The sequence below is a fragment of the Papio anubis genome, chromosome 12 (genome assembly GCF_008728515.1).
Source record: "Papio anubis isolate 15944 chromosome 12, Panubis1.0, whole genome shotgun sequence".
NCBI lineage: Eukaryota > Metazoa > Chordata > Mammalia > Primates > Cercopithecidae > Papio > Papio anubis.
The window spans coordinates 109,838,907-109,910,995 of record NC_044987.1 but is presented as its reverse complement, the minus strand read 5'-3'; the positions used below and the strand labels follow the sequence as shown (position 1 = coordinate 109,910,995).

Sequence of the window (72,089 nt, the reverse complement as noted above, 5' to 3'; positions counted from 1 at the left end):
TACAGGTGTGAACCACCACGCCCAGCCCGTTATGAACTTTTTAAAACCCCTTATCTGAAATGTCCTAATTAAATAGATAAGCACCTGGTCCTATCTAACAATTGATCACTGCAAGAGATAGGAAGCTGCTTGAAAATTTTAATTAGGAAGGAACTTTTGATACTATGTAGCCCTGAAAAAAAAATTCAGAATATATTTTAGGGAAAAGCATCATGGCACTTACAATTTTCTTGATCCCACAAGAAGTGACAGGATAAGAAAACTCGTAGTTAAATGACAACAGTCTTGTTACAGGACAGTTGTCTCCCAGGTGTATGTCGCCAATTCTAACTTCTGTGCTGTTATCAAAGGGCCTTATTTTCATTCTGACTAACAACCAATCATCAGAGCATGTTGCAGTTATTGCTAAAAAAAGAAAAAAAAATCCAAAAAGTAACATGATAGCATACTTCATCTCAAGACATTACACTGTCAGTGCTGACAGACGAATATAACACAAGCTACTTGGGTAGCATTCAGTCTCCTATTAGCCCTGTTCAAAAATAAGCAAGTATAGGCCAGGCATGGTGGCTCATGCCTGTAACCCCAGCATTTTGGGAGGCCAAGGTGGGTGGATCACCTGAGGCCAGGAGTTCGAGACCAGCCTGGCCAACATGGTAAAACCCCATCTCTACTAAAACTGCAAAAATTAGCCAGGCATGGTGGTGCACCCCTGTAATCCCAGCTACTCGGGAGGCTGAGGTGGGAGAATTACTTGAACCCAGGAGGCAGAGGCTGCAATGAGTCGAGACCGCACCACTGCACTCCAGCCTGGGCAACAGAGTAAGACCCCTATCTCAAAAAAAGACATTAAAATTAAAATTTTAAAAAGCAGGTATAGTTTAAATTTCATCTAAGCTAATATATCCCAAATATGATCATTAATATATAACGAAACAAAAATTGAGATTACATTTCTTATACTAATTCTCTGGAACTGATGTGTGTTTTATATTTGTAGCACAATTCAGATTGGCCACACTTCACGTGCTCAAAAGCCATTTGAGGGCGGTGGCTGCTGTGCTACTCTGTACTTTACACAGCTGCAAAAATCCTTAGAGAGGTTAGTTGGTTATTTAATTTCTTTGCAACCGTTTATTCATATTTAGAGTGAATGCAGTCATTATTACCTACCTTTTAGGGTTCCGTGATGATTAAATGAAATAAGGCATATGAAAGATCTTGGAACACTGCCTAGAACTTAAATGCTCAATTAATGTTTATTAAGGTAAAAACAATGTAAAGGTCTTTATATAAGACACTACCACCACTGATTCCTTCCATAGCGATAGATCTCCATCCATCCATCCTCAGTACCAATTAAACTAAACCTGGGTCAGAATTTAATACTATATAAAAGATTAGGTTACACAGTCCAAACTTCTCATATTAACCTGAAGAAGCTGTGGCTATACCCTAGGAACATTTTTACAATACCAGGCACACAGGGACATTTCACATTTTACCATTAGCTCTCCCCACCCCTAGGGGAAAAAAAAAAAAAATCACATCTTCATCTCTTTATCTCCAGCTACATATGGCATGTATTTAGTCTTCAATATGAATTTTAATTGAATAAGTGACTAGTCCAACCACATAAGACATTGACCCAGGTTTTAATCTCAGGACAGTTGGCAGTATCCAAGGATCTACAGAGCTCTGTCTTCCGTAAAATGTTTGGCCTAGAATGAGCCTTATTTGACCTATCAACCTGAGATTACCAGCTTGACACATGCTTATTGGGACAGCTAGAAGAACAGAGACACAAGTACAACACGGAACTCAGCATTTAGAATTTTGAGAAATCATTTTCCTAGAGAGATGAATAGCATAAGTTATTCACTTAAGAAAGTTGATAGATACTGATAGTAAATACAGTGATGACAGCTGCAGAAATGAAGTTTAGGGTGAGGATGATAAAAATCTGCAATCCACTTACCTCGTAGCAGCAGGACTACGGTACAATGTCCTTGGTCCATGTCAAAATGGGAATTGTAATTACTATCAAGTCCCTCCTTTTATTCAGACTAAGAAAGGAGCTGTAGCCTATGTATTTTGTGTTTGTATCCCAAGGATGGCTATATTTATCTTAAAAAGCAAAGTTTTCAGGGCCAGGCTGTCATTGAGGGGTTAATATGTTAGACCACAAGCCTGTTCCCATGGGGATTCCCACATTTATTGTCACCACATTAAGTAAGAAGTTCTGCTGTTTATGTACCAATTCCTAGGTCAAATGTCACCACATACTTTTTTTTTTTTTTTTTTTTTAAGATAGAGTCTTGCTTTGCTGCCCGGGCTGGAGTACAGTGGCAGGATCTTGGCTCACTGCAACCTCCACGTCCTGGGTTCGAGTGATTCTCCTGTCTCAGCCTCCTGAGTAGCTGGGATTACAGGCATGCACCACCACACCCGGCTAATTTTTGTATTTTTAGCAGAGACGGGGTTTTGCCAGGTTGACCAGGCTTTTCTCAAACTCTTGACCTCAGGTGATCCACCCACCTCAGCCTCCCAAACTGCTAGGATTACAGGTGTGAGCCATGGTACCCGGCCTATGTTCTTGTTATTGAGTCTAACAAAGAAAACCTGAGATAGGACAGATAATCTCTTCATTTTCCAGATAAGAAATGAAATGCTCAAACCATTAAATTACTTGAAGAATCTTAAATCTGGTACATAACGTGCCTGGCCCTAATACCAAGACAGACAGTGATCTAGACCATCAGTGGTCAACTGAGTCATTGCTGCAGTCTAAACAGTGTCTTCTTTATCCACTGACCATCTGTGTCTTAGGAGAGGTAGCAATGAAAAAGTGAGAATTAGAACAACACTAAGTGCCTGACTCAGGTTTCAGTTAATTATTCTCTATTCACAGAGGATTCTGTATTCTCTATTAATAATGCTAGCCAGTGAGTAATTTGTCTAAAGCCTTACTAATCAAAGTCTCTTCCACAAATCGGTAACATCAACATCGCCTGAGAACTCATTAGAAATAATGAATTCCAGATCTCATCTCTAACCTATTGACTCAGTTTGCATTTTAATAATAAGATGACTTACATATGCAAAGTTTGAGAACTGGTCTAAGAGGTACCGACATTCAGAGCTGTAACATGACCACTGAATATAATAAAAGCAGATAAAAACATGTGAAGAGGATAGATGAGAGGCCAGATTTCTTTCACATAGCCATTCATTCAATTTTTATATAACTAATGCTTTCCAGTGCAAGGATGGAAGACCTTGTGTGTGTCAAGCGTTATGGCTAGACCATGGTTACAAAAATGCCATCAAAAAATACATTGGTAGTACTCTCAGAGCAGGAGTTAGGCTTTGTTTTGAAAGATGGAGTCTCCCTCTGTCGTCCAGGCTGGAGCGCAGGGGTGAGATCTCAGCTCACTGCAACCTCTGCCTCCTGGGTTCAAGTGACTCTTCTGCCTCAGCCTCTGGAGTAGCTGGAACATGTACCACCACACCTGGCTAATTTTTGTAAAAAGTAGAGATGGGGTTTCACCACGTTGCCTAGACTGGTCTTGAACTCCTGAGCTCAAGCAATCTTCTCGCCTAGGCCCCCCAAAGTGCTGGGATTGCGGGTGCTAAGTTTTTTGTTTTTGTTTTTTCTGAGAGTCTTGCTCTGTCACCCAGGCTTGAGTGCAACGGCATGATCTCGGCTCACTGCAACCTCTGCCTCCTGGGTTCAAGTGATTCTCCTGCCTCAGCCTCCTGAGTAGTTGGGATTACAGGTACCCACCACCATGCCCAGTTAATTTTTGTATTTCTTTTGTTTAGTAGAGATGGGGTTTTGCCATGTTGGTCAGGCTGGTCTCGAACTCCTGACCTCAAGTGATCTGCCTGCCTCGGCCTCCCAAAGTGCTGGGATTACAGGTGTGAGCCACCACACCCATCCTACAGGTGCTAGGTTTTTAACTCGTTTTACTCCCTAAGTTTCCCTAGACTCGTCTAATGTGACTAAAGTACACTTATGTCTCAATCCCACCCTTAACTATGTACCCTAATTTTGGTCTCATGGAATGGTAATAGAGGAAGTTAGACCCCCATCCAAAAAAAAACAAAAAACAAAAACAAAAAAACAAAAAAAGACATTAAGGCACTGAAATCTCAAAGAAAGATCAAACAAACTCAGGTGTAACAGAGAAGCCAAGTCTGATTATGAGAAAAGTAATCACAGGTTTGAGATTTGATATTGGGTAGCCTCCCACAAATCTTAATCACTCTGAGACCCCTGCAAGGAGGTGGTCATTAGCTTCGGTTATTAGAAATCAAGATTATATGAAACGTAGCAGTGATTTCAGCTGGTTTCAAGTCTGGCACTAGTATTGCTTAGAAAAGGGGTCTCACAAATACATGCCTTAAAGTGCTTCTAAGCTGAAGTAAAACACAAGGCTGCGTTTCTCAACTCAGCCCTATTGAGATCTATAACCAAAGAGATTTTGTTGTTGTTGGCTCTACATTGCAGAATGTGTAGTGGCATTCTTGACCACCTTCCACTAGATACCAGTGGCAAACGCTGTTGTGACAGCCAAAAATCCCTCTAAACGTTGCCAAATGTCCCCTGGGGGGCAAAACCCCCCGTTGAGAGCCAGTATTCTAATGTAAAGGCGGAAGTGAACTAGTGTATGGTTACAGATATAGGAGAAATCCATAGGCTGCTTTATTTGGCAAACCTCTCAGACTGACCTTAGACACAGCTGACATCACTCTGGCGCACTGACCCAAACAGATTTGAGTGTTTTCATTTCACTGGCGCTCTCATCATCTTATTTTAAGGCACGATACATTCCTAGTAATTTTTCCCTGGCAGCCAAAATTACATAGACTTAGAGTAACTTGCCCAAGTTCATGCAGCTAAGTACAAAGCTGGGGGGGGGGGGGCCTCAACTGTTCCCCAAACTTCAGTATATAGAGGAAGCAATTAGAACTCATCCAAATTTGGCTGCTCACTAATTTTCATTCTATCTGTCCAGCACCATGGATAGGCCAAGAGAGCCTGTAACCTTCCCCAGAAACCCAGAGATCTGTAAGGTAGCCCTTCCTTTCCCAGGTTCTCTCAAATTATAGGAGCCCCAGTTATGTTAGAAACATGGGTCTCACATTAGAAGAGGGATAATGGCACAAGATAAACTAAAACTGGAGAACCCTCAAATTGGTTTATAGAAAAAGAAAATATTTTGAGCACAGTTTATGTGACTGGAAACTAATTTTTTCTTAACTGAGTAATTAGAAACAGGTAGCCCTACCTGTTGGTTTATAATCAGGGAGAAAAAAAAAAAAATCTCAGGTTTTTACACAGCAGTGTTTTAGAAAGTAATCTTATCACTTCAAATCACCAACCTCTGAAGATATTTCTTATTCATACCTGGGTTGAGTCCAGAAGAATTCCAAAACAATAAAGAAAAGAGGAAGGACCCGCCTAAGAGCACAGAGGTCTTCATTGCTCCAGACTCCAAAACACAACATAGGGAGCGAGAAATGGCAAGGAGGCGTTCCTTGAGTGCTTATAAACCTTTGGCCACATTCAGCTGTCTGCAATTGCCCTCTGCTGGGGTAGCCCAGGGAAACCCCTTAGCATCTTCTCAAAGCATGGCCCATCAGCTGGCAGTAGCTGCAACACTTCACCTGTGCCATGGGCAACCTGGGAGCTTGTTAGATGCAAAATAACAGGTTTCACTCTAGACCTACAGTATCAGTTACAAACTGCATTTCGACAAGATTTCCAAGTAGTTCACATGCATATTAAAATTAAGAGGCATTTTTCTTAGCATAGCTTTAGTCTGGGCCACTTGACTACCGACTTCTTAAACATTATTTTAAAAATCATGATGTAAATAAAGTTACTAAACCTATTATACATCTCTAGCTATATGGATGTGTCTCAGTGAAGTCCTACATACTACATAGGATACTTATTAATTAAATTTTAAGGTACAAGAGCCGTAGGATTTTAAAAAGCATCAGGAGACGGACACAGGTGACACGTTTGTGATTTCCCCTCACCGTCATTCTCTCATTGTGATTCAATTTTAAATTTCCTGAACTACTGATGAGTTTGAGCATTTTCTCAAACATTTGCTGACCATTTGGACACCCTCTCTTGTGAAATCACTTTCCAAATTTTCTATTTCATTGTATTTTTTAAATTAATTTGTAAGAGTCCTTTATATATTCTGAATATGAATCTTCTGGTTTATGTATATTGTGAATATCTTCTACCACTCTGTACTGTGATGGTTAATTTTATTTGTCAATTTGATTGGGCTACAAGGTGCACAGATCTTTGGTTTAACATTATTCTGGGTGTGTCTGTGAAGGCATTTTTCAGTGAGCTGAACATTCAAATGGGCAGACTGAGTAAGGCAAACTGCCTTCACCCATGTAGGTGAGCCTCATTTAATCTGTTGAAGGCCTGAATAGAATAAAAAGGTTGAGAGAGGGAGCATTCACTCTGTCAGACCGTCTTCAGCTGAAACATTGGTCTTCTCCTTTTCCTGACTTGAATTTAGCTAGAATTTACACCGTCAGCTCTGCTGGTTCTTAGGCCTTTGGACTTGGACTGGAACGATACCCTTGGTTCTTCTCAATCACCAGCTTGCTGACTGCAGGTCTTGGGACTTCTGAGACACTGGGAATCACAAGTCCTTACTGTATATGTGTGTGTATACGTGTGTGTGTGTATATATCTCACATATATATGGTATATTATACAGACACATACATACATCTCATACTGATTCTATTTCTCTAGAGAACCCAAATAATACAGTAGGTAATCTTGTTAATTTCCTCGTGGTGTATTTATTTAATGATAATAAACAGAATAATTAAATATTAATATGGTCTAACAAATTTTCCTTTAGAGTTTGTGCATTATTGATCTGAAATCCATGACAATTTTTCCAATGTTCTCTTCTAAAAACTTTATAATGTTGCTCATGATATTGAGGTTTTAAATCTACTTGGAATTGATTTTTGTGAATAGAAAAGCATATTTGACCATACGGATAGCCATCTGGGGATGGAAATAATTTATTTATTTAAAAGTCTATCTTTATCCACAGTTCTGCAGTCTGTCTTTCATAAGTCAAGGTGTGTATGCCTATTTCCAGAGTCTCTGTTCTATTCATTTATCTATTCATTTATTTCTGTATCAATACGAATATATCCTGTGTACCATAGATTTATCGTGATATTGGTACTCCAATATCAAGTCCTCCTACTTTCTTCTTTTTAACTGTGCTGATTTTTTTTGACCAATTATGTAAATTTTAAGACCAGCTTGCCAAGTTTTAGCAAAAAACAAAAAAACAAAACAAAACAAAAAACCCTGTTGTTCAAGAGAATGAGAAGACAAGACATACACTGTTAGAAAATATTTGCAAAAGACATAACTGATAAAAAGACTTTTGTTTTGTGGTGGGCAGATCTATGCAAACCTACCCCAAAGTCCAAGGAAGCTGAGGGGCAGAAGAAAGTGGTTGACAAATCCAGTTTCTTAGAAAGAAACATTTAACAGGGCCTTAGAAACCATATAGCCATGTTTGTGCCTCAGCGGCACTGAGACCAGATGGTGGATCCCATGCCTTTTTCCCCTAGACCCAGAGGGGTATACCATAGGGAAGGGAAATATGTGATTCAGAAGAGATGTGTAGGACAACTGAAGTACGATGACATGAAGGTTGTTTTGACCTAAAGGCAGGATTTATACACTCTTACATAGGTAGCAATAGATAAACTGGAAATCTCTTCTTGGAACCAGGGTTAATCAAAAGTCAACATGGCAAACTAGCATTGGAGATGTAGTTGCTTTATCTCCACAACTGTTATCCAAAATACACAAAGTACTCAAAGTTAACAATAAAGAATCAAACAACCCAATTTAAAAATGGGCCAAATACCTGAACAGACACCTCACCTAATAAGATATGCAGATGACAAATAAACATATGAGAGGTTGCTGCATGTCACCTGTCATCAGGGAAATGCAAATTCAAAGAATGAGATACCACTACACACCTATTAGAATGGCTAAAATCCAGAACACTTGCAACACCAGTTCGTTGCTGCGAGGATGTAGAGCAACAGAAGTTCTCACTCAGGGCTGGTGGGAATAGGAAATGGTACAGCCACTTCGGAAGACAGCTGGGTAGTTTCTCACAAAAGTAAATATACTCTTAGTGGCTGCTCCACCAATGCGCTTCCTGGTACTTACCCAAAGAAGTTGAAAACTCATGTCCACACAAAAACTTGCACACAAATGTTTATAGCAGCCTTAATCATAATTGCCAAAACTTGGAAGCAACCAAGATGTCCTTCAATAGGTAAATGGATAAACTGTGGTACATCCAGACCATAGAATATTATTCAGTGCCAAAATGAGCTATCATCACACCATGAAGAGACATGGAGGAACCTAAAATATTTGCACATTACTTAGTGAAAGAAACCAATCTGAAAAGGCTACATATGGTATGATTCCAACCATATGATATTCTGGAAAAGGCCAAACTACAGGAATAGTAAAAACATCAGTGGTTTCCAGGAGTTGGGTGGAGAGAGGGATAATTAGAGCACAGAGGATTTTTAGGACAGTGAGACTATTCCATGATACTATAATGGTGGATATAAGTCATTATACATTGATCCAAACTCATAGAATATATAACACCAAGAGTGAACCCTAGTGGAAGCTGTGGATTTTGAGTAATAATGATATGTCAATGGAAGTTCATCAATTGTAACATATTTACCACTCTGTGTGGGGGTGTTGATAACGAGGAAGGCGATTATATGTGAAGGCAGGGGAAATATGAAATATCTCTGTACCTTCCTCTCGATTTTGCTGTGAACCTAAAACTGCTATATAAAGATAAAATCTTTTTAAAAATGGTTGCAATTTTTATTCCCCTCCCTATGTCCATGTGTTATCATTATTCAACTCCCACTTATGAGTGCAAGTGTTTGGTGTTTGGTTTTCTGTTCCTGTGTTAGTTTGCTGAGAATGATGGTATCCAGCACACCGGGGCCTGCCAGAGGGTGGAGGACAAGGGGAGAGAGGGCATTAGGACAAATACCTAATGCATGCAGGGCTTAAAACCTAGACGATGGCTTGAAGGGTGCAGCAAACCACCACGGCACATGTATACCTATGTAACAAACCTGCACATTCAGCACATGTATCTCAGAACTTAAAGTAACATTTTTTAAAATGGTACCCCTGTATAAGGCACTTACTATGAATGAATCTTGCAAGACTGGATGTCACTGTGGGTGAGTCAGTAAGTGAGCAATGAGTGAACGTGAATGCCTAGGACATTACTGTAAGCTACTGGAGACTCTAAACACTTACACTTACACTTAGGGAGGGTCCATGTGGGAAGACATGTGAGTTCTCTAGAAGCTGAGAACTAGCCCCAGCCGATGACCAGCAAGAAAGTAGGAACTTCAGTTCTCCAATTGCATGGAACTGAATTCTGCCAACTTAAATTACCCCAAGAGCCTTGCTGACAACTTGATTCACTCTTGTGAGACTCCAGAGAAGCTAAATGAGCCACTTGGTGCCTGGACTCCAACCCTAGAAACTGTGAGGTAATAAATGAATGTTTTTAGAAGCCGACAAATTTGTGGAAATTTGTTGCAAGAAAAACAAAGCTAATACACAATGTATATTCTTGTGCAGGGAACTTATCACATTTTTCCAACATTTTATGATAATTTGGGACTTTCAGATTTTGCATTCCAGTACTAAATTTATGCCAAAGTATGAATTTTGCCAATATCTTAGCTCTCTAACTTTATTTGCATTTACATTTGTTCTTTTGGAGCACATAGTCTAATAATTCTTTAGAAGGGGATCTGTATTATTTATTGTAATCCTTATTTGATATTTTGATATCTTTATACCATCAGAGGATATCTAAGGTGAATAATACTTCAAGAGTATATGTTTAAATCTTTTTCTCCTCACAAATGAAATCTAGTTAGCCTGAATATGGGGGGAAAGATTAAATTTGATCACAATTACTATTATTCTGTAGACCTTTAGCATCCAAGTTTACAGATAAGCCTGTACAAGTTAATAACCTTTTATAATGTAGATTTACTGTGTCATTTGAAAATATTTGTCTCTAAAAGCAAGAAAACAAAATGGTGAAAACTCATTAGAAGTGACATAAGCGGGCCGGGCGCAGTGGCTCAAGCCTGTAATCCCTGCACTTTGGGAGGCCGAGACGGGCGGATCACGAGGTCAGGAGATCGAGACCATCCTGGCGAACACGGTGAAACCCCGTCTCTACTAAAAAATACAAAAAACTAGCCGGGCGAAGTGGCGGGCGCCTGTAGTCCCAGCTACTTGGGAGGCTGAGGCAGGAGAATGGCGTGAACCCGGGAGGCGGAGCTTGCAGTGAGCTGAGATCCGGCCACTGCGCTCCAGCCTGGGCGACAGAGGGAGACTCCGTCTCAAAAAAAAAAAAGAAGTGACATAAGCAAGTAAGAAGCCAGTGAAACAGGCAGAATAAGATGCATTGAATATAGGCGAGTGAAAATGCTAACCAGAAGGATAAATAAATAGAAAATAGGATGAAACATACAAGAGTATCAGGGGAAAGATACAGAAAAAAATATTTTTCCCATCATGCCATCACTGACCAGACAACTCTAACTCCAAATTGCCCTCCAATTAGTAACATCTAGTTTGGTCCCATTCTGGCCCCCTGTGTTCCACTGCACCCCCCTCAAACACACACACACACACACACACACACACACAATCTCTTGGAATTATGTCATAGCTATCTCCAGTAACACTTACCACTGCATCTCTCTGACAGAGCAAATGTGTGCTGTTGACCCTGAGTACCTTCTGTTTGTGGCCTTGCTCAATCCTCAATGCTGGTCCTTGTAACCTCATAATTAATCAGTAGAGAAGGATGATACAGTAGGGAAAGATACAAAATATATGTACAGTATACACCCCAGGATGCTGCAAGTGTGGTCCTTCCATCCTGCTTGCCTCCTACCCTAAATGTGTTATCTTCCACCAGTGCCTACTTATTTTCCCTTGCCTCGTACTACAAGTTTTAAATTGATTTTATACCCCATGTGATTTCAGCATCATCCTTTTGTCTATGAGCTTTGGGAGGTGCTGTGTGTTTCAGAGATGGCCTAATGCACCTAAAACTAATAGTGCATTTTCTTTTTGCTTTTGATTTTATTTAAAATTTTTAAGTGTTCAATTTTTGGCTTTCTAGAATTTCAGCAAGCTAGATCTAACTCAAGAATATTTGGGGTGGAAGACAAGTAGGGAATATGTAACTTTTAAAATATAGGACATTCATTTACAGAAAGACTTACTGAAACTCAAACAGCTAAAATAAACTGTCCTCAATCTGGTAGAAATGAATCACTCATGATGTTCTAGTGATGTAATCCCCAGAGAAGGAAAATAAAAAATAATTTCATATAAATTGAGATTAAAAATCATGTTCTTATATTCAGAGTTAGCGATATTTGACAGTCTATCAATGAATCCTCTAGTCAGTATTTTGTTAGAAAGGGAGAGAGGGTGAAGTAGAAAATAAACAGAAAAATAGAGGCAGGAAAGTAGAGTTGAATGAATAGCACTAGGGGAATGTATTCACTTACTCTACTACCCAAGAAGGAGCCACACTTGAGATATATTTCTGGACTGTAACTTTCATCTACTTTCTCATGAGAGAATTCAACCTTTATGCTATCTGCAAGGTGGAAAAAAAGTCACTCAACACATAGCTGGTGTTTTGCTGCCCCCTCCCCCTTGGAATCTTCCTGGCTTCCAGGTCTCTTGCAGTATGAAGACTGAGGCAGGTGTCCCATCCTGGGATTGATTTAGTCCACAAAAGGGCAGGCTTTCCAAAAAGAGTCTGATTTTATCCTGGAGGTTACTTTCTCTTTAGTAGTTGTATGAGGAATAAAGAACACATTGTATTTATGATTTCCTTGTTACTTTTGCCAACTGATTCCACATCCAGAGAAAAATACGTATGTAGGTTTGAGAGAACACATGAAAGCATGTGATTTTTTTTAACAAGATTCTTCAGATGTTACCACTTAATCCATCACTTTAAATATTTTCAGATATATGAACAAGAAGTTAGACAAGATTCATTTTTGGTTCAAAGTTGTCATAAATTGTGACATCAATTAGAATATTATTTTCCCCAAAAAATAGCTCCTTCATATGCACAAAGCAAATGAACCCAAATTTTGAAACTCACTTGAAATTACTACTATATAGAAAAGAAGTAAAACTGATACAAAAAGGAGCAAAAGAAAACTACAGAAAAGCCAGAAGTAGGAAATAGAATAGTCTACTTTTTTCTTTTTTTTTTTTTTGAGACGGAGTCTCGCTCTGTCCCGCAGGCTGGAGTGCAGTGGCCGGATCTCAGCTCACTGCAAGCTCCGCCTCCCGGGTTCCCGCCATTCTCCTGCCTCAGCCTCCCGAGTAGCTGGGACTACAGGCGCCGGCCACCGCGCCCGGCTAGTTTTTTGTATTTTTTTTAGTAGAGACGGGGTTTCACCGCGTTAGCCAGGATGGTACTTTTTTCAACCTTGCAGAGAGAATCTGATTTCATCTATGTTTATACATATCATTAGAAAGAAGTGAAATGGCAATTAATCAAAAAACTATATACCACAGTATAATAGTTACTGAGTCTCCATCCAGATTGTTGGCTAATGAGTACACCTTTACCCTTCACAAAATATAGGTGCCTGGAAAAATACCCTGTAAGTCAGGATTTCAGCTTTCTTCACAAAAGAGAAATAACTATTCAAATATTCAAAACTTTATTTTTAAAGGTAGCCTTCACTACAAATTTAAAAGTCTGGGGAAGTTCCTTTTAACCCCATCCAAAGAGTTCATAAACACATGAAATAGAACAAATTCATTTTTAAAACAACATTATTAAAACAGCAAAAGATAGCATCCATCGGCATTAGTGCAACTTCTGAAAGGTAGTGCAAAATCCTCAGGTAATCAGAGGACCAAGGTTACAAAGGTTGTCTTAACCACCAGAATTCAAAGCTCAATTCCTTTGCTTAGTTCAAGGAATAAAAATTACATAGTCCAACCAGAGAAAAAATTGCTCCTATAAGGAAGAAAAGCAACAGGCAGTAGTACTGATTAGAAGCTTTTACATAAAAATCTTAGATATTTCACTGTGGCTCAACTAGGCAGGAATAAAGGGATTGAGAAAGAGGGAACTGATTTTAAACTGCATAATTTACCACAATATTATAATAATCCCAATTTCAAACTGCAGAGTTGACTACCATATTGTAATGATCCAAGTATAGTCAATGCAATACTTACATATAGTTATTAACAAATATTTATAAAATTTATATAATAGCATCTCAATTTAAGATGGTTAATAGATCCCTGAAATAAGAATGTACAGGTTCTGTGTCTTCTGGGATCTAAGGTCCAAGACCTATAGACTATATGAATAGTTCTTAGGACTCAACTTTCCATTCAAGAGTGGAAGGTTGATTTTAGCTCTTCTGTTGTAGGCATTTTGTCCTTGCAGAACAAAACGCGAGAGTTAACACGCATATCAATTACTGTCTTCATGGTAATTCCTGGAAATTTCTAGTCCCATTCTATAGTAATGTTGTAGTCAAATTTTCATTCTTTGGTTGATTGGGATTCATAACATGAATAACTATTGAGTGTTTCTTGCAAATTGGTCACATTTTACTCAAAATAGTAATGAGAAATACTATGACAGAATATATCCCTAATCACCACAAATGCATGGTAACGATGATCCTAAACTGGAATTATATGGGCACATGCTGTAGAATAGATGGTGTATGTCACCTTGAACCCTCACCTTTTTTCTCTTAATATAATGGAAAACATTTAGAGTACTAAGTCAAAGTACTCACCTAAATAATACTCCTGGATACACAAATTTCCTGCTTGATAATACTGAGTTTGGACTGTTTTCTTAGATTTATCTGTATTATTCTGTATTACGTTTTGTTCAAGTAAAGGAGGCTTTCTGAAAAACAGGGAGAAAAACATATGCAGGGATTTGAGGCTGGTACATACATTACAGTTATTTTTGTAATGGCTGGGAATATGAGAATAGAAATAAACTAGACATTCTCTCTTTGGGTTTTAAAGGATAGAACACCAAATCAAGTCACTTCATGTTGAAACGGAAATTTGTTATTTTGCAGAAGGATGAGGAAAAGTTTCTAACAGAATGTTAATTAGAACTTTCCATTACCCCAGAATTAGTGATTGTGACCCAGAACTAAAATCAAAGTAGTTGCAAATGCCAGAAACTTTAAAATTTGCTGGACCAGATCTGGTATCTCTAAACATGTCACCCTATGGTCTATAGAAAATGATGAAATTCTGTTTTGCATTCCTGGCCTGGTGGGTGAGGAGTCTACTGAAATGCTCCCCTTCTTTGTGAAGCCAAAGTAAGAGTGTTTTAAATGAAGACTTAGACACCGAGGATACCTACACTGGAGACTGGCATCTCACTTCCAAGTAGCATCTGCTCATGTAGCAGGCTGGTGTGTCTTCCACATATACCTCTTTAGTATGCGGGGAAAAAAATTGAGACGTCCAAGAAGCAAAAAGAGTAGAGTGGGAGAGCCGTACAACCCCAACATTTGGCAGGTGCTTTCCTACCAATACCTGGGATTGAGTTATTTCTGAAGTATAACAACTAGCAATGCTTTATGCATGCAGATTACTAATTATCTGTGTAGGGCTCCCCAAGAAATAAGAGGCTCAATGATCAACAACCAAGTTAAGAGACTGAGGAGAGGTATCAAAAGTAACATCTGGGTGGAGCCGGTAAAGCATTATATAGATTGCCCCATCAAAATGTACACATTGGTATCTCTATGCCTTTAGTGAGCCCTAAAGACCCAAGCAAATTTGAGCAACATTTAGAGTGTATAGTAAAAACTTACTTGATCAAAGCTACTAGAAATGGATAACAACTGTGCCAGGTTGACACTCATCCTTCCTTTCTTTTTATCCTTTTTCTCTACCTTAACACGCCAAGGCAGTGAAGAAAGCCAAAGATAAAGTATTTATAGAGTAGGTTGAGCCCTCTTTTTCTCCAATCGTTTGTACCCAGGGCTGGCAGTAGTAAAGGAGGGGAACATTAAATTTGATATGAAATTGAGGTTTTCATTAAGCTTAATTTATCATAGGAGAAAAAGGCAAAAGATATAATGGTATGGGAAGAGAAGACTTTATAGAACAGAACTGAGCTGAGTTACTGAAAAAGAAATACAATCATTTACTTATTATGCTTTTATATAGTTCGGATTATTCAAAAAGTAGATCATATTTAAAATTCCAACAGATACGTAATTGGGCCACATAAATAACTGAGCCAAGAATGAGCCAAGGTACCTCACCTCTGCATCTTCTACATTATTCTCCCATTGCAGAAGTGTTCTTAAAAACAAGGAGAAAATGGTGGTCATTAGCAAGTCTTCATTGTTATAACTCTGGGTAAATCAGAGACTGACTCTGTTTTAGTTTGAAAATTTTGGAAGAAAAAAATCATTTTGAATCCCTTGGGCCATTCTCTTCCCTGGGACAATCAGCGGCAGAGTGGTGGTATGTTCATAGAGGAAATCAATAGTGCCTATGATAGCCTTGGGACTGGGCGGGTTGGAAGTGGTGGGTACGAAGAATGCCCAGGAAAAGGAAAGTTCACTAACAAAATCCTGTTAGAGAAGAAAGAAAAACCAGGCCAAATTCAGCTGATGCCCATCCACAGAGAGATCATTTAAACTATCCCTAGCCAGAGGAGAATCACCAATCCCAGTAGTCAGAACTTGAGTTCCTGCGAACCTCACCACAGAGGGCTAAAGTGCTCTGAGTCTCTAAACTTGAAAGGCAGTCTAGGCCATAAGGACTGCAACTCTTAGGTGAGTCCTAGTGCTGAACTGGGCCCAGAGACAGTGAACTCGGGGAACACATGACCTACTAGGACACAAGCCATGCAGCTAAGGAGGTGCTGGCATTACCCCCACCTCTAAACCCAGGTTGCACAGCTTGTGGCTCCAAAAGAGAGCTCTTTCTTCCACTTGAGGAGAGGAGAAAGAAGAGTGGGGAGGACTTTGTCTTGCATCTTGAATACCAGTTCCACCACAGCAGGAGAGGGCATTGGTCAGAGTTGTTAGTCCCCTCATTCCAGGTCCTAGCTTCCAGACATTTCTAGACACACCCTTGGCCAGAAGGGAACCCACTGCTTTGATGGGAAGGATGCAGTCCTGAGAATATTTATCGCCTGCTAACTGAGAAGACCCTGGGCCCTGAATTATCAGCAGCGATAAGCAGGTACTACATTGAGGGTCTGGGGGGAGCCTATGAGACTTGCTGACTTCAGGTGGGACTTACCACAGTCCCAGCTGTGGTGGCTATGGGGCAAAATTCCTGCTTGAGAAAAAAAAGTCCAGGACCAGACAGATTCACAGCTGAATTCTATCAGGCATTGAAAGAAAAATTGGTGCCAACCCTATTGGCAATATTCCACAAGATAGAGAAAGAGGGAATCCTCCTTAAATCGTTCTATGAAGTCAGTATCACCTTAATATCAAAACCAGGAAAGGATGTAACAAAAAAAGAAAACTACAGGCCGATATCCCTGATGAACATAGATGCAAAAATCCTCAACAAAACACTAGCAAACTGAATCCAAAAGGATATCAAAAAGGTTATTCACCATGATCAAGTGGGTTTTACACCAGGGATTCAGAGACGGTTTAACACATGCAAGTCAATAAATGTAATACACCACATACACAGAATTAGAAACAAAAGTCACATGATCATCTCAATTGATGCAGAAGAAGGATTTGACAAAATTCAGCATCCTTTTATAATTAAAACGCTCAGCGAAACTGGCATAGAAGGAACATAGCTTAAGGTAATAAAAGCCATCTATGACAAACTCACAGCCCACATTATACTGAACAGGGAAAAGTTGGAAAGCATTCCCCCTGAGAACTAGAACACTACAAGGATGCCCACTTCTACCACTTTTATTCAACATAGTACAGGAAGTCCTAGCCACAGCAATCAGACAAGAGAAAGAAATAAATGGCATCCAGATCAGTAAAGAGGAAGTCAAACTGTCACTGTTTGCTGATGATATATAATCGTATACCTAGAAAACCCTAAACACCCAACCAAAAACCTTCTAGAACTGGTAACTGAGTTTAGCAAAGTTTCAGGATACAAAACTAATGTACACAAATCAATAACTCTGCTATACACTAACAGCAACTAATCCGAGAATCAAATCAAGAACTCAACCCCTTTCACAATAGATTAAAAAAAATAAAATAAAAGACTTGGGAACATACCTAGCCAAGGGCATGAAAGACCTCTACAAGGAAAACTACAAAATACTGCTGAAATAAATCAAACAACACAAATAAGTGTTTCCATGGGATGGAAAACACATCCCATCCTTATGGATGGGTAGAATCAATATTGTGAAAATGACCATGCTGCCAAACACAATCTTCACATTCAATGCAATTCCCATCAAAACACCAGCATCCTTCTTCACAGAACTTAGAGAAAACAACCCTAAAATTCAATGGAACCAAAAAAGGCCTGCATAGCCAAAGCAAGACTAAACAAAAAGAACAAATCTAGAAGCATCACATTATCCAACTTCACACTATACTATAAGGCCATAGTCACCAAAACAATGTGGTACTGGTATAAAAATAGGCAGATAAGCTAATGGAACAGAATAAAGAACCCAGAAATAAAGCCAAAAACTTACCACCAACTGATCTTCAACAAAGCAAACCAAAATATAAAGTGGGGAAAGGACACCCTATTCAACAAATGGTGCTGGGATAATTAGCAAGCCACATGTAGAAGAAATGAAACTGGATCCTCTTCTCTCACCTTATACAAAAATCAACTCATGATGGATCAAAGACTTAAATTTAAGACCTAAAAACCATAAAGATTCTAGAAGATAACATCAGAAAAACCCTTCTAGACATTGGCTTAGGCAAAGACTTCATGACCAAGAACCTAAAAGCAAAAACAACAAAAACAAAGGTAAATAGATAGGACTTAATTAAACTAAAAAGCTTCTGTGCAGCAAAAGAAATAATCAGCAGAGTAAACAGACAACCCGGAGTGGGAGAAAAATCTTCACAAACTATACATCTGACAAAGGACCAATACCCAGAATCTATAAGGAATTCAAATCAGTAAGAAAAAAAAACAATCCTATCAAAAAGTGGGCTAAGGACATGAATAGACAATTCTCAGAAGCAGATATACAAATGACTGACAAGCATATGAAAAAGTGCTCAACATCACAATCATCAACACAATGATGAGAGAAATGCAGATCGAAACCACAATGCGATACCACCTCACTTCTGCAAGAATGGCCATAATCAAAAAATCAAAACATAATAGATGTTGGAATGGATGGTGTAAAAAGGGAACATTTTTACACTGTTGGTGGGAATGTAAACTAGTACAACCACTATGGAAAATAGTGTGAAGATTCCTTTACAAAGTAAAAGTAGATCTATTGCTCAATTCAGTAATCCCACTACTAGGTATCTACCCAGAGAAAAAGTCATAATACAAAAAAGATACTCGCACATTCATGTTTGTAGCAGCACAATTTGCAATTGCAAAAATATGGAACCAGCCCAACATGCCCATCAATCGACAAGCAGATAAAGAAAATGTGGTATACACATACCATGGAATACTACTCAGCCTGAAAAAGGAAAGAAACAATGGCATTCACAGCAACCTGAATGGAATCAAAGACTATTATTCTAAGCAAAGTAACTTAGGAATGAAAAACCAGACATCATATGTTCTCATTCATATGTGAGAGCTAAGCTATCAGGATGCAAAGGCATAAGAATGATACATTGGACTTTGGGGACTCAGGGGAAAGGGTTGGGGGTGGCGAGGGATAAAATACTACACATTAGGTACAGTATACACCATTCAGGTGATTGGTGCACCAAAATCTCAGAAATCATCATTAAAGAATTTATTTATGTAACCAAACACCACCTGTTCTTCCAAAACCTATTGAAATTAAAAATTAAAAAAGTTTTAAATTAGTAGCATTTCTATATGTCAACAATAAACAGTGTGAAAAATAAATTAAAAAGTAATCCCATTTACAATAGCCACACACAAAATTAAATATGTACGAATTAACCAAAAAAGTGAAAGATCTCTACAATGAAAATTATAAAACACTAGAGAAAGAAATTAAAGAGGACACTCCTAAAAAAATGGAAAAATATTCCATGTTCACAGATTGGAAGAATCAATATTGTTAACATATCAATAGTACCCAAAGCAATCTACAGATTCATTGCAATCCCTACCAAATTCCAAGACATTTTTCACAGAAATAGGAAAAACAATCCTAACATTTATATAGAATCACAAAAGACCCAGAATAGCCAAAGCTATCCTAAGCAAAAAAGAACAAAAGTGGAGGAATCACATTACCTAACTTCAAATTATACTATAGAGCTATAGTAACCAAAACAGCATGGTAATGACATAAAAACAGACACATAGATCAATGGAACAGAATAAAGTACCCAGAAACAACAAATCCACACACCTATAGTGAACTCATTTTTATCCACACACCTATAGTGAACTCATTTTTGACAATGGAACCAAGAACATACACTGGGGAAAAGACAGTCTCTTTCATAAATAGTGCTGGGAAACTGGATATCCATATGCAGAAGAATGAAAGTAGTTCCCTATCTCTCACCATATACAAAAAGTCAAATTGAAATGGATTAAAAATTTAAAGCTAAAACCTCAAACTACGAAACTAAAAGAAAACATTGGGGAAAATCTTCAGGACATTGGTCTGGGCAGAAATTTCTTGAGCAATACCCTACAAGCACAGGCAACCAAAGCAAAAATGGACAAATGTGATCATGTCAAGTTACAAAGCTTCTGCACAGCAAAGGATACAATCAACAAAGTAAAGAGACAACTCGAAGACTGAGATAAAGTATTTACAAACTACTCATTTGACAGGGGATTCATCACCAGAATATATAAAGAGCTCAAACAACTTTTAGGTGAAACAAAAAATTTAATAATCTGATAAAAGAAAAATTGGGCAAAAGGTTTGAATAAACATTTCTCAAAAGATGACATACAAATGGCAGACAGGCATATGGAAATGTGTTCAACATCATTGATCAGAGAAATGTAAATCAAAAGTACAATGAGATATCATCTCACCCCAGTTAAAATAGCTTGTATTCTGAAGACAAGCAATAACAAATGCTGGTGAGAATGTGGAAAAAAGGGAACCCTCACAGCCTGTTGGTGAGAATATAAGTTAGTACAACCACTATGTGGGACAGCTTGGAAGTTCCCTAAAGAACTAAAAATAGAGCTACCATGTGATCCAGCAATCCCACTGCTGAGTGTATACTCAAAAGAAATCAGTATGTTGAAGAGATATCTACACTCCCATGTTTGTTGCAGCACTGTTCACAATAGCTAAGATTTGGAAGCAACTTAAGTGTCCACTTTATCCAGGTGGATGGATAAAGGCAATGTGGTACATATACACAATGGAGTACTATTCAGCCATAAAAAAAAGAATAAGATCCCATCATGTGCAACAACATGGATGGAACTGGAAGTCATTAGGTGAAATGAGACAGGCAGAGAAAGACAAACATCGCATGTTCTCACTTATTTGTGGGATCTAAAAATCAAAACAATTGAACTCATGGACATAGAGAGTAGAAGAATGGCAATCAAAGACCAGGAAAGGTAATGGTAGGTTGGGGGAGCGAGGAGGTGTGGTTGGTTAATGCATACCAAAAAAATAGAAAAAAACAAATAAGACCTACTATTTGATAGCACAACAGGGTGACTGTAGTCAATAATAACTTAATTGTGCATTTTAAAATAAGCAAAAGAGAACAATTAGATTGTGACACAAAGGATAAATGCTTGAGGGGATGGATACCCCATTCTCCATGTGATTATTATGCAATGCATTCCTGTATCAAAACATCTCATGTACCCCATAAATATATATACCTACTATGTACCCACATGAATTAAAAATTAAAAAAAAAAATTTTAAACCACAATTTCTCTGTCAGCTACCAGAGAAACAAATAGGTTCATTTTATTAATAAAATACATCGAGACAGTCAGCTTTATATATAAACATATATATATTATATGACATATCTACACATATAAAAGAACAGAACACTATCCATCAGTCAGACACGTCTAAGGGCTGGACCTCAGCATATTTTCTAACATCTTTACTCTCATCGGAAACACCTTCCAGCCAAGCAAATGTTAGAGAACCTTAATCTCTGTAGCCAGCTAGACTTACCTTTCAAGGGAGCATCTTACTGGGATGTAAGTTCTGATATTCAAAAACATTGGTTGATACATGACGAAACTCTCAATAAGAATGCCCCATGGGCGTTCCTGAAGAGAATAAAACAGGTGTGAACTTGTTTTACTTAAATCTAACAGTTCAAAAATAAGAGTTAAAGTTTTTAAAATACAGAAATTTTTATTTTCTATTAAGTCAAAGGACAACAGAGCTAAGCAATAAAATGTTTATGTTTAGAAAACACCCAAGTGATAGCTCCTGACATTATGCTACAGACATTTTGTTGTCTGTCAATGTGTAGACGACTCCTGATCACATTTGTTTAAGTGTAAGGCCCTGATTTTGGCAGACCTGTATTATCGGACAGGCTCTGCAACTTACTCTGAGTATGAATTTTGACTAAATGTTTCATCATTTCAGAGCAGGTTCTACCTTCCCTACTCATAAAATGGAGATAGCATAGCTCAGGGGCTGTCAAACTGGCCAGAGAATATTTCAGTCTTTGCGGACTGTACTAGCTCTCTTGAAAATACAGACCTACCTCATTTTATTGCATTTCACTCTATCACACTTCACAGATAATGCATTTTCTACAAACTAAAGACACGTAGCAGTCCTGCACTGAGAAAGTTGAGCACCATTTTTCCAACAGCATGTGCTCACTTCATGTCTCCGTGTCATATTTTGATAATTTCACAGTATTTCTAGTTTTTCATTATGGTATCTATTGTGATTTGTGATCAGTGATCTTTAATGTTACTATTGTAATTGTTTTGGAGCACCAGGAACCAAGCTCCTAAAGACAGCAACCTTAATAAATGTTGTATATATTCCTACTGCTCCACTGACCAGCCGTTCTTGTCTCTCTTCCTCTTCTCAGGCCTCTCTATTCTCTGAGACAACAATGTCAGATATTAATAATCCTACAACAGCCTCTAAGTGTTCACATGAAAGGAAGAGTTGCATATCTCTTACTTTGAATCAAAAGCTAGAAATGGTTAAGCTTAGTGAGGAAGGCATGTCAAAAGCCAAGATAAACCAAAATCTAGGCCTCTTGTGCCCCACAGTCGAGTTTTGGATGAAAGGAAAAGTTATTGAAGGAAATTAAAAGTGCTACTCCAGTGAACACCCCAATGATAAGAAAGCAAAACAGTCTTATTTCTGATACAGAGAAAGTTTTAGTGGTCTAGATCAAACCAGCCACAACATCGCTCATGCCAGAGCCTAATTCTCAGAGCAAGGCTCTAATTCTTTTCAACTTTATAAAGACAGACAGGTGAGAAAGCTGCAGAAGCAAAGCTTGAAGCTAGCAGAGGTTGGTTCATGAGCTTTAAGGAAGAAGTCATCCCCATGAAAGTGAAAGGTGAAGTTGCAAGTGCTAATTGAAAAACTGCAGCAAGTTATCCAGAAAATGTAGCTAAGATTACCGATGAAAGTGGCTACAATAAACAGATTTTCAACACAGATGAAAAACCCTTACATTGGAAGAAGACGTCGTTTGGACTTTCACAGCTGTTGAGAAGCCAATGCCTGGCTTCAAAGCTGCAAAGGACAGGCTGACTGTTAGGAGCTAATGCAGCTGGTAATTTTAAGTTGAAGCCAAAGTGCATTTACCCTTCCAAAACTCCTACGGCCCTTAAGAATTATGCCAAATCTACTCGGCTTATTCCCTGTAAATAAAATCACAAACCCTAGATAACAGCACATCTGTTTATAGCATGGTTTACAGAACATTTTAAGCCTACTGTTGAGAGCTGCTATTCAGAAAACAAGATTTCTTTCAAAATGTTACTATTCCTTGACAACACATCTAGTCAATCAAGAGCTCTGATAAAGATGTGCCAGGAGATCAATGTTGTTTTCATGCCTACTAACACCACATCCATCCTGCAGCCCATGGATCAAGGAGTAATTTTGGCTTTCAAGTCTTTTTTCAGAAATACATTTCGTAAGGCTATAGCTGCCATAGTGTTTCCTCTGATGGACCTGGGCAGAGTAAACTTAAAAATGTCTGTAAATGTTTCACCATTCTAGATGCCATTAAGAACATTTGTAATTTATCAGAGAAGGTCAAAATATCAACATCAGCAGAAGTTTGGGAGAAGTTAATTCCAACTCTTGTGGATGACCTTAAGGGCTTCAAGACTTCTACTACTTTCTTCAGTGGAGAAAATAACTGCAGGGATGATAGAAATACCAAGAGAGCTCAAATTAAAAATAAAGCCTGAAGATGTGACTGACTTGCTACAACCTCATGATAAAAATGTAATAGATGAGAAGTTGCTTCTTATGGATGACAAAAAACAAGTGGTTTCTTCAGAGGAATCTATTCCTAGTGAAGATGTCATAAACACTATTGAAATGACAAAGGATTTAGAATATTCCATAAACTTAGTTGATTAAGTAGTGGCAGGATGTGAAAGGATTGACTCCAATTTTGAAAGCTCTACTGTGAGTAAAACACTGTCAAACCGCATCACATGGTACAGAGAAATCTTTCATGAAAGGAAGAGTCAATCAATACAGTACATTTCATTATTTTCTAATTCAAGAAATTTCCACAGCCACCCCAACCTTCAGCAACCACCACTCTGATCAGTTAGCAGCCATCATCACTGAGACAAGACCTTCCACCTGCAAACATTATGACTGCTGAAGGTTCAGGTGATCTTTAGTATTTTTAGCAACAAAGTACAGCATTTTAAAATTAAAATAAGTATCCTTTTAGACATAATGCTATTGCACACTTAATAATCTGCAGTGTAGTCGAAACATATGTGCACCGTAAAACTAAGAAATTTGTGTAACTCACTTTAATTTGGTGGTCTGGAACTAAACTCAGAATACATCTGAGGTATGCCTGTACTCAATTCTGCCAATGTAGCATATGAACTGTCAATATCTAAATGAATGTACCCATGCTCCAATAAAACTTATAAACATAGATGACTAGCTGAATTTAATCCACTGGCCATAATTGCCAATCCCAGATATGAGCTATTATTTGTGAATGAGAAATTACAGTACCTACAACATAAATAACAAATAGAAGTATTTCTAAAGAAAAACAATAGAAGTATATATAAGCATACCTCCATAGTGGTAGATAACATGGAAAGTACAAGTAAATATAAGTGCATCTCATGTACTATAATTTAAATACTCATGTTATAGCATTGGAAAATGCCAGTGTCAAACGGAGATAATTCAATTCTTTCATGCAGTCATAGTCAATATTTGGATATATTTCAACTTTAAATACACATCGTACATGTTTAAACCATGGTATTCAAGGATGTTTGCTAGTACTTCAGATTGCTAAAGTTCAAATATCCCTTTTGGCATTTCCTGTTTATGTAACCATGAGGAATAATTAGGCCCAAGATTTTCAATCTATAAAATGGCTGTAGTGAGCATGTGTAGGGTTGAGCATTATCCAGGACAGTATTTATCACACAAAAGAGACATTCGAAGTAATCTAAATTTAGCACAAATTGATCAATGTTCCTGAGGAGTCCCAAGGTAATCTTGCTTTAGGAATAGCTGGCAATAGAATTCCAACCACATTGTCAAATACCTGTCTCTCTGCCCTACCTCCACTGCCCTCCACAAACTCCTGTCTTTTTCATCCCATGTTAGCCTCTTTTTCAGGGAAGGTCTCTCCTCAGGGGTGACAAATAGAAATCTCAGCACTTACTTCCTTCAAGATTATCTGTGTATAATCCCAGTGAAAAAGAGTAAACTACGTCCCTAGAAATCTCTGAGAAGTTCCTAGTGTAGTTCCACTTGACCTGCCACAATTATCTAACCCGACAATTGGCATGACCTTTTCATTTATTTCACAAATATTAACTGAGCACCTATATTTTATTTAAATAGCAGTTGTATAGTGCTCGCATGCTGGGCATTGTTCTAGGTGTTGGGGATGTATCAGTAAGAAAGGGTGTGGAGACAGAGGCAGAATTGGTACAGATAAATCAGATATATTAAAAGTGGGGCAGATGCGAGTCCAAAAAGGAAAACCAAGCTGCCATTCCAAATACAGCAGGAAGATAAGGCAAAATCAACAGATGTGAGGCATCAGACTTGAATGGGTTAAGGGCATGAATGTCCAGTTCAAGTCCCAGCTACTCTGCTTTCTGTGTGACACTTGGCAAATTACTTGCTCACTCTATTCCTAATGTCTGCTTTAAAAATGGAGATAATACTATTTAGCCAAGGGTGTTACTGTGAGAGTTAGGTAAGTAAATGACCTGGTACGTAACACATACTATTTGTTTGTTAAATAAGTAAAATATGCACTGACTGCAAGATCAAAGAACTGAAGCTTCTAACATGCTCTTTAGCACTAATTGACACATGATTACTTCAGTGTTACTTCTCTCATTTTCTATTGGCTGTCTGTCTAATGATCCATTTTATTCAGGATAGTTAATAGAATTTCAAGTATTTTGGTTTCAGAAAAGAGAATTGGGTTGTCTTAGTTACACAGCAGTTACATAACCAGGTAGCCGCTATTTTAGTCGGATATTTTGATCAGCACCCACAACTGGGTGAAGGATTGTAGTGTTATTTTAGAATAAGATGTTTCCTTTAAGTTTGATTTTACCCCAGTTAATATAAAATCTCTCCATCAAAGGCAGGGGAGATATGTAGCAAAAAGCTGGTAAAAGAAACATGTTTTCTTTAAATACCACAATTTTGTCTTGGGTTTCTTCTACTATAAAATTGTCCGAAAAGTTAGAGAGTAGTCAATATTACATAATATAAAATCAACTATCAATTTAAAAACACAGTGTTAATAAGTGAATGTGAATCCTAGAGAAGACTGTCATTTGTAAAAATATCAGCCATTCTTACGTATTTCATGATGCCACAAAAATCAAGACCGTAACGGAACTCAAAGATATCATTCGTCACTCTGGTTACAGGACAGTCATTTCCTAGAGATAGCTCGTAATGCTGAGGTTGCAGGTTTTCCACAAGAGGTGCTCGTCTAATTTCAACCAGAAGCCAAGATTCAGTACACTCTACAAACACTGATGGAAGAACGAGAAGAGAAAATGTCAGATAGCATGTCTACCTCTAACCAATAGTTCAGAAAACATTAAACCTCTTAGTCAACCTGAATGCCCAGCTCCAGAGTAGATATGCCTCAGATCTATTTTTATGTTTTCTACTGTGAGATCTTAGATTATTTACTTAATCTTTCCATGGCTTAATTTCCTCATTTGAATGTGAGGAAGTCATAGGAGCTCCTTCCTGGCACTCACTGAGTGTTAAATCACAAAGTCTCCAATATAGGACCTAGGGTATATTGAATTATTGCTTGATATTACTAATGAGGAAGACTGCTCCTTACCTGATAATAAAAAGGTTTTTTACATGCTAAACTTGTTATCCAACATGTACACATTGTCCAAAGTGAAGCTAATGAATACCTACCTTTGTTGTCAGAAATGATCTTTTAGAACATTTATAACATGAAATAGGACATTTATGTTGCCCACTTCAAAACAAGTATATAGTCTCTTTACATTTTCAAACAGTATTTCATTGTTTAATATGATCTTATTTATGCATATTCTGCAATTTGCCAAAGTTATATTGATTTGATGATTAGTGTGACTTATGATACCTTCTAGTAAAGAAAGTTTTATCCTCACTCACATTTTACATCAGGTTAATTCTGTTTCCTAATCTGCAAGATGATGTAGCATTAAGGCTACATGACAGTTTGAAAATAAACTAGACATTACACTTAGCTAACATTTCTTATCATATCATATCATAATGGATTGCTTCTGTTATGAACAGGTATATTACTACAACCACATGAGAATATCCCTTTTTACGACTAGAGAACCATTATAAAGATTAGACATAGGCACGTTCACAAAAAATGCCTTAATCAACTATTCCTAAGTTTTATAGGCCAATTTGGCTATTGCCTAATGTTAGAAATAAAGTAACATAATGCTTTTGATCAAAAAAACATTTACTAAACATATTTTAAATCCTATGGAACTTGCTAATCAGAGGAATATACCTGTGATTATTTCCTTTATCAACCCAGAGGGAATCGAGGAAACTTTTCTCACTGCTTCCATCCCCATGCTATAACACTTATAGAATTCCTTTACATTTTACTTCTTTCTCTTCCCACTCAACGAGACCTTTGAAATGTACTTGCTTACCTGTATCTCCTACCACCTACGTTTCACTAAGATAACTTTGTACTAATTTGAATTTCTTGAAACAAAGAGGCCGCATTCTGAATCAGTGGTTCTCAAAGTTTAATCCTTGTACCAACAGAGTTGACATCCTAAGGAACTTCTTAGAAATACAAATTCCTAAGCTCTATTCAGACCTGTGTCTGACGGGGTGGGGTTCTGGCAATCTGTCCTAACAAGCGTTCCAGGTGAGACATGTAAAAGTTTGACAACTACCATTTTAAACAATTTTTTAAATCTCATATTTTGTCATAAGCATTGTATTTGAATATATGCTGAGTGATATATTTTGAATATGTTTTTGAATATATGCTATCACTGTATCATATATTCAAATACAACTATATTTAGCCTGAAATAGTCTAGTTATCTAGACATTGTTCTCTCTTCTTTCCTCTTTATTTACCCCTATCTTGCGTCTCTGCTGACTCAAGCTGTCAAGTATTTTTCTGTTTCTTCCACTACAGATAGAAGAGGCAACAGGTTTAGCTAATAGGGATGAAGGAGCATTCAAATGAAAGGCAGTAAAGTACTGACACCACAAAAGGTATTATTATTGCTCCTTCTTCTCAGTTATCCCAAGCTTGTCCCAACTTCTCCAAGTGCTTGATTTTTCCATCCCAACCCCCATTCCATTATGTGAAGTGATAATGGAAAAATTAGAGGACATTAAAATATGGAGATATCAAACAAGCCCTATTGCCCATTGAGCTTCTATTCTAATGGTTGGGTAAGAGAAACTAAAGAACTATTTTAGATAGTAACCATTTTGAGGAAAGATAAGACATGAAAGGGACACAAAGTAAGGAGAGAGTTGAAATTTTAAATACGATGATCTGAGATGGTCTCTTTAAGGACACATTTGAACGAAGCCCTCCAGAAGATGAGTAGAAGAACTATGCAAATAACTAAGGGAAGAACATCCCAGACAATGAGAAGAGAAAGTACAAATGACAGGTACGTTTGATTTGTTTCTGGAGACCCGGCAAGTGAAGAACTAATACTATTGCAAGTGTTTTTACGGGTAAAGTGGGGGCAAGGCAGAAATAGGGGCAATGCGGAGACGGTCAGAGAACTATCAAGGAACAAAAGGATGTGTCGTCCCTTTTGTAGTGACATGGATGCGCAGCTGGAAACCATCATCTAGCAAACCATCACAAGAACAGAAACCAAACACCGCATGTTCTCACCATATGTGGGTGGACCGAACAATGAGATCACTTCGGATGGACCCAGGTAGTGGAACACACACCGGGGCCTCATCATGGGGAGGGGGAGGGGGAGGGATTGGTATCAGATTTATACCTGATGTAAAAATGACGAGGTGATGGGTGCAGCAATACCAACATGGCACAGCATGCTGATATGTAACAAACTCCGTACCGCTATGCACATGTACCCACAACTTAAAGTATGTAATAATAATGTAAATAAATTTAAAAATCACGTACGTAGTCCCAAAGGGAGGCCATTCAATAGGCACTTGACTCTCGGGGGATAAGTCATTGGAAGATTTTGACCAAAAGAATGACGCATTCTTTCTTACATTTTGATGAGAGCTCTCTGGTTGCTATATAGAAAACATAATTTAAGGGGATGGGGTGACACATAAAACAAGTTACAAGGACAGTGCAATAATTCAAGCCAAAGATACTAATGGTTTGGACCAGCATAGTAATATTAGAGTTGATCAAAAATGGTCCAGTTCTTCAAATATTTTGAAGATAGAATCAACAGTTTGCTGATGTACAGAGTAAGAGAAAAAGGTAACCAGGATAGTATCACAATTTTCAGCTTTAGCAACTTGTAAGGTGCAGTTGTAAATATAAATTGAAGACAAGAGGCTTAATTCTTCCCATTAAAAATAAGGAAAGATTTCCCTCCTCTCCTTTTGCTTAGAGCATTTACCTTAGAAAACTTGTACTTTCTCCTCTTTTTTAAAAAATGTAATTTTAAAAAAAATATAGAGAGAGCCATTTGAAAAATTAATAGACCTTTTGTCAGCTTTAAGACCTACGAATGTCTTTCTCAATGACCTGGGGCCATCTCTTTGGAATGTAAACATCAAGGAAGAAGGTGTTCCTATCTCAGTTTCTAGGAGAGGATGAAAGCCTAACTTCAGTAGATGCCTCGTTCTAGTTTGCAGAACTATGTCCTATCATAAAGAGATGAAAAGTTCTTTTTCTAGATAAAGCCAATTACCTAAAATAAGTTACCTCTATTACCAGGTAAAAGCTAGGATAAGTTACATGTGACAAATGGTACTGTCAAGTCCTCTTTCCTAAGGACTAATTTTTTTAACTTGAGAACACACATAGGGGATTTTATCTGCATAGCTATATGGAAGAATGAGATTTTCTTTCTTTGCAATCTCTTAGCAGATTGACTGTGATGTCTATTACATTCTTATTCAATAATAGAACTGTTTTACTTCTCTTCTACCACTGTGGAGTGTTTTCCTTGGCTGGGAGAAGATTTTTTTTTTAGTTATATTTTCCCAACATAATCACCATTGACTAATATGAGGGGATAATGTGGGAGAAACAAATGTGGCAGTTAATAGCAGAAGTTCAGTTTGGAAAGGTTAAGTCTGAAATGCCATTAGATATTCAAACAGATGTCAAACAGATAGTGGGAAATATGCATCTGAAGTTAAAAAAAGAATACTCCGACTGGGGATTAAAAGTGAGATAATTATGAACATAAAAAGGATATGTGATATCATGGCTCTGGATAGGATAACAAAAAATAAATAAATAAATAGAATCAGAAAGAGGTTCTGAGATTGATTCTTGTGTGACCAAGATCAGGCAATGAAGGAGACACTAGAAAAGGAAAGAAAAGGAATGTCAGCGAGGCAGGACAAAAGAGAAGAGAACAGTATGACCTACAAGCCAAGTAAAGCAAGCTTTTAGGAGATGAATAATCCATCCCATGGGCTATGACAAAAATCAAGTAAGTGAGGGCTAACAACAGAGCAACTGTCAAATGTTTTAATGTAGAAATCACCAATGTTTCAGGCTAATTTTTGATGGAGTGTTTTTGGTGAACGACTCATTAAAGTGAAATTAAAAAAAAAAAAGAGAGAGAGAGAGAAATAGGAGAGAGTGAATACAGTAACTTTAAAGAGAAGACAACTGAGGAAGTAACTGGAAGAGGAAGTGGGATCAATAAGGCCAGAGATGTATAGACGATGGCACAGAGCTCCAGGATGATACAATTTCTTAGGAAGAGGAAATGTGAAGCTTGCATTAGGACACAAGATGGCAGAAAGTCTGGGAGATTCAAATCATGTGCGTTGGTTACAGTGAAGCCGTAGGCCAAATTCCCCACTCGTTTAGAGTTTATTCAATTTTTTCATAGGAAAGGGACCCAGGAATACATCTTTGAAATTTTTCCGAACCTGAAATGGAAGTTTCAATATCTAGTTATACTCACTTGGAACAATGTATCAGCTGCTTTGATATATAAAAAAAAATTTGACACAGTTCATTTGACCCAGTTAATATGAGTTTGATATGCTATTTGAAAGTGTGCTCTGAAAAGGAATCATTTACAAATGAAAGCAGCTGACCACTTTGTCCAAACTTTAAGCCACATGGCCAAAGGCATGAACACCTAAACAATCTCCACTCTAGGCACTGAGCAGAATCTCCTGATTATCAATTCATTGTGAATATTTCAGACACTACAAAGTGACAAGCATGACTAAGACAGAAGAAAATAAGAACCTCAGAAAGTATTAAGAAAAAATATAATCCATCTAATTATGGATTTAAGGGGAAATTACAGTAGTACAGATGCACAAATAAACTGAGTGAAAATAGCCAGTAGATATTAGCAGATGATCATCAGATTATGAAACCCCAAAGTCAAAAGTATGTAACAAAGCACCCCATTGCTTAATAGGCCACCCTCCAGCATCCTCTCTTTTTTCTTACTATTTTCAAGAGCATGAGTCGACGCAAAAAGTATGAGGAGCCCTCCTAAAACTCCAGAGATCTTCATTGTGCAGATCGTAAACCAAGGAATCACAGGAAGCAGGTCTCCGCAGGTGTTTATAAACCTCTTACCTCTTCAGCTGTGGATGATGTTAATCATTCTGGAGCGCACCGAGAAACACTCAGCACCTCATTGGCTTTTCCTCCTTACAGGTGAAGTCTTTATAATCATAATTCAGAAAACACGTGGGAAAATGTGAAAAAGGGGGTTCTAGAATGTGCTCTCTACCCCAAGCCCATGGTAAGGCTGAAACGGTGACTTATATAATATTTGATATGTGTCTGTTGGAATGTTAAGAGCAGGGCTTTGCAGAATGATTTGAGGAGCTTCAAGGGGATAATACAGAAGACTCATTTATGATTTGATTGATAATATTTTTTACCAATCAAATTAACCACTCTAGGATCTTGTGATTCCCTGGACTCACAGCCCATGGTTCTGACCCAGTGAGCCCATTAATGTGTCCTTCCAGCAAGCGCCAGGAGACTCTGATTCAGGAAAACAAATTCACAAAGCTGCGGTTTCAGCTTTGAAAAGCCCCAGTCTGCTTTCATTTTGATTTCCCAAAGTATTTTGTCGTGAATGTGTATGTCTCCAGGTTGCTGAAGAAAAGTTCATGAGATAATTTTTGTCCAGTAAAACCTAGGAAGGCAAAATCCTGGCAGAGTGAGGGATTGTGGATAAGGATAATAATTTGACCTGGCTTAATATTTTGGCAGAAACTATTCATTATAAAAGCTCCGCCTCAGAAGCAAGAGTTTAATGAATTCGCTGTAGAAATTACATAATATGTTACATAGATTGTCTCATTTTCTAAGTGCGGGATACTTGCTGATGAATATTATCAAATTAACTATAGGAATCTTGGGCTGGGCATGGTGGCTTACACCTGTAATCCCAACACTTTGGGAGGCAGAAGCGGGTGGATCATCTGAGGTCAGGAGTTCAAGACCAGACTGGCCAACACAGTGAAACCCCGTCTCTACTAAAACTACAAACATTAGCCGGGTGTGGTGGCACATGCCTGTGATCCCAGCTACTCGGGAGGCTAAGGCAGGAAAATCACTTGAACACAGGAGGCAGAGGTTGCAGTGAGCCGAGATTGCGTCACTGCACTCCAGCCTGGGCAAAGAGTGAGACTTCGTCTCAAAAATTAAAATAAAATAAAATAAGAATCTCCAAGACTATGTGTTGACATAGCAAAGAACAAGTAAAAAGAGCTATCTACGATTGTCAGAAACCTCAAGTGACAGTTCTTTCCACTAAATATTTGTATTATAACTCAAGTGCTACTCCCACGGTACAGAATGGAACGATATCAAGGATGAATCTCTACCTGCATTAAGTACCTAGAGCACAGTTTCTTAACCTCATCACTATTGACATTTTAGGCTAATGCAAATTTTATTTTTCTTTATGGTTAGTGCTTTTTGTGTCTTCTTTAATAAGTCCTTCTTATACCAAAATCATGAAGAAATTTTCCTCTATTCTCTTCTGAAAGTTTTTTACAATTAAGCTCTTTATATTTACATTCTTAATCCACTTGGTATTAATTTTTCTGAACAGGGCAAGGTAAATGACCATATGTATATTCAAATGCATATCCAGATATTTCAGTCCCATTTTTAAAAAGTCTTCCGTTATCTACCTCTCTGCAGTCTGTTCATCATAAATCAAGAGTCTATATATGTGTATATCTATTTCTAGACTTTATATTTTACTCATGGGTTTTTTTTTGTATATTCTTATGCCAATAACACACTATCTTGATTATCAATTTGTACTTCATCTTTATATATGATACATGAAGTCCTCCTTTATTTTCTGTTTGACAGTATTTGACTGTATTTGACCAATTGCAATTACATGTAAATTTTAAAACCAGCTTGCCAAATTTCAATTTTTAAAAAGTTGTGATTTTTAGGAGATTAGAATCAATCTAAAATCCATGAGTCTAACAATCAATGAACATATTGTCTATTTATTTAGATCTTTGTTAATGTCTCAAGGTAAATTTTTATAATTTCCTATAGTTTTTGTACATATTTTCTTAGATTTACTCCTAAGTATCAGATATTCTCATCCTATTATCATTTTTTCTATTCACTTACTGTTGCTGGTTCAGCAAATTCCAGTTGCTTTTTGTAAATCAATTGTTAACTCTAATAATTTTTCTGTAAATTCTTCTCTATTTTCTATATACATAATTATTCACCTGTGAATGAGTTTCTTAATGGTTAACTAAAAACTTATCTGTAAATTCTTTTGTATTTTCTATATACATAATGATTCACCTGTGAATGAGTTTCTTTCTATATTATCTTTTATTCCTTAATGTTGTTATGTGTACTCTATCTAGAACCATCAACAAAGACTTTAATAAAAATAGTAATCATGGGTACCTTTATCTTATTTCTTATCAGAGAGAAAGGTATCAGCATTTTACCCTGTAAAAACATGATGTTTGATATAGGGTATTTTAAACTTTCCCAAATTAAAGATGTTTCTTTGTATTGTTTGCTCATTTTTGTCATCATCAGCTGATGTATTTTATCAAATATGTTTACTGCATCTACTGAGTTGACTATATTATCCATTAATCTGGTATTGTGGTAAAATACTGTGATAGGGCCAAGTGCAGTGGCTCACCCCTGTCATCGCAGCAGTTTGGCACACCAAGGCAGGAGAATCACTGGAACTCATGAGTTCGAGACCAACCTGGGCAATATAGTGAAACCTTATCTCTACTAAAAATTCAAAAACATAAGCCGGGTGTGGTGGTATATGCCTGTAGTCCCAGCTACTTGGGGGGCTGAAGCAGGAGGATTGCTTGAGCCTAGGAAGTCAAGGCTACAGTGAGCCTGACTGTCTCACTGCACTCCAGCCTAGGTGACAGAGTGAGACTCTGTCTCAAAGAAAAAAAGGATACTGTAATAGCTTTTTCTAATATTTAGTCCAAATTTCATTATTGATGCAAAACAAATTATAATGTAGTATTATTTATATATTTCAGTTTTTTTTTTTTTTTTTGCTTAAAACTTTTACATCTATATTCATTGGTGAAAATGGCCTGTCATTTCCTTCTCTTATGAGGTTATCAAGATTAGCCTAGCTTTATAAAGTAAGTTGATAATTATTTCTTTTTCAATTTTCTTGAAGAGTTTTAGATTGAAATTATTTTCCTCTTAAATGTCTTGTAGAAATATTACATGAAGCAAACTGGGCCTTGAATTTGATTTATAGTAGGTTTTTGATAATTTATTTTATTGTTATGAAACTATAGTTTTAAAATAATGATTCCATAATTACTTTTGTTGAGTAACGTACTTCTAAGCATTTGTCAATATCTTCTAATATTTCAGATAAATTGGCATGTAATTGTTCTTTATGTCCTTAACTATTAAATAAATAAATAAATCTATTTATTAAAGTTATTTATTATCTGCCTAACCTGATGCCTCTTTTTCATTTCTGATATTCAAAGAATCACAGTTGGCTTTGTTGAGCTTTGTGATTTTTTTTCAGAAATTTTAAAATCTATGCTATTTTTATTTTTTATTTTTTGCTTCTTTTTTCTTTGAATCTATTTTGCACTGCAAATTTCTCGAAATGGTTTGTTAGTGTATTGTTTTCAAGCTTTCCTCTCTTCTAATACATTTCATTCTATAAATCCCTTTCTATATACTGTTTTAATTACATCTTACAGGTTTGGACTGTGGCCTTTTTGTAACCATTTTTATTTGAAATATTTTCTAATTATTGTTATGACTTTTTGATAATTGATTATTAAGACATTTATTCCTCAATTTATGCACATGATGATAGTTAAATATCTTTTTTGTTGTTTGGTAGAGACAGGTTCTCACTTTGTTGCCTAGGCTGGTCTCGAGCTCCTGACTTCAAATGATCCTTCTTACCTCAGCCTCCCAAAGTGGTGGGATTACTGGTGTGAGCCACTGTGCCCAGCCTAAAATATCTTTTTTAATTTTTGAATTATAGAGACATTCTTTGTGTCAGAAAATACACAACATTCTGTATGATTTTAATCCTTTGAAATGTATTAAGACTTCTTATAATGTTGAATATTATCTTTTTTGTGCTGACCTTTACCCTGCACCTTGCTGATTCTTTGGATTTTCGAGTAGCTTCCTTGCGGATTCTTTGGATTTTCGATATATAAGATCACATCATCTGCAAACACAGACGATTTTACTTTTACCGTTTCAATTTCAATGACTTTTATTTCTTTTCTTGCCTAGTTTGCCTGGCTAGAACTTCTAGTCCTATTGCAATCCCTATTTTGTTTTGCTGTTGGATATCTTCACATCTTCAGAAATCATCTAAGGTTAATAATATTTAAGTTTATATGTTTCCAAAAATATCTATTTTCTCACAAATTCTTTCTGAATGTTAATGCTGTTTATCCATAGTCTTCTAACATTCAAGCATATAATTCTGTAACAATTAACTTTTATAACATGTTTCATCTGTATTATTTGAGAGTATGGACTTGTGCTATCAAGGCAAGAAAAGAAAATAGTTAAAATCAATAAGGAGTAATAAACTTAGATGTAAATAACATAGGCAAATTTATAGGATATCTTAAGTACAGAAGTATTAGAAGAAGGCTGTGGAACACCACAGAATTAATAAAATCTGTTAAATATAGATGAGTCAGTGTGATGGTTGATTTTACGTGTCAGTCTACCTGGGCCATGGGGTGCCCAGCTATTTGGTTAAACATTATTTCTGGGTGTGTTTGTAAGGGTGTTTCCAGAGGAGACAAACATTTGAATAGGTAAGCTAAGTAAAGCAAAGCGTCCTTCCCAACGTGGCTGGGCATCATCCAATCTGTTGATGGTCTGAATAGAACAAAAAGACAGAGGAATGGAGAATTCACTCTTTTTCACTTGACTACTTGAACTCAGATATTATTGGTCTTCTTCTGCCCTCAGGCTGGGACTCGCACGCTTCATGTTCCTGATTGTCAGGCTTTTAGACTCAGACTGGAACTATACCATGAGCTTTCCTGGGTCTCTAGCTTGCGGATCTTGGGAATTAGCCTCCATGATGATCTGAGCCAACACACACATGTGTGCACACACACACACATGCGTGTGTATACATATATTGACCTAACATCTGTATAACATTGCCCACTTACTGGTGATACCTAATGTAGTCACATTATGGCCCTCGTATGTTTTTTACTCCTCTGCATGAATTCCATGGCAGTATACCACATGAACTGGTGAGCTACAGCTCTGGGCGGGGAGCTTGCCTCTGTGACACTCTGATAGAGCAAATGCATGTCCCTGACTTGAGCACCTTCTGCCTGGAGCCCACTTTTTCAATCCTTAATTTAGGTTCTTATAATCTCATGATCACAATCAGTGCAGAAAGATGATGCAGCAGAGATAAGGACAGCGCATGAACAGTGCATATTTGAAGATTACAGTAACATGGTCCTTCAATTCTGCCTCTACCCTATCCTAAATGCATCGTCTCTCTTCAAAACCCTTCCCCACTTATTTTCTCTTGCTTCCTTGCTGTATATAGACTTAAATGTGTGTGGTTGTATCATCTTTCATCTATGACACCTCTGGGAGGGATGGACCAATATTAATAGGTCCTGCACTGATGACTTCTACAAAGGACACTTATGTGTAGAAAACCTTTTTGCTTTGCTTTTAGGCTTGGTGTGGTGGCTTATGCCTGTAATCCCAGCACTTTGGGAGGCCAAGTTGGGCGGATCCCCTGAGGTCAGGAGTTCAAGACCAGCCTGACCAACATGGTGAAACCCCATCTCTACTAAAAATAAAAAGTTAACTGGGCATGGTGGTGCATGCCTGTAATCCCAGCACTTTGGGAGGACAAGGTAGGTGAATCACTCGAGGTCAGTGAGACCAACCTGGCCAACACGGTGAAACCCCATCTCTACTAAAAATATTTTTAAAAATTAGCTGGGCACGGTGATGTGCACCTGTAATCCCAGCTACTAGGGAGGCTGAGGCAGGAGGATCACTTGGAGGTTGCAGTGAGCCAAGATCGTGCCATTGCACTCCAGCCTAAGCAACAAGAGTGAAATGCAAAAACAAACAAACAAACAAAAAAAAACCTTTTGCTTTGTTTGACATTTTTAAACTGCTCTGTAGGATTTCTCAACTCTTGGTTTTCTAAAATTGAAACATAAGTCTAACAAAAAGACACTTAAGTTGAAAGAATTGAGGAACAGAGAGCGTATACATGTATGAATCATTCATTAAGGAATTGCAGCAACTCAGTTAAATTGTCAAATTTACTTAAAATAGGTGACGCATTTCTCTCTCGAGAAAAATGAAAAATGTCTCATGAATTAAAATGAAAATCATGTTCTTACATTCAAGCATTGAAATAGTTCATATTGTGTTAGTAAATTCCCTTAGGGGCTTAAGAGGGGAAAATGCACTGGGAAATAAACAGAAATAAAGGACAGTAGAATAGGATAGCATTGGGGGACCATGTCTATTTACTATATTACCCAAGAAAGAACAGCATTTGAGACACATTTATGGACTTCAACTTTCAATTTTTCTCATAAGAAAATTCAATCTTTAATCCACTGGTGAGAAGAGATGGAATCACTCGACAGCCTTATTTGGATTTTTGCTGGTCTGGAAATCTTCCTGGCCCCAGGCCCTTTATATCTTATAAACTGAGGCAGAGGTTCCTCCCTCTGACTGGTTAAGAAAGGGCAGAGATTTGCAGGACACCTTATTTGTCCAGGGCTCTAAACTGTTTGACAGCCTTAACAGGACTAGAGTATGTTGCGATTATGTCCCCTTGTTACTTTTGTCAACTGATCCATAATCCAGAGATTAGGAGTGAAGAGTTTCAAGAGAATCCCTAAAAGCAGAAGATTTTTACCTTCTTTTCAAATGCTGCCATTTGCCTTTAGAGATATTTGGACAAGGAAAATTCACTTTTGGTTTGAAGCAATCATAACGCAGAAACCAACTGGAATTTTATTTCCTCTCAATTCTAGCCTCTTTATATGACCAGATGGATGAACCTAAATCCCCGAACTAATTTGAAATTGCTAACACACAGAAAAGGAAAGTGATACAGAGGGTAAAAAATACAGAAAAGTAGAGATTGAAATAGGCTATTTTCTGAACCATTTATAAAGAAAATTCTAGGCCGGGCATGGTGGCTCACACCTGTAATCCCAGCACTTTGGGAGGCCAAGGTAGCTGGATCACGAGGTCAGGAGATCAAGACCATCCTGGCTAACGTAGTGAAACCCCATCTCTACTAAAAATACAAAAAATTAGCCTGGCGTGGTGGTGGGCGCCTATAGTCCCAGCTACTAGCGAAGCTGAGGCAGGAGAATGGTGTGAACCTGGGAGGCAGAGCTTGCAGTGAACCAAGATCATACCACTGCACTCCAGCCTGGGTGACACAGCAAGACTCTGTCAAAAAAAAAAAAAAAAAAAGAAAACTCTGATTTCACCTTATTTTACACATATCATTAGAAGCCAGTGAAATGGGGAACAACTAGAGAATTAGATTATGATACAGTAGTTCCCTTTATCCATAGGGGATGCATTCCAAGACCCCCAGGGGATTACTGAAATTGTGGTTAGGACCAAACCCTGTATAAACACTGTACTTTTTCTTATACATATCTATGATAAAGTTTAATTAGCCACAGTAAAAGACTAACAAACATATAATATGCTACAACAAGAGTTATGTGAATGTGTCTCTCTTTGGAGTATGTAACAAGCATGAAATGGAATTATGAATTTCCATGAAGATATTAAGACTATGTTAGTATTTTGAGACCACAGTTGACAGCGAGTAACTGAAACCATGGGAAGCAAAACTGAATAAGGAAAGACTACTGTGTATTAGATACTCTATTGCTACCCAAAACAGATGATGGGTAAGCCTAGTCACAATATGCAATTGCCTCACACTTTATAATGCTCTGTGGATCAGGACTTAGGCTTTAAAAAATATAAATAACTATTAAGAATTATAAAACTTTATTTAAGAATAAAGTTTATTTATTACAAGTTTAAAATCTGGGAAAGGAAGGCTTTTCTCCCTACCCCAACAATTCATAAATATGGACAACAGAGCAAGTTTTTCGTTTAAAAATATCACATTTGAAATGACAAAAGACAATATCCAGTGACTAGTTCAACTTCTAAAAGGCAATGAAATCCTTAAGCGGCCAGAGCACCAGGTGAATGAATAGGGTGGCCTCATCATCCAGAATGTATAGCTTTGTTCTTACACTTAGGAAGGGATACAATTAAGTAGCTCAACAAGGGAACACTGTTCCTGTAAGGAAGGAAAAGAAACAGTTACGTTGTTGTACTGATGGGAAACTACTATCTAACTAAAGAACCACTGAGGCTCAACCAAATGGGAACCTGGGAAAAAGGCATCAATTTTAAACCCCAGGAACCATTATAATATTCTAATGATTCAAGTATCACAAATACAATATATACACATGTATACACACATACATGTTATGTGTATATATAGCTATTAGTTAACAAATGCTTAGTAAATGATTATAAATTTTACATGAGGACACCATATCAAGTTTAGAATTATGAGGGTCGGCTGATACGTGGAATAAGGGCCTGTCCCTCTAGCATAATAAAGTCTAAAGATTATACCCTATTTGAATATTGTTATGGCTCATTTGAGTTTTCTCTTGCTGACATTTAGTTCTTTTAGAACAAAAAGCTGGAATTAGAGTTAACATAGATATCAATTACTATCTTTATGGGAATCTGTGATCCCATTGCACACTTACATTACATGCACCAAAGATGGTTTATCTCTAGCTCAAGAAAGTTAACATAACAGAACTATTGAGGTTACAATTGCAAATCTGTTTTACATAAGGAAATAATGAGAAATGCCAAGATAAAATATATCCCTAATAGACATAAAAAATGCAGTATTCCAATGATCCTGAACTAAAATCATAGGGGCAATAGTACACAAAGTGTGGCGTATGTCACCACCTTACTAAACTCTGGCCTTTTTTATATATAAACGTACTGTAAGCATTTATGGTACTAATTCAAAATACTCTTACACATAGGATACTCTTGGACGGATTCCCAAGTCTTCGAGTTTGCGTGATAGTGAGCAGTGCTGTCCCACTGACCTTCTGCATTCACGACGGTTGTCATTCTCTCCCCTTCTCATCACTAAGATTATTGGAAACCGTCTGAAAAAGAGAAAAAAAATAGATTTAAGCTTTGTATCTATTATGCTTTTGGAGGTGGAGAAAAAGTTGAAATGTGGAGAAAACTAAATTAAACAGATCTCTTCCAGCTGTGAGAGAATGCTAAATCAGCTAGCTTAGACAAATATGAAAATGTATTGTTTCATAGAATGTGAGAAAAAATTCACAGATGGTTGAATACAACTTTTCATTATTCCAGAATGTACTATTGGGACCTGAAGCTAATTTCATAGGATGTCAAATACCAAGAACTCTTAATAAGTGGCTGAAGCAGTTCTTATCTCTAATCATCTCAACGGACATCTACAGAGAGTGATTAGAGGCATGCAGCTCCGAGTTCTTGGCCTATGACAGAGGTATAAGTGGGGTCACTAAAGTTCTCCCTCCCTTAATGAAGCCAAATAAAGGTGTTTCTATCAGCTTCTCCAACACTGAGTTTCCTACAGCAAGAGGCTGACATTTTACTCCCAAGTATCTGCCTATGCAGTAGAATGACATATGAGAGACATGGAGTGTAGAAAAGGGGGCAGAAAGGTCATATTCTCCCACCATGAATTATAGTATGACTAAGTAATTTCTCTCACAGGTACCAATGTTTTAGCTGTATTTCCAGGATTTCTCTCAAGAATACCTGTGAAGTGGGGAGGAGACCTCAAGAAGTCAAGATACTGGAATAAAAACCAAACAAGACAGAAAATGAGCAGGTTGTGTGGAGGCCTACGGTGGCAATTGTATGGACTAAGAAGGAAGCCTTGTTTAGATTGGTCTATCAGGAAATATGCAGTTGTGATGGCCACCCCCTTTCTAAGGACTCCAAAAAACTCACATATCCGTAATTTGAGACACACTTCTGGGTGAAGGTGTGATTATCTAGCCAGCATTGCTGGAAATGGACCACAATTGCACCATATAACCATGAGATAATTGTGACCCAACTTCTTTCATCCTGTCATACCCAGCAAAACATGAAGAGAAAAGCAGCAGAGGAAAATGTACTACTCAGATTATACTAAACCCTCTTCCCCAAATCCTTTGTGTGCTCTGTAAAACTCTAGGAGTCTTAAAGGAAACCTAAATTTGATATAATACTGGAGATAGGGACCTGACTTGATTTTTACTTATGAGAAGGACCAAAGATGCTGTTAATGAAGAAAAGCAAATATTTCACAGTACAGTTGAAGTCAGTGGTTGTAAGATAAATATAGCCATTAAATTCTGTGTCTCCCCAGACTGTTCAAAATAGGTTGGAATGAACACTCTAGGGGCAGAGAGAACACACGTGCAATTGGGCCTTGTGAACAGCTCACCCAGGGATCTGATCACAAGCAGAATTGCCTCAACCTTCATCAACAGGCTCTCCTGCTTTATTCTCTCATTGAAGAAAAGTTTCTCCAATAAGGAGAGAATTGCGGTCATTAGCAAGTCTTGATTTTTATTTGTATTGCAGAAACTAACAAATCAGAGACTAACTCGATTCTAGTTTTAAAACTGAGAAAATACTGATTTTGAATCTCTTGGTTCCTCCCCATATCTGCAGAAAGGTGGTATGGTTTGTACAAAAACTTAAAAGCTCCTATAATAGCCATGAGTGAGGCAGTATGGGTAGGTGCAGACAAGGAACACCGCAAAAAAGGAAACATTACTAACAAAAACTGTCTGATATAATCTCTTTAGTGACTGTAGAATTTAATTCTCATATAGCAACTGAGCCTCATCTACTCATTCAGAAACTACATTGAGAGAATCAATTTTTTTAGACCTACTCACATGACCAAATACAACACCACAGATCAAATTTGATCCAATGTCCAACCTTAGCATAATGTTCGGCAGTTTAACTGATCAAAACACCTAGAAGCCAAAGATAATGTTAGATAGCCTTGATCTCAGTAGTGCACTGCACTTACCTTTGCACATAGCATGATACTGGGATGTGTAAATTGAAGTCAAAATTTGGTGGCTCATATACAATTAAACTTTCAATGAGCATACCTACTCCGTGTTCCTAAAGGTATAAAGGATATGTTATCTTAATTATATTTCTTTCAACTGCTTTCAAATTCCATTTTAAAAATATAGATTAAAAACAAAATAATTTTTATTTTTACTTTATGACATAAAGTAGGTATGAGTGCAAGGTTTACAACAGAAAAGCAGAGCTAAGTGATAAAAATCCCTGGTTTTAGCAGACATTAATAGCTCCTGCCATAGTAGCAGGGACATTGTATTCGGCAGTTGAGTCTGCACAGACAACTTTTGATCACCACATTTGTTTAAGAGTCAGGGTCTGCGTCAGGCGCGTTGGCTCGCGCCTGTAATCCCAACGCTCTAGGAGGCAGAGGTAGGCAGATCACTCAGTCAAGAGATCGAGACCATCCTGGCCAACAAGGTGAAACCCCCATCTCTACTAAAAATACAAAAATTAGCTGGGCATGGTGGTACACGCCTGTAGTCCTAGCTACTCGGGAGGCTGAGGCAGGAGAATCGCTTGAACACGGAAGGTGGGGGTTGCAGTGAGCCGAGATTGTGCCACTGCACTCCCGCCTGGTGACAGAGCAAGACTCCATCTCAAAAAAAAAAAAAAAAAAAAAAAAAAAGAGTCAGGGTCTGATTCAGGCAGACCTAAATTACTCAGTGTGAATTTTGGCTAGATATTTGACAACTTTAGAAAACCAGTTGAGTCAGCCTCATGCTAAATTGAGTACTTGCCAAATGCTAGACTTTTTTTTTATACTAGAGATACAGCAGCAAACAAACGATAAAGTCATGCACTTAGATCCAAAAATAGGATCAGTTCACCTAATCTTTACTAGAAACAGATGTGACTCCAAAAAGGAAAAACCAGGCTATAATTACAAAACACAGCAACAATTTAACATAAAGGAAGAAAAAAAACAAAAACCAGCTTTCTGGTGACAGGAAAGATTGATTTATCTTATTAATACAGGAACTATATAAACTGATACACTCCATTTTCATCAAAATTTTAGGTCAACAACAAGAGTTGGGTATTTGTGACACTGTTTCAAAACAAAATGTTTCTCTCAAACTAGATTTAACACAGAGTATTTTAAAAAACAAAAAACCACTATCACAGGCAAAAGTTCTGTTGCCAAAAAAAAAAGATTTTTAAAGTAGGAATGCATAGTTTTTGGGACCCCAAATCCTATTTGTCTTTCCGACAGATAGAAGCAATATCCAAAAATGTTAAAGAGAATAGTCAATATTACATGAACTATTAACTGACAATTAAAATTTGAATACTGCAGTTTTAGTCATTGGTTTGTGGACCCAAAACAGTCAAAAGATATATTATTGGTTGAAATAATAACTGCTCTTACGCTCACTCTGATGCCACAAAAAGTTAGAAGATACAGGAACCCAAAGAAATCCACCTCGACCATGTTTACAGGACAGCCAATTCCTAGAGAGAGTTCGTTTTGCAAAGGTTGCAGGTCATTTAACAGTGGCGTTCGTCTAAGTTTGACCTGGAGCCAGGTTTCAGAACAGGTTATAGACACTGTTGAAAGAAAATTTGAAAAGGGAAAACATCAGATAGTATGTCTGCCCCCACACAAAGCACTCAGGAAATGTTCAACCTTTTGAGCTGAATTCCCAACTGTAGAGTGAAAATGTTTTGTTTCTATTTGTATATTTTTCCACTGGGAGATCTTGGGCCAGTTAATCTCTGTGCGTCTCAGTTTTTTTTTCATCAGAATGTGGAAAAACCGTAGAAGCACTTCTTGAGAATTTCTAAGCTAAATAAGTCAAATACCCCAACATACTCACTTTGCTTTTAGGGATTGTTCAAATTTTACTAACAGGTCTCATGAATACATTTTTGAAATATATCTAGGTGTCAGTGATGTCTATCTGAAAAAGTGAGACACAAGACAAGGAGACACAAGAACAAGTTTTGATATTTGGTTGCACACAATGGAAAAATAGATCATGTGCTTCCACTTAAAATTTTATTTTGATCAAAATATCTGAGCCAATAAATATTAATTGGTATGTGAAACTCAGGATTCAGAAACAAAATAATATTGCAGTTACTCCAATAATTTTTTTATGATTGCCAACTATGTTAAATTTTGGTTTGGGGTCTTACTTCATTTTCAGTACATTTCTATGGAGTCAATTTTATCATTATCCCATATTTACACATGGATAAATTTAAGGTCACATAGCTTTTAAATGGCAGATCAGGATTAAAACCTATGCAAAATCTATTCAGAGCCTCAACTCTGAAAAGGAATCATAAACAATTGAATACAGCTGACTACTCTCTGGCCAAACTTCATACCCCATGGCCAGAAATGTAGACCTAGTAACCTCCTCTCCTAGGCACTGGGCAGTCTCTCCTGATTTTGCCAGTCACTATAAGTATTTCACATTCAGCAAAGTAACAAGCTAGTCTCCAGCAGAGAAAGAACCTGGAAATATTTTGCATGTGAGAAAAATAAAAACCGCACCTTGAGATCAACTTAGAGGAAAAATTCAAGAGGAAGTACAGGGGTAAAGATAAAACTATGTCTGGCTGTAACTTTGCAATCATTAGCTATTAGCAACTGATCACCAGGTTATAAAAAACAAACTCCCGAAGTCAACAATATGTTTAAAAAAAAAAAAAAGAAAAAAAGGCCCTGCTGTTAGAAATCGCCATCTCCAAAAATTCCCGCTTTTTCTTACAATCTTGGAGACCATGAATCAACTCGAAAAGCATGAGGAGCTCTCCCAACACACAAGAGATCTTCATTGCTTCAGATTCCAGCCCAAGGTATCACAGGAAACAGAAAACCTAGGGACATGGGCCTCCACAGGTGTTTATAAACCTCTTACCTCCTCAGCTGTGGGTGATGGTTACCATTCTGGAAAGCACTGAGAACCCCTTAGCATAGTTTTGGCTTTTCGTCCTCACAGCTGAAGTTCGGTTGGTGCAAAAGTAAGTGCGGTTTTTGCCATTGAAAGATAAATCAGAAAATCAGGAAAGAACATGTGGAAAGTGGTTCTAGGCTGCATCCCCTACCACCACGTCTTTTTTCCCAAGCATGTGGATGTGTCGGAAATTGTGTCTGACATAATATTTGATATGTGTCTATTGAATTGTTAAAGTAGGGCTTTGCAAGATGATTTGAGAAATTCAGGTGGTGATACAGAAGAATTACTTATGAATTGATTAACAATATTGCAATATTGCATATTATATTCACTCTGGGTTCTTGTGAAAAAAGAAAAAAAAAAAAACTATTGCTCTAGCTCCCAACCAATGATTCAGATCCAGTAAACCTGGGCCAAGATGCGCTCACTAATCGGTGCTTGTAATCAGCTTCAGGAGGTTTTGATTCAGGTAAATAAACCTACACACCTGTGGTCCAAGCTTTGGCAAAACAGTGCTTTCTGGTTTAATTTTGCTTTCCCTACAAGCATTTTATTATGAATGTGCACATATCTAGAAATATTCTCTAAGGGCATTTTTGGACAATTAAATCTAGTAATGAAAAATTGTAAGATATGGGATAATAGATAATAACAGCATCACTTGGTTCTACATTTTGGCAGAAATCAACCTCCAAAAAACTTCCTCTCAAAAAGTAAAAGTAAAAGCCTAATAAATTATTTTTAGAAATTGTGTAGCGTATCACATAGATTGCCTTAGCTTCTAAGTACAAAATAATTGTTTCTAGCTATATGAATCTCCAGGATTATGAACTGATGTAACAAAGAGCAAGCAAAAAGTAACATCTGTGAACATCAGAAACCTCAAAATCCTTTCTACTAAACGTTTTTATTATATTGCATATTCTTTAAAATTAGTAGGATTTTATGTTAAGGTATCTATCACTTAAATTATATTTGGGAAGGAGAGCCTTACAGTAGATTGAATTTATGAAGAATATTTCAGTGGTTTTTATTTGAAAATACTTACCTGTTTTCTTATTTAAGATGTGAATAAATATATCGTTATTTCAAATAGCTAACTACATAGAAGTACATAAAATAATACTGGAATTTCTAATTCCAATAGCTTACATGCTTTCCTCCTCTGTTAAAATAACCACTAATTTTTATAAGTGTTAAATTCACATAAAACTAACAACTTTGAAGTATATAATTCAGTGGACTTGGTACATGCACATGTGTGAAACCATCACCCCTATAATTCCTAAATATTTTCATCATCTCCCAAAGGAAAACTTATACTTCTTAAGCAACTCCACACTCCTCCTTTCTCCCAGCCCCTGGCAAGCACCAAGCTACTTTCTGTCTCTTTGGATTTACCTATTCTGGACACTTTGTAAAAATTGAATTACACTCTTAACTTTAAAAATCATGCTATTTATTTGTTTACAAATAAAAGAGGCTTTATGTCTTATAAAGGGTTACAGACTGCAAGACGGCCATCCTAACAGGCTGGGATGCACAGCCTCCAACAGAGTCTGAAAGGCAGGCACATTGCAGGGAGGGAGGAGTGAGATGGGAATTTATGCTGAATGGGATGGCCAAGCATACGTATTCAACAGGTTATAGGAGGACCTATGAATATTCTCTAGGGCGGTTCTAACACGTAAGTGCTGAATAAGCATGCATGTTATATATGACCCATGTTCACTTTGGGGTGGAGACTTAACATTTAAATGTATCACAATTAGGCCTTCTACATCTAAAGGTCTTTCCAAGACACAAAGTTATACAAGTGTGCAACCTCTGTAAACTGGCCAGAACCAGTTCTTGCTCAGTCGTCTCTTATCAGGAGAGAGTTGCTGAGATGAGTCCCTTGTCCAATCAAAGCTGTAGTGATGGCTTGTAGCACAGGAAGGTCAGCCTCTGGCAGTGAACAAGCTGTCATTGTTAACATTGCTTATCTCAAGGCCAGCGCTTGTTTAGCTGCTGAAAAAGAAAAACCCTGTGGCAGTTAGAACAAAGTTTGTTCTTTGAGTGTAGGGGTGCATGACTTAACCATTACTTGGCATGGCCTTGGGTGCTGTTTATAATTTTGTATGCTATTGCCACAAAGAGTTCGTTGTGTCAGCCTTATGATCTTTTTTTGAGACAGAGTCTCACTCTGTTGCCCAGGCTGGGGTGCAGTGGCGCAATCTCGGCTCACTGCAACCTCCACCTCCCTGGTTCAAGTAATTCCCCTGCTTCAACCTCCTGAGTAGCTGGGATTATAGGCACACGCTACCACGCCCGGCTAATTTTTTTTGTATTTTTAGCAAAGATGGGGTTTTACCATGTTGGCCAGACTGGTCTCGAACTCCTGACCTCAGGCAATCTGCCTACCTCAGCCTCCCCACATGCTGAGATTATAGACATGAGCCACCACGCCCAGCCTGATCTCTTTTTTTAATATTAATGCTAGTCAGGTGTTGTGTCTAAACCACAGAAGGGAAGTGGTGTAACAAGGCATGTCCAACCCCCCACCCCATGATGGCTGGAAACACAGTTCTTAAGGTTTCTCTGGGGTCCTCTTGGCCAAGATGGGGGTTCATTAAATCAGTTGAAGGCCTAGAACTTTATTTTTAGTTCACATGGTACCATGAATCCATACTTCATTTCTTTTTATGGCTGTACAGTATTCTGTTTTATGGGTATAGCATATTTTCTTTTTTTTTTTTTTTTTTTTTTTTGAGAGGAAGTCTCGCTCTGCCGCCCAGGCTGGAGGGCAGTGGTGTGATCTTGGCTCACTGCAAGCTCCAAGCTCCACCTCCCGGGTTCACACCATTCTCCTGCCTCAGCCTCCCAAGTAGCTGGGACTACAGGCACCCGCCACCATACCTGGCTAATTTTTTGTATTTTTTTTAGTAGAGACGGGGTTTCACCGTGTTGGCCAGGATGGTCTCGATCTCCTGACCTCGTGATCCACCTGCCTCGGCCTCCCAAAGTGCTGGGATTACAGGCGTGAGCCACCGCGCCTGGCTCTAGCACATTTTCTTGAGTCATTCAACCACTGATGAACTTTAGGGTTGTTTCCATCTTTGCAAATAGTGCTACTCTGAAAGCTCTTGTTCAACATTTGTTTGAATTCCTATTTTCAATTATTTGGGGCATTTGACTCAGCTTTCATTGCCTCCTATTCACCCCCTTGCTGAGGGAGAGATTCCTATTCTAGGGCTATGGTGATAGCCAAACACACACCTGCCACTGAGCAGATGTGCTCGAAAGCAATTCACTGGTGTGTACATTCACAGCCTTGCAAAGGAGAACACCACATAGCACATAGGTCCACATGAGGACTGCAGTTAGGAGCACAGGGAACAACCAGGGGCTCTGGAACATAAGCTTTGTAATATCAAGAGGGTGAGGTGACCTCTAGATCCCACAGGAGCGTATGATTGGTTTGAATAATTCTGCAGACTGCCAGGGAACTGAAACCCACTGTTCAGAGATAAGCAGGAACTGTATCTGGTCTCCTTGATAAGCAGAGCTGTGTAGCGGGGACCTTATCTTCAGGAGCAGAGGAGAGAGAGAAATGTGCAGTTAGGCCATTATAGCCCTTCCAGTTTCACCAGATGTGGAGATAGCATGTGATACCAGGCCTTACTATTTATTAGTCATTACATGACAGCCTAGGAGTGAAACTGCCAAGCTCCCCACAGCGGCTGTATTATTTTACATTTCTTCTTTGTTTTGTTTTGTGTATTTTTTTAATTTTTTTGAGATGGAGTCTCATGCTATCATCCAGGCTGGAGTGCAGTGTCATGATCTCGACTCACTGTAACTTCCACCTCCTGAGTTCCAATGATTCTCCTGCCTCAGCCTCCCAAATAGCTGGCACTACAGGCAAGGGCCACCACGCCTGGCTAATTTTTGTATTTTTTGTAGAGATGCGGTTTCACCATGTTGGCCAGGCTGGTCTCGAACTTCTGATCTCAGGTGATCCGCCCACCTCAACCTCCCAAAGTGCTGGGATTACAGGTGTGAGCCACTGCACCAGGCCTTTTGTGTATTTTTAACTTTTAAGTTCAGGGGTACAAGTGCAGGTTTGTTACATAGGTAAACTTGTGTCATAGAGGTTTGTTGTTCTGATTATTTCATCACCCAAGCATTAAGCCTAGTACCCATTGGTTATTTTTCCTGACCCTCTTCCTCTTCCCACCCTCCACCCTCCAAAAGGCCCCAGTGTGTGTCATTTCCCTATACATGTTCAGGTGTTTTCATCATTTAGCTCCCACTTATAAGTGAGAACATGTGGTATTTGGTTTTTGTTTCTGCATTAGTTTGCTGAGGATAATGGCCTCCAGCTCCATCCATGTCCGTGCAAAGGACATGATCTTGTTCTTTTTTATGACTGCATGGTATTTCATGGTGTATGTGTACCACATTTTCTTTATCCAATCTATCACTGATGGACATTTAGGCTGAATCCATGTCTTTGCTATTGTGAATAGTGCTGCAATGAACATATACATGCATGTCTTTATAACAGAATCATTTATATTCCTTTGGGTATATACCTAGTAATGGGATTGCTGGATCAAATGGTATCACTGTCTTTAGGTCTTTGAGGAATCTCCACACCATCTTCCACAATGGCTGAACTAATTTACACTCCCACAGTGTTCAAGCATTCTTTTCTCTCTACAGCCTCACCAGCATTTGTTATGTTTTGACTCTTTAATAGTAGCCATTCTGACTAGTGTTAGATGGTAGCTTAAGAATTAAGAACCCTTAATTCTCATCCCACTTAACTTTTCAGCAACAGATAATACAGTTGACAGCTCCGCCTGCATGGCTCCCTGGACCCCACTCTGCCCTGGTTTTACTTCCAATTGACCTTCTCCTTGGCTCATTCAAAGGTTCTGCCTTCTCTCAGCAACCTCTTAACATTGGATATCCCAAGACCTAAACCTTGGACTGATTATCTTCATTTTCCTCACTTCTTTGCTTTGAACTCATCAATCTTACCGGCTTTAAGTATTAGTATGTGCTGATGAATCCTAATGTTCTACATCCAGTCTGGACCTTCTCCCTCTGAACTCCAGACCTGTATATTCAACTACTCACTTGCTCTCTCCTCTTGGAGATCTAAGCAGCATCTTAAACATGACATTTTCAAAATAAGGTTTCCAAACCAACATCTTCCACATTTTTATCCAAGATAGTAGCATCTCCAACTTTATAGTAGCTCATAAATCCTAAACTCTCCAGATTCCTCTAACATACTTCATATCTAGCTGTCTGCAAATCCTTAGATCAATTTACCCGACCTCTTCCTATGAAATCCATGCTACATCTAAACCAGGGTTCTCATCCTCAGTACTATTGACTCTGGGCCCGGATAACTCTTTGTCATCAGTGGCTGTCTTAGGCACTGTGGATGTTCAGCAGCATCCCTGGGTCTATACAGATGCCAGTAACACACTGACACCATCACTGTAACGAACAAAGTTCCTTCCAGATACATCCCCCGGAGGGTAAAATTGGCCCTGGCTGAGGACCACTGACCTTGTAGTCATCACTACCTAATCCCTCTCCCTACTTCAGTCCCTGCTTCTTCTTGGTGTCTGTTTTCCATCCAGCAGCCAGGGTGATTCTGATAATAAAACTCCAAGTCAGATCACATCACTCCTCCACTTGGAGCTTTCCAGGGGGTTCCCATTTTATTTCAAACAAAAGCCAAGTGTGTCAATCAACTTTGAGAAATTAAATGAGGTACTCCACGCATTGTTCTAGGTGTTTCGGTTGTTGTTTTAAGACCTCATCTGTATGACTTTACCTCTCCAATCATGCTGGCCTTGTTCTGCAAACACTCAGTGACTTCACATCAACTGTTTCCATAGTCTTGAACAGCCTTCCCTCCAGGATCTGCCAGGCTCATTCCCTCACTTCCTCCAGTTCTTTCCTCAATGATCACCTTCGAGGGATGCCTTCCCTGATGCCGTATTAAGGACCACAACCCTCACCCAAGAATTCCCTATCTTCTTTCTCTGCCTCTGTGCCCTAAGGTGCATTTACTCTTTCTTAAAATACTATAGAGTATGTTTTTTTGTATACTCTGCCTCCTCCTACTAAAATGTGAACTCCATGAGGGATTCTTTGTGGAATAAATGAATGATTAGGCCCTGTTACCAGGACCAACCACAACTAAGCCTTAGCTAAGGGCATGAATCAGCAACTGAGAAGAGTTAGTAACTGTACCCTTAAAAACCTATTTCTAATGAGCATTGAAGCTTAAAATTACATAAAAGTCAGTCTTGCAATACCTAGTACAAACTTTATTCATAAATAAAACTTCATAAAGTTAAAAGCAGTGGCAGTTCCTATTTTAAAAGGGGAATAGTGGAAGGCAGCCTGCATTTTATTTAAAATCACAAGTTAGGTTTTTCAGATGGATAACGGTTGAGATCATTAAATCCCCTTCCTGCTTCTCAGATTTTCACAAAATAGCACATTAAATCCTCAGTCCTAAGCAATCATGGCAGAGATTCCAAATTGCCTTTCAGTATCAAAGTGGACAGCACAGTTTCTTCTCTTGCAATAAAGGTACTCATTTGATGAACAAGGGAGTGTAGCAGTCAGATTCTTACTGAAATGGAAGAAAGACAATAAAATATATGTCCCAATGTAAACATTACTTTGCTACTTCTAAGAGCCTATTATTCATAAGTAAAGCAATGTATATGTATGGGAGTGAAGGAGAAGGTGTAAGTAGAAGGTAAGGAAGGAGAAGAAAGAAAGTTTATGTTCTATCCTTGAGACTGTAATCCTTAAGTGTTTAATGATTCAAGTGCAATGTATGTATAAGTGAATAAGGAGGGCCGGGCGCGGTGGCTTACGCCTGTAATCCCAGCACTTTGGGAGGCCAAGGCGGGCGGATCACGAGGTCAGGAGATCGAGACCATCCTGGCTAACACGGTGAAACCCCGTCTCTACTAAAAAAAAATACAAAACATTAGCCAGGCGTCGTGGCGGGCACCTGTAGTCCCAGCTACTCGGGAGGCTGAGACAGGAGAATGGAGTGAACCCAGGAGGCGGAGCTTGCAGTGAGCCGAGATAACGCCACTGCACTCCAGCCTGGGCGACAGAGCGAGACTCCGCCAAAAAAAAAAAAACATAATAAGTGAATAAGGATACTTTTGTCCTCTAAGCTATGAAGTACATCCCAAATGTTCTAGGTATCCTGTTTACTCTCTATTAAACACAACTCCATCCTTTTATTAATAGCCATATATTAATATGTGTGGATTTTTCATAATATGCCTTCATATGGGGCTCAAGAATGAAAAACTGTACTACCTTACAGTCGTTTGGTACCTTCTGGAAAGAGTTGCAACACAGACTTATGACACTTCTGAGTTCACTTTCCCAGGGATCATCAACATATCTAAGCCACTTTGTAGGCTCAGTGTTAATACTCATTTATTACAATTCAGAACTTTATTGATATTGAAATTGATAGCTTTTTTCTTTTTAGTTAATTATAGTATTTCACATACTACCCAAAATGGATAGCTCTTAGTTATATGGGGTTCCCAGTTAGTAACAGGTTATCAAGACCACCATGATCAATAAAATCTTCAACAAACATAGAAAAGCATGAACTTGCATTCTTAAACCAGAAACATTTTAGGCACAATGCACCTTAAGACAAATGTGAGCCATTTTCTTGACAATTGTATTGACTGCTATCTACGACACACCTGGACAAAAATCATAAGATGCCAGTTTTGAGGGTTCTTACCAAGATTGTGTTGCAGAAGTTACTGCTGTGTCTTCACTCGCAATCTGTATCTTCACCTCTATCTCCCATTCATCAACATTGCCAGTTTCCCCATCTCTCGTTTCAACTACATTTAAAAGAGGATGCTGACTAAAATAAGAGAAAATAGAAAAATATCATAGTGGTTAAGATCTACTCAGATCCTAGCATTTACAAGGCTGAACTTGGGGCCAAATGACTATTATTGGTAGATATATTGATTTCTGCTTCCCGCCACCACCCACCAACACACCCCACCCCAGAACATCACAGGCAGTATTTGTGGTGCTAAGAAGCAAAGACTTAAAAAACAGACCTTCTGAGTTCACTTCTTGATTCCACCATCTACCAGCAAATGATGTCGACCAAGTAACCTAATTTTTCTGTGTTTCAATTTTCTCACCCTGAATTTGGCATGATAGTATCTACCACCACAGCTGGGTACCCATAGTCCCAGCTACATGGGAGGCTGAGGAGGGTGACTTCCTTGGACCCAGAAGCTCAAGATCAGCCTGAGCAAAATAAGGAGCCTCAACCACTTAAAAATAAAAAAATAAAAGAATAGTATCTACCTCATTGAGTCAGCAGGAAGAACAAATACATTCCTACAAGCACAGTGCAGGCATAAGGTAAGCAATTAATAAATGTTACCTGCTACTATAATTATCTGTGGGAAGAGTTCTGTGTAATGTGACTTTTCTGTAACTACTCAGGGAAAAAAAAAAATTCAGTTCAGGATTTTAACCAGAAAAACCTCATTGAAACATTGCCCAAAGTCCTGCCAAATATATCACACTTGTGCTAAGACCTAATCAAATTGGTTGTTAATGTTCTAAATTTTTTTTAATTCTCAGTTTTTGTGGGTACATAGTAGATATATATATATATGGTACATGAGATATTTTGATACAGGCATATAATATGAAATAAGCATTTAGACTTTCTCAAGATGTCAATAAAAAAAAAAGACCCAATCTTAACCCACAAATCCTGTTTTAAGATGTCTCTCTCCCAACACTGTCAGCCCTGCATAGTACGTGCTGATCTTGATACCCTGATGAGTTCAGTATCTTTTAGATTTTATTATACTTTCTCTTATTGCCTTCAGGAAACTTGCAGATGGGCTCAAGTGTAAATATTGGTTGACGAAAACCTATCAGGTTTTCAGTGACCTGATGCTTATATCAAAAAATAAGTCATCATTTCATTTTTCAATAATATTCCCAGTATTCCTATGTTCTAGGGGACAGTTGTGACAATTTTTGAAGAATACAGGGCCAAATGATATGGTTTGGAATCTGCATCCCCACTCAAATCTCATGTTCATTGTAATCCCCAATATTGGAGGTGGAACCTGGTGGAAGGTGATGGGGTCATGGGGGTGGACCCTTCATGAACGGTTTAGCACAGCAGTCCCCAAACGTTTTGGCAACCGGGCCAATTTTGCGGAAGACAATTTTTCCACGGATAGGGGATGATGATTTGGGGATGCAACTGTTCCACCTCAGATCACCAGGCATTAGATTTTCACAAGGAGTGCGCAACCTAGATCCCTCGCATGCGCAGTTTACAATAGGGTTCGTGCTCCTATGAGAATCCAATGCCACCGCTAATCTGACAGGAAGTACAGCTCAGGTGGTAATGCTGGCTTGCCGCTCACTCCTTCTGTGCGGCCAGGTTCCTAACAGGCCAGGGACCACTACATCTCCATGGCTCAGGGGTTAGGGACCCCTAGTTTAGCACTATCCCTTTGGTGCTGGTCTCACGATAGAGTTCTCGGGAGATGTGGTTTTTTAAGTGTGTAGCACCTCCCCCGACCACTTCCACCTGCTCCAGCCCTGTGAGTATGCCCACTCTAGCTTTGCTTTCTGTTGCCTTATGCCATGAGTAAAAACTGAGGCCTCCCCAGTCATGCTTCCTGTACAGCCTGAAGAACAATGAGCCAATTAAACTTCTTTTCTTATAAATTACCCAGTCTCTGGCATTTCTTTATAGCAAAGCAACAGAGGACTAAGACACCAAGAATCAAGAGATTTGTGTTCCCATTAGACTTTGGTGTCTCCTCCACTCCCCTCGCTGGTTGTACCATTTAATCTTTCAGGTTTGGAATTTTTATCTGGACAGCTAATGACGCCGGGGCTAGGACAGGGGTCTGGTACTCCGTACTCACTTGCGGACAACACACGACAGAGGCATTTCAGCTCGGACAGCAGAGTCTCTTGAGATATACTTAATTTTTGTTTTAAGCAGAAGAACTCCCCTGAGAGGCTACAAGACAAAGAGAGGTTTTAAACCCATATTTGTCTCAAGTATCTCAGGAAACTTACAGGCATTTAAATAGGAATTTATAGATACATCAAGCTTTCTAAAAATGGTCACACTCTCACTTAACTATAAACAGCATCTGTTCACAGGAAACAGGACCATTTTCCAAACTGACAGATGGGTTAAAATCTGGCACAGTGCTTGTACATAAAAGGCAAGCAATACTTGTTATTTAAAAGAGAAAGGAGTTTTGTGATTCACATTCAAGAAAGCAATTGACACCTCTTTTTGAGACACACAATTGTAGTGATACATTGCTTATTCAAAGAGAGCATGGGTTTTGAGATCATATGAATCACATTTGGAATCTTGGAGCTGCCTCTATTCGTCATGAATCCTTGAAAACCGTGTTTAAACAATTAAGTCTGTTTTCTTATTTCTATAAAAAAGCAATAATTATGGTGGTAAAGAATAATAGTGATTAAATTATCAGCATATAGTAAATACCTAACAGGAAGAATAGCTGTTTTCAGGGGGGTGGGGTGGAATGGAGTTAAGACAATTAATAGTAAAATATTTTTCTAAGGACATTTAGCATATGGTTCTCAATATAAGGCCCAGTCTTTGACAGCATAGGAGGATACGATGATTCAGAGATACCCATATCCATTACATAATTTTAAATGTTCCTATCTCAGATATATCCTGCTCTCTTTGGATAATTTGAAAATATAAGCATAGATAAAAACTACCACCACCCAGATTATTAACATTTGAATATTCCCTGCTCCCCCCAGTTTATATCAAGGTTGATAGTGCCCCCCTAATACATGCTGTGGTGTATTAGACCTGTAATGTGCTTCCCAGATCCCCTAAGAGCTTGTTGACCCAGCTGTTGGGAATGCTGTTGCCAGATAGCCTTCAGCCGTCAGCTCTCACCCCCTCCAGGAACTGTGTAGCTGCTGAGAGCTGTCTTACCCCTAGCCACACCCCTCTCCCAGGGTGGCCCACTTCTGATCACCTACCCAGCAGGAATGTGAAGCCCTGTGTAGGGTCAGCCAAAGCTGTCTTTGAGGCTGCATCACAGCTCAGCTTTGCCCTTTGCCCAATCTTCTTTCTCCCAAAAGCACTTCTTAATAAATATTCCACACACTCAACTCTACCTCAGATTTTGCTTTTGCTTTCTGTGTTACCCAATCTGTGGCATTTATCTAAACCTGATCAAGTTCTATTACTTCTCTTAGCATTTTATTTGGGATAATGAAAAAAATAAGGAATATCATAGCAAGATTTTACTAACTTTAAACGCTTTTTAAATCAAGTCAAAATTCCAGTTATACTTTTATCAGTGATATGCATAGTGACAGTATACCCAAAATATCTGGTGAGTACGGGCTAGGGCTAGGAGATTACTGAATATTTACTTTGAAAACGCTTCTGATGCTTGATTAGTGTTACTCCCACCTTCTGTTTGCAATTGACCAAACTTCATGAATTATAACAAATAATTAGTTAGACAAACTGTTGAAAAACCTTGTGATGCATGGAAAATACTTTCCTCCTTCAAAACATTCAACTCTCCAGCCTGCTCCATCACGAAATGAATAATTAGTGTTTGCAATTACCACCCAACAAGAAAAAAGCATTTAGCATCTCCTTTCTTAACTGCTTCTGTCCTAAATGTGATCATTAAAGAGTCTAGCCGTATTACAAATAGACACTTAATGACTTCTGGTTTGTATATTGAAGGAACCATAAGACACTTGGGTTTTGATAGCCATTTCTCTTACTTGAGTTACAATACCGCAGTCATGAGGATGGTAGAAAAACTCATAGTAGACATTTGGCAAAACATAGGTTACAGGACAGCCATCTCCTAGAAACACTTCATCGGGGTTCACATGCAAATTGTAAAATATCGTGGGTTTAATCCTGGCAAAGAACCAAAACTGGGTGCAGTGTACTTGAATAGCTGAAAAGCACAAAAGAGAAACTTTCTGTTAGCATGCAATTAGATAGATCAGCTCAAAAAAATTTAGCATACCCTGTTAATACAAATGAAGAGATCATCCCTTACTAAAACAAAATATCTTAAGAGGTGAACAAATTTGCAAAACATGGTCTTTGTATTATTACTTCATCCCCTAAAAATATCTACACATATACTCATCCTTCAGATACATTCTTTAGTGAATCTATATATAGGGGAAAAATCAATACAAAATAAGATTTCATCTAACCCTCCAAAGTCACTTATTGTAGAACTAGAATCACAAGACTATATCTATATTATAATGTTTATACTAAGTGTAGAGCATTTTCTGTCTCCCTTGTTCAACTGAAGCTCTTTGAAGCAAGCCCTTTCATTTCTACAGAAGCAAGCAAGTTTCCGTTTTTATACCTACAGTTTCATGATATATAAAGACTTGTCCAGAAAACTCAAGGTAGCAACCAGGCTTTTATAGAAATTGAGTGAAAACAGTGCTATCCTTTCCCTTCTATCTTGAAATATCTGGACATCAAGTTTTTTTAATCTGGAAATGGAAATAATTTTCAGATATAATCTGCTACTTGAATTAGGTCCCAGGGGAAGAGAATTAGAACAAACTAGAATTTATGAGACTGGGTAGGCATGAGTTTTTGTTTTTGTTTTTTAAGAGTAAGTTTGGCTATTCTTCTAGACTTCACTAAAGGAAAATTTTGTCTGTTGCTCTTAAGATACTAGAAGGAGCCTGAGTTCTCAGGAGATACTGAAAACTCAGCAGAGAAACCGAAGCTATATAAATCTGCAATCCTTTCACAGAAGGGGCTATACACATTGCAAATAACTGTATGAAAAGATGTTTAATATCATCAGCCATTATGGAAATCCAAATTCAAATCACAATATCACTACACACCTATCACAATGGCTAAAATGAATAATAGTGAAGACACCAAATGCTGGTGAGGACACCGAGAAACTGGGTCACTCATACATTGCTGGGACAATGTGAAATGCATCAACCACACTGGAAAACAGTTTGTCAATTTCTTCAAAAACTAAACATACAACAATCATATGACTCAACAATTAAACTCTTGGGCATTTATCCCAGGGAAATACAAATGTATGTTCACATAAAATATACATAAATGGGCCAGGCAAGGTGGCTCACTCCTGTAATCCCAGCACTTTGGGAGGGCGAGGCAGGTGGATCACGAGGTCAGGAGTTCAAGACCAGCCTGACCAACATGATGAAACCCTGTCTCTACTAAAAATACAAAATTTAGCTAGGCATGGTGGCATGCACCTGTAATCCCAGCTACTCAGGAGGCTGAGGCAGGAGAATGACATGAACCTGTGAGGTGGAGGTTGCAGTGAGCCAAGATTGCACCATTGCACTCCAGCCTAGGTGACAAAGCTAGACTCTGTCTCCAAAAAAAAAAAAAAGTACATAAATGTTAACAATAGCTTTATTTGTAATAATCAAAAACTGAAGGCAGCCCAGATGTCTTTTGGTGGGTGAATAGTTAAACAAACCATGGTATAATCATGCCATAGAATTCCACTCAGAAACAAAAAAAATCAAGCATTGATACACACAACATCGATGAATCTTCAAGGAATTATGCTGAGTGAAAAAAAAAGTCAATTCCAAAAGGTTGCAAACTCTGAGCCCATTTATATAACACCCTTGAAGTGACAAAATTGTAGAAATGGAGAACAGATCTGTGCTTGACAAAAATTAAGGAATGGGGAGACAGAAGGTTTGGCATGAGTGGTTCAGGGGGAAAGTAGAAGTGGCTCTAAAAGTGGCATCCTGATTACAACAGAGACGTTCTGTCCTTTGGCTGCATCAATATTAATATCCCAATGTAATACTGTATTATATTTCTGCAAGATGTTACCATTGGGTGAAGCTGAATAAATGGTATACTTCATCTCTGTATTACTTCTTACACTGTATGTGAATCTACAATTACCTAAAAATAAGACTTCCCTTAAATGTAAAAGCCCCAGTTATTCATATCCAGATTGGCAAAAGTAAGATATCTGAGAGCACCAATTCGAATTAGAGAACGACTGAGCAAGAGAGTTACTTTTCAGATCTGCACCTGTGGCCTCACAGTTCCATTCCTAGATATGTACACACACACACATAAAACACTCAAATACAAACAATATTTGTAACAGCCCAAAGCTGGAAAAATTCTATCAACATGAGAACAGAAACAATTTGCAGTGTATTTATTCAATGCATTGCATTCAATGGAATGCTAAATAGTAATTAAAATAAACCAGAGCTACAAATGTAAATCTCCAAGTGATGGATAACAAAAAAGCTGTAGAATTAAATAGAAATAGAAGATAAATGCCTGCAAAACATATTTAAGGATCCACAAATTTGATGTAAAATTGTAAAACACACAGGAAAATGAATAATTACCAAACTCACATATGGGCAAAGAGGGAAGAGAATAGAATCACGAATGACCACAGGGACTTCAACTCTACTTCAACTTTTACTTCTATTAGAAAATAAAATTTAAGCAAATGTAGCAAATTATGGATTTAATAAAGCTGAAGACCGGATCAGTGGATATTGATATGATTCCTTACAGTTACCTGCTTTTTAAAACTTAGTTATCCATTTTAAATAGTTTCTAATTAAAGAAAGCATAATGAATACACTAAGATTCTAACATGAACCCATGTCAGGTCTAAGTTGTCTTGTTGAACAGGTAACTTGACAAATACATACAACCTTTCATTGCAATTCTGAAATCTTAACCTTAGAAATTGACAGCCCAGGCAGGAAGCAGTGGCTCACGCCTGTAATGCTAAAGCTTTGGGAAGCCAAGGTGGGAGGATTCCTTGAAGCCAAGAGTTGGAGACTAGCCTGGGCAACATAGCAAGTCTCTATAAAAAAATTTTTTTAAATTAGCAGTTCACAGCTGCAGTGAGCTATGATGGCACCACTGCACTCCAGCCTGGGTGACAAAGAAATAAATAAAACAAAAGAAAGAGAAAGAGATAGAAAGAAGAGAAAGGGGAAAAGAAAAGAACGAGAAAGATGAGAAAGAGAAGGGGAAAGAAGAAAAAAGAGAAAGACAAGAGAAAGAAGAGAAAGAGGAAAGGAAGAGGAAGAAGAAGGGAACAGGAAGAGGAAGAGAAAGAGAGAGAGAAAGAAAGAAGGAAACAAGGAAAGAAAGAAAGAAAAAGAGAAAGAAAGAAAGAAAAGAGAGAGAGAGAGAAAGAAAGAAAGAAAGAAAGAAAGAAAGAAAGAAAAGAGAGAGAGAAAGAAAGAAAGGGAGAGAAAGAGAGAAGGAAAAGAAAAAGCATTCAGCATGGTGACTCATGCCTGTTATACCAGCACTTTGGGAGGCCGAGGTGGGCAGATCACTTGAGGCCAGGAGTTTGAGACCAGCCTGGCCAATATGGTGAAACCCCATCTCCACTAAAAATACAAAAATTAGCCAGATGTGATGGTGCACCTCTGTAATCCCAGCTACTCGGGGGGCTGAGGCACAAGAATTGCATGAACCTGGGAGGTGGAGGCTATAGTGAGCCCAGATTGTACCACTGCACTCCAGCCTGGGTGACAGCGAGACTCTCGTCTCAAAAAGAAAGAAAAAAATGATGAAAGGAAGGGAGGGAGGGAGGGAAGGAGAGGAAAGAGGGAGGGAGGGAAAAGAAAGAGAGAGGGAGGCAGGGAAAAGAAAGAGGGAGGGAGGAGGGAACAAGAGAGAAGAAAAAGAAGAAAGAAAAAGAGAAGAGAGAAAGAAAGGAAAAGAGAAAGAGAAGCAGAAAAAGAGAAAGAGAAAGAGAGAAACTGACAGCCTGAGTTTATACTCAGGGCTACCAATCATTCTGGTTTGCTCCGGACAGGAGCTTTTTAGGGCTGACGCAGGAAAAGTACTGGAAAAACCTGGACCACTGCTCACCTCACTTAGGAGGCACTGACTGCTCCCTCTGAAATGAAAAGGATCTATGAAGGATAAGGTAAAGAAAGGCTAAGACGTTATAAGGCTTTCTTCGTGTATGTGACACACCACAGAGTCCTGAGTTCCTACCACTACCCACTCCTCTGCTTTCCAGGCCACTTGACACTCTTCATATTAAACCCACTTCAAGTATTTGAGCCCCAAGAATTGATATGGTGAGAATAAGATCAAAAGGAACGGGGAGTTGGAGAAAGACGGTCTCAGGCTAGGGCACATTCCCTAGTCTCAGTGCTGGTATGCAAGAGAAAAACACGGTATCTCAAGATTCCACCTCTAAAAGATGCACCACCCCTCCATGTGTCCTTGGCTATTATTAAGATTCAACCAGACCAAAACTGTAAAGAATCCAAAGCCACGTCTTCCAGCCCTCTTTAAGAAACTTCTATTCCCCAAGTCATAAGTTATACCTGACCAGTCTTCAGCACAGGTCCATATCAAGGAATGGAGAAAAAAGAGCCCTCTTAACCCCAGCATGGTCTTCATTTGCCCAGATTGAAAACCAAATCTCACTCAGGAAACAGAAGTTGGGGAGAATTAGATAGCTTTATATGCCAAAATGCCTGAAGCCACACACAGGTGTGGGTAATTAACTACAACTTTGAATAGCACACATGTGCCATAAATATAATTTTGTTTCATTTTCTAAGATGTTAGTTTTTACTCAAATGTCAAAAAACAAGAGTAAAAAGAAAGCAAAATGTGCCGAGTATAATAGAAGTCTTCACTTGCTTTAGAGTCCAAAGCATCAGATATAGTGATTTTTATGCACTAAGGTTTACTTTATTAAAACTTCCTATCATCCTATAACATCTGTCTCCACATCTGAACACTAAAGAAATAACTGTATAATTTAATTGTTCTGTGTATCTCAAAAGGCAAAGCCCTGAGAACATGGGAATTGAAAGATTTCATCTACTGTCACCTGTTCTCACCAACCAATCTCTAAACAGTGGCACTCAAACTTAATAGATATCAGAAGCACCGGGAGAGCTTATTGAAGCACAGCTGAGTGTCACTTAGTTTTCTGATTCACTGAGACTGGGCTGGGACCTGAGAATTGATGTTTCTCACAAGTTCCCAGGCCATGCTCATACTGACCACCCAGGGACCACACTTTAAGAATCCCTGGTCTACAGGGTTTTGCCTTCAGAGTGCATGCTGTGTTGATGCCCATTAGCAGCAATGCTTGCTTCTCAAACATTAAGGAGCACACACATCACCTGAGGCTCCCTTTACAATGCAGATTCTAATTCGGAATGTCTGGGGTGAAGGCTAAGATTCCGCATTTTAAGATTGCAGGGATGTTGCTCTGAAAACTACGTTGTGAGTAGCAATGCCTGTAAATAGTTACTCACACTTAGATTCCTTTCTTCAAAACAGAAGATGCCAACTTAAAAATGACAAATTCAAAATCTCATTACCAAAACAAGCCTAAGTGAATGTTTGGTTCAAATATATTCTGATTTTTTTCACTAATAACCAGTTATTAGAGTTTGGCAACTGTGTCCTACATTAATAGAACATGGAAAGTAGAAGGTTACCAAAAACAAATAGAAAAGACTATATAAATGCATTTAACTATCCTTGATATTATGTGAATTTTATCATTAAATTTAGTCTGTTCTAAAAGTTCTAAAATACCATTAAATGATGGGCTCTTCAAAGGTTGGGACCATTCCGCTATATTTTTATGTGTCCTAAGTTTCACAAAACGGGTGCCCAATAAAAGATGGCAGGAGAAAGAAGAAAAAAATAGAATTAATTAGTTATCATTTGTTCTTTTTAAAAGTTTGTTGTTTTTATTTTGTTTTTGTCTTTGTTTTTTTTTGAAACGGAGTTTAGCTCTTGTCACCCAGGCTAGAATGCAATGGCACGATCTCAGCTCTCCGCACCCTCTGCCTCCTGGGTTCAAATGATTCTCCTGCTTAGACTCCCAAGTAGCTAGGATTACAGGCGCCTGCCACTATGCTGAGCTAATTTTTGTATTTTTAGTAGAGATGCGGTTTCGCCAAGCTGGCCAGGCTGGTCTCGAACTCCTGACATCAAGTAATCCATCCACCTCGGCCTCCCAAAGTGCTGGGATTACTCGTGTGAACCACTGCACCTGGCCTAAAAAGTTTTTGAAATGTTTGCATTTCACTTGTGTTAAAGATACAAATATATTTTAATTTTAATAATTATGCTTTTTAAATTTGATGTGTATTGAGATAAAAAGTACATTAAAACATCATTTCAGATATATTGCTATCTAGGTGGACAGTGCTAAGGTTCAGTCCAAATGAATGTCAAAACGTTGTCCACAGGTACCTAAGGATGCACAAGGCAGTCTCCGACTTTCAGCCACCCAGTCTTAGCCTCCTACATCTGACAATCTGCAAAACTACTATTGTTATCAAATTGTCAATAAACTAGTAAAGAATAGGCGGTTTAAATCTTAAAATTACCTGGTTAAATCACTGGAAGAGCAATACTTTCAAGGTGAGGATGGAAGCATTGAAGAGGTGGTTGCTTACAGTTCTATTATCCTTTTTATTTCTACCCATGAGCCTTGTAAGGAACATGACTGTGCTTTGGTCAAGGATAGGCCAAGGTAGGATATTAACATCCTTCGTGATTCAGCGAGTTTAGGGCACAGGCGTGTAACTCCACTTGTTATCACAGACATGTAGCCATAACATGGGAAGACCACCCCTTGGCTCTAAGCCGCTATTGTCTGTAAAAGGTATAATTGCCCTGCTAACACTGTACATTTGCTTGCGCTGGCACCCAGAGAAAGAGAGAACCAAAGCTGTCCATCTGGACAGAGGGAAGCCAGGACATAGCTCAGCTTGCTTATGCCCAGAGAGAGAGAGAGAAACCTCTGACCCTGAAGGCAAGGGAAAGCCAGTCGCTCACCTTTGTGTGGAAGGCTCTGGACTAAGCAGCCGAGACGGGGCAGACAGTGTGCAAAAGCTCTTGATGAGAGCTGCTGTCAAATAAAATCATCTTTCACCTGCCTACGGGCCCCCTGAGTGTTCTGCTCATTCACCCACTGCCTTCAGACCTCAACATGACATTTGGTGTAGTTGTGAACCTGACAAGCCTCTATCTTCAGGCTTGCATCTTTTTTTATTTGTTTTATAATAAATCTATGATTGCTTCCATGTCCTAAAAAAAAGTCTTCTTTTTAAAATAAACTTTTTTTAACGTTTTAAACTACACTTTAAATACTTACAAACACTAAATACATTAATGATATATATTTTAGTGAAAAAATACCAATTTTTGGAGCAAAATGGTTAAACAAGAGGTAGCACAGGAAATAGCCGAAAGTCATTATAGGACCTACCCCTCTTTTCCAATGTTGAAATGCTAGAAACCTCCAGATTTATTGGGGGGTGGTGATTATCTAATATAAAAACTGAATTGAAGGTTTCCATTGTTCTCAATATGTCTTCTTTTTGTTGTATCTATTTAAGGTATATAACCTGATTTTTTGATATAAATATACATAGCAAAATGATTACTACAAGCAAATTGACATAACCATCACCTTCCATAGTTACCTCGTCTGTCAGGAGGGCACCTAGAATCTTACCTCTTAGAAAATTTTTAGTACATATACAGTATTATTAATTATACTCCTCACTCTATACTTTGGACCTCTAGACTTACTCATCTTACGTAATGGCAAGTTTGTAGCCTTTGACCTACTTCTCCCCATTTCCTCCCCCACCAGTCTTTTTATAGCTATTCACTGCTATTTGTTTTATTCTGACTACAATAAATATTCATGCATTGTTTTCAGTTATTATATCACTTCAATTTTCAACAACATACTAAAGTCTAACCCTCAACTTCTTTTTCCAATGTACGTTTTTATTCTTTTTACTTTTTTTTAAAGTGAGGCATCATTTACAAAGAATAAAATTCACTCTCTTTAAGTACACAGTTCCATGAATCTTGAAAAATGTGTACAGTCACGTAACCACTGCAATAATCAAGATATAGAACATTTCCTTCACCCCAAAATGTACCCACCTGCCTCTTTGTAGTCACCTGTTCTCTAATCCCCAGCCCCAAGTAAGTGCATGTTTTCTGTGTCTATAATTTTATCTTTTTCAAAATGTCATTGAAGTTAGATCATATAATGTGTAGACTTTGTATCTGACTTCCTTTGGTTTCATAATGCTTTTGAGATTCATTCAAGTTGTTAGGGGTAACTATAGGTTGTTCTTCATTATCATAGAGTATTTCATTTTGTGGCTATACCACAAGTTGTTTAATCTCTTATAAGTTTATAGTCATTTAAACTGTTTCCATTTTTTGGCTCTTATGAATAAGGCTGCTATAAACATTTGTGTATATGTAGATCCTTGTATAGACATATGTTTTTATTTCTCTTAGGTAAATATTCAGGAGTGGAATTGCTGGGTTGTATATACTTAATTTTAGTGGTTGCTAATCTGTTTTCTAAAGTGACTGCGTCATTTTGGAATCTTACCAGAAACATGGCAATTTCCAGTTGCTTGTTATCATTACCAGCACTTGGTGTTGTGGGCCATTTTAAGTTTTGCCATTCTAGGAGGTGTGTAGTGGTCTCCGTTTGTGGTTTAGATTTTCCTAATTAGTGCTATTGTACAACTCTTCATATGATTCTTTGCTATGTGTATATCCTTTTTTTTTTTTTTTTTTTTTTTTTTTTTTGAGACAGAGTCTCCCTCTGTTGCCCAGGCTGAAGTGTAGTGGTGTCATCTCAGCTAACTGCAACCTCTGCCTCCTAGATTAAAGTGATTCTCCTGCCTCAGCCTCCCAAGAAGCTGGGATTACAGGTGCCCGCCACCACACCCAGCTAATTTTTGTATTTTTAGTAGAAACAGGGTTTTACCATGTTGGCCAGGCTAATCTCAAACTCCTGACCTCAGGTGATCCACCTGCCTAGGCTTCCCAAAGTGCTGAGATTACACACATGAGCCACCGTGCCTGGCCTACCATGTGTACATCCTTTTAAGGAAGTATCTATTCAAACATTTTATTTTTATTGAGCTATTTTTCATCTTCTTGAGTTGTACCTCATGACTTTTGTTTTGTATGGAAATGTCTTTTTAGAAGAGCCTTGGCTAGTTATCTTGAGTAAAGACACTCATTCAGAATCTGATTATTTCCTTATAATTAGACTAAAACCTTTTTGACAAGAATAAATGAAGTTAAAAATGTTATAATCTTAAGAACGTTTATATAGCTTTTCCATTGCCTAGTTTTTTCTTTTTTATGTTTTAGAGCTTTTTATATATTAAGGAGATTATCCTTTTATCTGTGATATAAGATGCAAATATTTTCCTCCTAGGCAGTCATTTGTCTTTTTATTTTGTTTGTGGTATTTTTGCCATCAAAGTTTGTTTAATTTTTGCTTCAGATTCTATTTCGTCACATTTTACTTATTGCTTCTGGAATTCGAGTCATAATTACAACAGACTCGCTTATACCTATTTAATATAATAATGAATACAAGCAGGCTAAATACACATTGAGCATTTTACTTCGACTGGAGTATGACCAGTACAGGGCTGGTAATTCACTATTAACTGTGTCATTTGTTTGTCTCTATCCAGTGGGATCCCCAGACACCTAACTGATTCAAATTCACTAAATGGCTAACGACACTAAAATATGGCAGCTATGTACCCCTTAACACTTGTATTCAGACAGAAAAAAATAAGAAAGAATCCTCTCACTAGCTAAGGTGTCCAGTGGTCTGGCCTACAGAAGTGTCTCCCTGACTAAGGGAAACAGGATACTTCAGTCTCACTCTCAATAAATCTCTGGACCAGGGCTCAACAAGCCTTCCCTTTCAGAGGCTGAAGATCCTGAGTAATACTCCTTTATGCATCTGCATTCTCTTTTCTTGCCTTGGGTTTAGAGAATTACACTTCTATTTTGCCAAATTTTTTTTTTTTTTACAAAAGAATTATTACTCTTGGAAAATTTTAAGGATATGTGACTAGTTATAGCAGAGGGTCCCAAACATTCACATAGTTCTCTTAATGATAGAGTAACTTTTGTTTTTTGTTTGTTTGTTTTTTATGGCATCCTTTCATCAAAAGAAATACATAACAGCTTCATTTATTGTTACATCAAAATCACTTAAGTATTTTTGTACTGACAACTTAGCCATTTGAAAACACTGAAACATATACATTGGAAGAATATATTTTTATTTTATTATTTAAATAACCACAATTACTAATAATATGTATATGACAGTTTGACACTGCACAGCGTCTCAGCTCTTGAAATCAGATTGGTCATCACCATCTTCATTTCTTGTTCCACATGGATTTTCCCACGGTGACTGCCCTGGCATTTCATCACAGCAACCACTAAATCCCAAGCTGCACAAAGTTGTGGACTAATAGAAAATAATGTAGTGCCACCAAAGGTTGGGACTGTGGACTACCTTGAGCTGGTAATTTGCATCATGTCTGACAGTTGTCAAGTATCACTCACTGTTTCCCTGAAATTTTTAAAATATCCCCTGGTACCACTGTGCGTTCACTGCAGTGCCTCTGGGATCTTCAGCACAGAGAATACAAACTGTGGTGATAAGATTCGTGTTTTTATAGACAAATGTGACCTATTAACGACCTCTTTAATGGAACAGTAAATTCTCACAAACAGGTATTTAACTAAATGAGTGAAAATAACCACATGCGGTACACTTTGTTTTCTATTCTCTTCTCACTAATTTATTAATTCAATTATTCAATAGATATCTATTAAGCAAATGATATGTCAGGGGCATGTCTCAAATAAATGAAAATTTATTTTCACACAAAAACCTGTACACCAATGTTCCTAGCAGTTGTATTCATAGTCGCAAAATACTGGAAACAATTTAGATACCCTTTTTTTCTTGAATGAATGTCTAAACGAACTATAGTAATCTATACCATGGGATACTATTTAGCAAGAAAAAGAGCAAATTATTGCTTCATTGGAACATTCTGAATGAATCTCCACGGAGTTATGCTGAGTAAAAAGAGCCAATCCCAAAAGGTAATATGCTATACTATTCCATTTATATAACACCCTTGAAATGAAAAGGTGGAAACAGAGAGTAAATTAGTGGTTACCAGGGTTTAAAAGGGGATGGGGACCGGAGGGAAGTAGATGTAGCTCTTAAAAGATCATTATTATGGATCATTGTGCTGATGAAAATGTTCTGTGTCTTGACTATATCAATGACAATATCTCGGTTGGGATAATGTGTTTTAGTTTTGCAAGATGTTACCATTGGGGAAAATTGGGTGAAAAGTACATAGAATCTCTTTGTGTTGTTCCTTACAACTGTGTATGAATTTACAATTACCTCTAAATGATTTTTAATGTAACAAAAACTACCTAAAAACCAACCAATGACTACTTTAACAAATTAAGTAGATAAGACCATTTTCAATGACCCGTAAATCAAACCCATGAAGAAAAAACAACCCAGGGATGGGTCTGCCTTTATGAAAAGGATCTGTGCTACAAAAAAAAACTAGCTGAGCAAAAACAAAAGACAAAAAAAAATCAAATTTAAATAAATAGGAATCTTTCCACCCTTCTGAGGAAAAATGTTTAAGAGATTTGTTAACATTCAGTCATGACGGTTTTCTTAGAAAAGAAATAATATCATTTACTTCCTATGATGAAGTAAACTGATATATTTCTAGGGACAATTTAGCAATAAATACTGTTTTAATATGTTTATTCTTTGTCACAATTCCTAATATATAATTTTGTCCCATAGAAATACTGATATGAGATTGCAACAGTTTATCTTAAAAGATATCAATTACTGTACTCTTTGCAATATTAGCAAAGTGGAATCAAGTCAACAATCCATCATCTGATATGAGTTAAATCAATTGTGGTATATCAATACAATGCACTGATAGTCAGCAATTAAAATAACAAAGTAAATCTATATACCTACAGTATATATATAACATATATGCCTATCACACATACCTACAGTATACGTATATATACAGTACACATACACAGATTTATACAAAGTTTTCTATAGTATGTATACACATTCCTTAGCAAGAGCTATGGTGTTAATTTTATATATATTATATATAATATACAATTTATTATATAATATAATTATATTAATTATTAAATGTTAATGTTTAATAATTAATGTAAATGTAAATGTAAATGTTATATAACATTAATATATTAAATTTTAACATACAAGATAGAATATAATTAATATATATTAGTTTATATAACTTATTTATAAATTTTATATTAATTTTATATAATGTATACATATGCTATGAAAAACTTTAGAAAAATTAATCACAATGGCTATCACCAAGGAATGTATTAGATGAGACTTTAATTTTTTATATTTAACATTTTTGTCTTGTTTGCATTTTATATTATTTCATGAATTTTCTTAAAGCCACCTGTCTTCAATAGTACTTCCCCTGCCCCCAACTTCTGACTGAAATATACTTAAAACTTAGGTACTGGATTTGCTTCACCTGATATAACTTTTAAGTCATTTTCTAAAATCAAGGACATTTTCAGATCTACTTATCTGATGCTTTTTAACTATTTCTGAAATGACAAAAGATAACATAGTATAGGGTTATAGCTGAAGCAGCATGCTTAAAATATAGTTTTATTCTAATTATTCATAGGCATCGCCCTTTCCTTTCTACAACGGCATCCTTTTTATTTACATTTTAAATAACATTTTAAATTGTCCAAATAAGTCATTAAGTAACTCTCTTAATAGACTGTCTGGGAAATTTTGCCATATCCATTCTTTGACTCTATCGTGGTACAATTGATGGTGGCAGCCACTCCAGTTCGCCTGCTATCATCCTGGCTGCAGCAAGGAGGCGCCACCGGGGCTTCATGCTACACAGCAGGCAGGAGCCCTGCCCTCCTGGGTGGGGCTGCAACTGCCCAAACTATGGCTGCAGACTCAGGCATCCCTGCACTCTTGGGGGCCTGGGAAGGCCCCCGACTCTGCTCTCGCAGGCTTGGAAATGCCGGCCCCTGCTGTCTGGCTTCTCCCTGCTGTTGGCACCTGTTCCAATCTGGGAGCAAAGTCAGGCCAAGCCCAGGCACCATGAACAGTGGGAGGCAGACAGAATTCCAAGTGAAAGGGAGTGAGTTTCTGGTAAGGTCCCTCCTTCGAGCATTCAGCCAGCACATAGGCCTGAGATTCTATCAGTAGCAAAATCAGCACTTCTGATTTGATGCCCAAATTCACCCTAGTTCCATTATGACTGGGGGCATAAAAAATGCCATTAATACAGAACCAAAAATTAAAATTACAAATAAGTGTTATATGGGTTTTAGGCTAGTTGAGATGCTAGTGAGCTGGAACTGACCCAGAGACCAAAACATAATTATAGGGATTTAGCAGCAGCAGCCTTTTCCATTTATTAATCCCTAGTACTCATATGGAGCTGTCATGCCATCCCCCATCTCCAACACCCACATGCTAACTTAGGATAATGGATGATGGCAGAGACCTTGTTCTCTGCTAAAGTGCTGTGGTTAGTGGAGAGTCCAGGCCTCAAAAATAGCTTTGCCATCATACCACATCATTATAATTTCTTACTAGATAGAAATAGTTGGTTTAAACAGGACAGTCTTAGGCTTTGCCTAAAAGTTTCGTTACTAGAACACAAGAAAGTTAATGTAGGTCTTTCTCGATCCAGCTTTTCCTAGTGGCTGTTAGCCAGAAAAATAGAGGCTGAACAAACATTTTAACTCTTTCTTTCTCTTTCCTTTATCTATCTGATGTGCCAACTCAGTCTTGTCTAAAAAATAATAACTGCTCATCTTAGATCTGACTCATGGATGGGTCAAAATAAACTTGCTAGTTTTAGGAGATACTCACAGAGAGTTGGATGGTGCCATTGCCAATTTTTTTACTTATTATTCTTCTTCTAGTGTTTAAACATGAAGCTATATTAGAACAGAAAGAATTCAAAGCTTGAGTGTCATTTCTGGCTTTTTGAGTTCATATCTTCTAAAAAATGGGCCTCTATAAGTTTCAAAGGATAAAGTGGGTAGTGGTATTGTATAAAGAGCTCTACCAGCCAGGCATGGTGGCTCACACCTGTAATCCCAGCACTCTGGGAGGCCAA

At 37.9% G+C, this 72,089-nt stretch overlaps 4 protein-coding genes across 5 annotated transcripts in view; all 4 read right to left on the bottom strand.

Moving 5' to 3' along the window:
* The window catches only part of OOSP4B (oocyte secreted protein family member 4B), a 9,417-nt gene extending 8,803 nt beyond the window's left edge, over positions 1-614 (bottom strand). The window contains exon 1 of the mRNA XM_031653611.1: positions 224-614. Within this exon, the coding sequence (XP_031509471.1) occupies positions 224-454 (231 nt within the window). The 5' untranslated portion in view covers positions 455-614. The remainder of the gene's footprint in view (positions 1-223) is intronic.
* An 11,941-nt stretch (positions 615-12,555) lies between these two features.
* On the bottom strand, positions 12,556-32,669 carry LOC110741183 (oocyte-secreted protein 4A-like). The gene is made up of 5 exons (XM_021925695.2): positions 31,669-32,669; positions 26,355-26,533; positions 21,489-21,586; positions 13,981-14,096; positions 12,556-13,178 (listed from the first exon to the last, which is right to left on the bottom strand). Exons 1-5 carry the CDS (start codon positions 31,733-31,735, stop codon positions 13,129-13,131), a joined length of 510 nt encoding a protein of 169 aa, XP_021781387.1. The 5' UTR covers positions 31,736-32,669; the 3' UTR covers positions 12,556-13,128.
* A 7,028-nt stretch (positions 32,670-39,697) lies between these two features.
* On the bottom strand, positions 39,698-48,101 carry LOC103877467 (oocyte-secreted protein 4A). Of its 2 annotated transcripts, none has more exons than XM_031653610.1 (5): positions 45,681-48,101; positions 44,330-44,508; positions 42,896-42,993; positions 40,908-40,970; positions 39,698-40,060 (listed from the first exon to the last, which is right to left on the bottom strand). In XM_031653610.1, exons 1-5 carry the CDS (start codon positions 45,745-45,747, stop codon positions 39,985-39,987), a joined length of 483 nt encoding a protein of 160 aa, XP_031509470.1. In that variant the 5' UTR covers positions 45,748-48,101; the 3' UTR covers positions 39,698-39,984. The 2 variants fall into 2 exon arrangements, with proteins under 2 accessions (XP_031509470.1, XP_009184212.2); XM_009185948.4 differs by having other exon boundaries at positions 40,836-40,970; positions 45,681-48,099.
* A 2,353-nt stretch (positions 48,102-50,454) lies between these two features.
* LOC110741182 (putative oocyte-secreted protein 1 homolog) lies at positions 50,455-63,736 on the bottom strand. Its single transcript, XM_021925694.2, has 5 exons — positions 62,352-63,736; positions 57,747-57,928; positions 55,862-55,959; positions 53,674-53,802; positions 50,455-52,518 (listed from the first exon to the last, which is right to left on the bottom strand). Exons 1-5 carry the CDS (start codon positions 62,425-62,427, stop codon positions 52,398-52,400), a joined length of 606 nt encoding a protein of 201 aa, XP_021781386.1. The 5' UTR covers positions 62,428-63,736; the 3' UTR covers positions 50,455-52,397.
* Between the last annotated feature and the right edge of the window lie 8,353 nt (positions 63,737-72,089).

Coding starts and splice junctions, on each gene's coding strand:
- LOC110741183 (XM_021925695.2), bottom strand. CDS start 31,735: ATGAAGATCTCTGGAGTTTTAGGAGGGCTCCTCATACTTTTTGCGTCG. Junction 26,534..31,668: donor GACTCATGCTCTTGAAAATA/GTAAGAAAAAAG, acceptor TTCTTCCATCAG/TGTTTGTAGAGTGTACTGAA. Junction 21,587..26,354: donor TTTGTGGCATCATGAAATAC/GTAAGAATGGCT, acceptor TATTCTCTTCAG/GAACGCCCATGGGGCATTCT.
- LOC103877467 (XM_009185948.4), bottom strand. CDS start 45,747: ATGAAGATCTCTTGTGTGTTGGGAGAGCTCCTCATGCTTTTCGAGTTG. Junction 44,509..45,680: donor GATTCATGGTCTCCAAGATT/GTAAGAAAAAGC, acceptor TTCTTTCAACAG/TGTCTATAACCTGTTCTGAA. Junction 40,061..40,835: donor CGTCCAAGAGTATCCTATGT/GTAAGAGTATTT, acceptor CCTTCCTTACAG/GAACAGTGTTCCCTTGTTGA.
- LOC110741182 (XM_021925694.2), bottom strand. CDS start 62,427: ATGAAGACCATGCTGGGGTTAAGAGGGCTCTTTTTTCTCCATTCCTTG. Junction 55,960..57,746: donor ACTGCGGTATTGTAACTCAA/GTAAGAGAAATG, acceptor TTTGTCTTGTAG/CCTCTCAGGGGAGTTCTTCT. Junction 53,803..55,861: donor CTGTCGTGTGTTGTCCGCAA/GTGAGTACGGAG, acceptor CTCTTATTTTAG/TCAGCATCCTCTTTTAAATG.